This window comes from Capra hircus, chromosome 5, assembly GCF_001704415.2.
Source record: "Capra hircus breed San Clemente chromosome 5, ASM170441v1, whole genome shotgun sequence".
Classification (NCBI taxonomy): domain Eukaryota; kingdom Metazoa; phylum Chordata; class Mammalia; order Artiodactyla; family Bovidae; genus Capra; species Capra hircus.
The window spans coordinates 109,315,994-109,386,308 of NC_030812.1; the positions used below are offsets into that span (position 1 = coordinate 109,315,994).

Below are 70,315 nucleotides of genomic sequence, written 5' to 3' on the forward strand. Positions count from 1 at the left end.
CACGGGGTGCACTTGGCTTACCCAAGGCCACCACCTTCTTGGTAGCCATCTCCTCCTGCCGGGAGGGCTCAACCAGTCACGCTGCGGGTACAACTCGTCTCCATTGACATGGAAGCATCACCAAATGAGGCGGGTGCCCCAGGGGCTCTGGCTAGGCCCTCACTAACCCTGGAACCCCATGCCTGAGGGGCAGGCTTGGCCCTGGGCACCCAGGCAGTTGGTCCTCCTGCGAGGCAGAGAGGCCAGGCCATGCTGCACCTTGCAGGCCAGGTGAGGAGCTGGGTTTGTCCTGGGCCATTGGGGAATCTATCAGGCGGGGGTTAAACTGGGAAGCTCGTGGCCCTTCTAGTTCAGTTCAGTAGCTCAGTCGTGTCCAACTCTTTGGGACCCCGTGGACTGCAGCTTCATGGAGGCCAGGCTTCACTGTCCAACACCAATTCCCAGAGCTTGCTCAAACTCATGTCCATTGAGTCGGTGATGCCATCCAAGCATCTCATCCTCTGTTGTCCCCTTCTCCTCCAGCCTTCAATCTTTCCCAGCATCAGAGTCTTTTCCAACGCATCCAGTGGCCAAAATATTGGAGTTTCAGCTTCAGCATCAATCCTTCCAATGAATATTCAGGACTGATTTCTTTTAGGATGGACTGGTTGGATCTCCCTGAAGTCCAAGGGACTCTCAAGAGTCTCCTCCAACACCACAATTCAAAAGTATCAATTCTTTGGCCCTCAGCTTTGTTTATAGTCTAACTCTCACATCCATACATGACTACTGGAAAATCATAGCTTGGACTAGATGGACCTTTGTTGGCAAAGCAATGTCTCTGCTTTTTAATATGCTGTCTAGGTTGGTCTGGGTTAGTAAGATGTGGGTGGGGAGCTGGGTTAGGAGGCTGTGGCTCACACTGTCTTGCAGGGCAGGTGACTGGCCCTCTCTGGCTGTCTCCCTTCAGCCCTCCAAGCTGGGAGAGGAGGCCTTTCTCCTGGCTCTCTGACATCAGGATCCTGCCAGACGCCCTCCCTGGCTCCCCATGGCTGGTCCGATGGCAGGTGGACACCGCTGCCCACTCCCACCCACAGTGGCCTCAGCTGCAGTGTTCTGACTCCTCCTCATCTCCCCGGGACCTGCAGGAATCCCTTCTGGGCCCTGTTCAAATATCACCTCCTCTGAGAGGACCTCCCAGCCAGTTTGGGCATTGAGGCCTCTCCCTGGCACCCCCATCCCTTGGGAGTTCCGTGCTCACCATGCGAGTGAGGTTGTTGGCCTAGGCCCAGGGGGTGGAGCTGCCTGAATGCAGGGACTGGCCCAGTGGCAGGCACATCATCCAGCGAGAGGGATGTGGGGAGAGAGGACAGAGGGGTCCAGGGAGGCTGAGGCCCACTCCTGAGCCCCTGAACTCGAGTTCGACACTCTCACTTGTTGGTCAGCGAACTTCTCCTAGATGTGACACAGAAGAGCTTGTCCTTCTGCCCCGGCGTTGACATGGCTGTGTACATGGGGTGGGCAGAGGACTCGCCCCGTTTGCCCTGGCCCGGCTGCCAGGTTGTGGACCCAGGCTCTGTTGGGCAGCACCCCCTTCTCCAAGGATCCCTTGCCACCCTTGAAATCCTATGGCTCCTGAAGTCCCCATGGCTTCTGGCCAAGCTGTGGGCAGGGCGGGGATCAGGCTTGGGCTGCCCTGGCTGTGACAAGGCCACCTAAAGGGGCCCAAGAGGAGGGGGAAGCCAAGAGTAGCAGCAGGGCCACCGAGAAGAGTCCCAGGAGCTGGAGGGGGCACCGTGGCCGCTATTCAAGCAGCTGCAAGGCCAGGGAGCTGGACCGCACAGGCATTCTCCAAGGGGATGCTAATAATTTGAGGATCGTCAGAGGCGGCACCTCCTGGACTCAGCCATAGAGGGAGGGCATCTCCCGGAGGGCTGTCCAGAGATGGAGTCCAGAGAGTGCCCAAGGCCCTGGGGATGCCATAGAGGCAGCCAAGGGAGGGAGCCCTGGCCGGGTGGGGCAGGGTGGGGTTAGGGGCACTGACGAGAGAAGGGGCCGCAGGTCAAGGGGCCAAGGGGCCAAGGGGAAGGCAGGTTTGGGCTCTGGATTCCTCAGGAATGGAATGCTTACCCCGCCCCACTCCTGGCCCTTGGCAAACCTCCGAAGATGCGGATGTGTGGGTCCATCATCAAGGTGGCGTTGCCCCTGCCAGCTCCTCAGGGGCTCTGAGCCGGGAGTGGGGGAAGTGCTTGGACCAACCAGCGCAAGGAAGGGCTGAGCCCTCCACCCAGCCCTGTGTTCCCAGCGCTCAGCGGGCCACTGCGTACTCCCGGATTCAGCACCCTCCCTCCACCCTGGTTCAGGCCTCGCCCTGAGACCCCAGCCTGCCCCTGCTAGGTGGACACTGTCGCCTCCTTCACTGCCCCCCACCTCATCTTTCCTGCCATGAAGGAGGCCCGCAAAGGCCTGGCCCTGTCCCTCTCTTGGGCCATTTCTTGGCTCGTCTTCCCCACCCCCAGCTCCACCCAATGGCCTTGTTTCTGAAACCTGTGTGCACACCCTGACTTCTGCCTCAACTCCTTCCCCGTGTGTTGAGCTCCATGTCCACTTCCGTCGTGTCCCTCCTCTGGTCTCAGCACCCCTGCTGGGCACACCCACGCGCCACGGTCGCACGTTGCACACGGAGCTGTCCCGCTGGCCCCTGTGTCTGCCTAACTGCAAGTTCCTCCAGGGAGGGCTGGCCAGACTTGCCCCGCTGTCCTGTGTCCCTGGGCCCCAGCGCAAGCAGCATGAAGAATGTGCTGAAAGGTTTTGTAGACGAGGATGAGGACATTCACTTGATAAACATTCATTGAGCACCGGGTGTGTACACGGCCTTGTGCTCAGCCCTGTTAAGAGGCTACGTAATGCAAGGCCCTGTGGCTCTCAAAAGAGCTCTAGACCACACAATGTTCAAGGGGGAGATTTTGTGCCTGCCCAGGGCAACTGGGGGCTTTGATGGGGGGCTCTGCCTAGAACACTCCTGAACAACCCGCCGGCTTCCCTGCGCTTGGCCCGCACAGTTTTCTCCAGGAGCCCCTTTAGAGTTCATCTCCCCTAGACCATGCTCCCAAGGGCAGGGGCCAGGGTGGGGGCCTATTTCCTCTGCACAGGGCCTGGCATCTCCAGAGCTTATTAAATACTTGCTGAGTGATGGCTGGAAAGAGCATCAGGCCAGCAGGCAAAAGGCCAGCCTGGGGCACAGGGTCCTGGCTGATGGCTTGCTAGCCAATGACGATGCTCTGGCAGAGGCTTTAATAGCAGGAGCTCAGCCCTGACCCCTTTCCTGGAGCTGCTCCATTCACTTAATCCTCCCTGTGACCTCTGGGCTAGGAGGGCAAGGACTTCACTCCTTTTTAACCCTGAAGAGAATGGGGCTCAGGAGAAGGGACTTACTCAAGGCTACACAGCCAGCAAGTGGTGGAGCTGGTGCTGGAACTCAGGTCTGATGGCAACCCCGATGTTCTTGGTGCTCCTTAGCAAGCTCTTCCCACCTTAGGAATCAACTCACGCTCCTTCTGAGTCTTTGCATTTTCTTATTAATCAGCTCAAAGTGGGGTGACTTTCTGAGTCCCAAATAAACTTGAGGTCTCCTTTGAGGGGCCTGGAGATTTGGCTGAGGGCATCAGAAATAAAGGGATGCCCCTGGTGCAGCCATCACTGGTGTGTTTGGCTCATGTGCCCTGTTGCTCTGAGCTTCCTGGAGAATTTTCTGCTAATTTATCACTCATTTATCCATCCGTCCATCCATCCATTGTTCATCCATCCAACCATCCCTCATCCATCCATCCATCTTCCATCCATCCATCCATCCAACCATCCCTCATCCATCCATCCATCTTCCATCCATCCATCCATCCAACCATTCTTCATCCATCCATTCAACCATCCATAATCCATCCATCCATCCAACCATTCCTCATCCATTCATCCATCTTCCATCTATCCAACTATTCATCATCCATACATCCAACCATCCATCATCCATCCATTGAACCATCCATAATCCATCTATCCATCTATTCATCCCTCTAACTAGCCTTATTCACTTGCTCACTACTCACATTGCACCTCTGATACATAGCAGGTCCTATGCTAGAGAGAAAAGACATATCTCTACCAAGTCAATAAAATGTAGCTGGTGTAGATATGAGGCACAGTGGGGACACAAAGTGACCTGGAGTGTTCAGGGACTGCAGTGGTGGGGAGGAGTCCTAGGGGAGTTGGCAGCACCCTTCCCACGTCCCTGAGGCTACTGGTATGTAGAGGAGAAACCTCTGCCCCAGGCCGGCCCCCATCCCAGCACATCCCAAGTTCTCTATGAGGCCATTTCCTCACTGTTGGGGCAGAGACCGTTATAGAATCTGCCTGCCTCGCTTCACTGGGCCATTCTGAGGCCCAAAGGACAGACGCAGCTTGGAGAGTGCTCGGCAACAGTGGAGTCCTCACAAGTATCTGCTATCAGGACAGTCCTTCCCAGCTCAGGATGGAAGGACAGCGTCTGGTCCTGGCTGTTTGGGATCCTCAGTCACTGGACGTGTGTGTGGTCACCCTCTGTCTCACGCCGTGACCCTGCAGAGTCCAGATGCCAACAGGGCCTTGGAGGCAACTACCTACCTGGCCCGCTGAGCCCAAGCTTCCAGATTCCCACGTCTCCCAGGGCTTGCGAGGGCTCCCCAGACTGGCCCTGACCCCAATTCCTGATCAGTACTTCCCACCTTCAGGCATTTCCACCTTCATGACCACTATCTCTTTGGTGCCCTACCAAGAAGAGGCAGGGCAGGAGCCGGGAGCCCTATTTTGCAGGTGAGAAAACAGATCCGAGAAGCTGAGTGGCTGTCCCGTGGCGGGCAGACCTCTGGAGAGCTGGGCTCTGGTGCCCTGTGGGCCTGCGGTGAATCCTGGTCGTGTGACCTGGAGCTTAACCTCTCTGGGCCTCAATGCCCCATCTGTAAAAGGGGCGCTGACAGTATCTCCTCACGGGGTGGATGTACGAACTACATGAGACAGTTTGGAAAATGCTTCCCAGGTGGCGCGAGTGGCAAAGAACCTGCTTGCCAGTGCAGGAGACGTAAGGGGCACGGGTCTGATCCCTGGGTGGGGAGACCCCCTGGAGGAGGGATGGACAACCCACTCTGGTATTCTTGCTCAGATATAATTCCAGGGACAGAGGAGCCTGGCGGGTTGCAGTCCATAGGGCTGCAAAGAGTTCGACACGAGAGAAGCAACTTAGCACGCACATGACAGTGTCTCTTCACAGGGTGGATGTACCAACTAAATGAGACAGTTTAGAAAATGTTCAGGGTGGTGCCCGGCACGCTTGGGACCCCCAATAGTTTGGAAATATTACGAATACTAATTCAGGTCCTCTACCTCCTAAGCTTGCTCCCTTTCTACCCCGCCCCCGCCCCGCCTTCCTAAGGACTGAAGACAGCAGCTGGCAGTGGGAGGTGGTTACTTTAAATATGAGATGAGGAGAACAAAAGGAAAATAGAACAGGGTGGTGGCTTGTGGCTAAAATTGAACAATTCCCCTCCCAGACTTGGGGGAGGATCTGAAGGACGTTATTGGTGTTTCCTGCTTCTTCTTCTCAAGGCACTAACAAGCCCTGCTTCACACCTCTGTCAGTCCGGCTGGAGGTGGGCGAGATGCTGGCCAGGGACCCCCACCATCCCAGGGGACGCCACCTGCCTGTCTCAAAGGCTCTGTTCTCGGGAGAAGCAGGAAGTAGGTTAAGCGGGACCCTGGAGCTTCTCCGCATCACTTCCGAGACAGCATTAAATATTCACCAGAAGATTTCTCCACGGGCCACCGCCAGCTTCAAAGGCAGCCCTCTCGCCCCCTTGGCAGTGTGCCCACCGTCTTGGTTGCCATGGGGCCCTGCTACCCAGCCCCTGCCCTTCGTCTTCTCACACTGACAGCCTTGGTGCCCCTTGCCCCCTCCCACCCCCAATCCTGGGGAGGCCTGTGCTTCTGGGGTCTGTGCAGGTCCTGGTGGAGGGGACCAGAGTTCGGTTCTCTCATCCGGCCAGCACTCACTGCTCTTCCAGGCAGAGGGCCGGGGCCCCGGGGGTGGGGGGCCTATGACTTGGCACCCCAACATGTCCAGAAAAGGCTGCCGACTTCCCCTCTGCTGAGCCGGCAGAGGGGACTGAGGTGTCTGGGCGACGGGCCTGCGAATGAGCAGGGCTGGTGAGGCTGGCAGGCTGGGGGTCTGGGTCCCAGCTGGAGCCGCTTCCTAGCTGGACCCAGGCAAGATCTCTCACCCACCCAGCCTCATCTGTAAATGGGGACAGTGATGACCACCTTGGAGGTCTGTTGAGGATACAGGACATCGCGTCATAAGGAAGCGAGCCCAAGTGCCTGCCGAGCGGGGGACACTGAGCTGCTGGGGTCTCCTCATCCTCAGCCTCTGCCTCCTTCCGCCCTCTCGGGAACTCCACTCGCACATCCTCCCCACTCTCGACATCCGTCTCGGCGGCTTCCTCAGGCACTGCTGTTCTGCACATGCTGGCCCCCTCACCTGAGGCTGCCCTCCCCAAGTATCTCTCCCCTCCCCATCTCAGCCCTCCCCTGGGAAGGCCAAAGCCTAGTTCAATGCTGCCTCCTCTGTGACACTTTCCCCAGCGCCCTGGGGGCAGTGACAGTGCCTTTTTCCCTGAACCCCACATTCCCCTGAGCCCCACCCTCCCTCTTCCTCTGGCAGATGCCTTATAAGTGCGTCCCGCTTTTCCATTCCTGGGTCTGCCTTCCTCAGTGGCCTACCGCCAAGGCTGGGGTGTCCCGGCGTGCCGCTCAGTGGTCACGACCCTCTCCTTTTCAGTCCCTGTCAGCAACTGCTTGTTGAATCTCTGGCCGTGAGCAGGGAGGGGCCTGGGAGGATGGTTAGGGTGACCACGGCTGGCATGGGTCCCAGCGGGGAGAGAGAAGGAGAGCCACCAAGGTCAGCAGCGTTGTGCTGACTTTCTGCCCTGTCTTGCGGCAGCTGGGTGTCAGGCAGGTTCCCATCTCCAAGGTGGGGAGAAGGCAGCACCCCCAAGCACACAGTGTGCATGGCGGGGGCGCTGTCTGCTCCGGGGGCAGGCCTGAGGCTCTCAGCAACCTCAGGAGCCGGTGCATTTTAGCCCCATTTTTACAGACAAAGCCACTGAGGCTAGCGAGGTTAGGAAGAGCAGGGCTGGGCCTAAGTCGGGTCTGTGGACCTCAGAGCCCACACTCCCTGGCTGCCACCCTACCACCTGGGATGCGGGCTGAGCCTGGCTTACTTTGTGGCACCTACGTGTGGCAGATTAGAGGCGAGAACAGCTGCCAAGGCGGCAGTTAATAAACTGTAGCTATTCCAGTCCTCAGCGCCCACCTCCTTGTATTCCCATCTGCACGCCTCGCCAACCGCCCCCTGCAGCACCTGGTGTGGCCCAGGGCTCAGGTCAGCGAGGTCCAAGGTCAAGGAGTTGCCCTCCCCTCTGAACCCCCATCCTACAAGTCCCAGAGGGTCAGATGACCAGTTAGGTCTAGATGACCAGCCTTGGGGCAGTGACCCTGACCTCTTCCTCTTTTTCTCAGGACCCCACGCACAGCAGCAACTCAGCGAACACTTGTGAAATTCACCAGTGGTCCACCGCGCTCCCCTCCCTGCTCAGCTGCCTGGGTGTCTGAGAACTTAGAGGAGGGATGGGATGCCATACAGCAGAGCTGTCGACAGACCCCATGACAAGTGGACTCGAAGCCTTAGGAGGCCGTGACCGGGCCAGGGCTCAGGGCTGCCAGGCCGGGATGTCCTGGTGAGCCGCCTCAGGAAGGGAAGGTGGGCTGGGGAGCAGGACAGGCTGGTCCAGGTCTGCCCAGACCCAGCATTTCTAGGGGTGAGATGCAGATTGGGGGGAAGGGGGCTTCTTGGGCCTGCAGGATGGCCCCTCATGCCACGCATCTACTCCCAGCGTCACTTGGCCCAGAGCACCTCCTCCCTGGAGAAAATCCCTCTTTCCTTTGAGAGCTGGCTTTCAGGGCCCACCCTGCCAGGGGCTCCCCGACACTCCCTAGGCTGGGCATGGAGGCCTTCCATCCACCCCCACCATGCCCTGTCCTCTCTTTTTAAAAAAATTAATTTATTTTTGGTCGCTTCAGCTCTTCCTTGCTGTGCTCGGGCTTTCTCTAGCTGCAGTGATTGGGGGCTGCTCTCCAGCTGTGGAGGTGGCTCCTCTCCTTGCGGACCACGGGCTCTACAGAGGGCAGGCTCGCAGCTGCGGTGCCCAGGCTTCCTTGCTCCATGAGATATGGGGTCTTCCTAGGCCAGGGATGGAACCCGTGTCCCCTGCACTGGCACGTGGATTCTTAACCGCTGGACCAGCAGGGAGGACCCTTCTTTTATTTCATCACTTTTCACGTCCAGTTGGAACAACTGGGTTCCTGTGCTCCTCTTCCATAGACCGCGAACTCCTTGAGGGCAGGGTCTGTGGCTCCTCCGTCTTGGTGTCCCCACTCCCAGGGGACCTGGCCCTCAGCGCTGCTTGAAGAAACATCTCTGAACGGAACAACATGATGTGAGACTGAAAGTGTCTTTGCGGTGGCTCGGTATGGCCACTAGGGTACCGAGTCAGTGTCCCCAGGGCCCGCACCATGATGGAACAGGGAGGCGCAGGGCCTGGGCGCTGACACACCAGCAGCCTCACTGTGTTCCTGGGACCCCTGCACAGCCTGACAGTACTGAGCCTGGCTCCCCCACCAAACCACGCCCCCTCCAAAGAGACTTTAAGATCAAGGTCAGTTTTTGGTTACTTTAATTGTAAAAACCAAGACATTTATATATAAATAAGACCGCTGTGTAAAATAGGATTCACCCTTCTACTAAAACCCTTCTCCCCACACTCAAGAAGAATATAGAAAACCCAGCAGAGATAAGAAGCACAAATCGGCATGCGGTCCCTGATGAGAAGTAAGTGGCAGGCCAGGTTTCCCTGCTGAAACAGGCCTCGCGGCGAGGGCGCTCCTGGCCCAGGCGTCTCACCGGAGGTCAGTGACACTTCCAGAAACCGCGCAGGCGCGGTTCCCGCACCCTCAGCCCCTGGTTACCAACTGCACACGTGGAGGCAAGTTGAGGGGCAGGGCCGGGGATGGGGCGGGGGGCAGGCTGCTTGGTCCTCATGCCAAAGCCAGGGGGTTGTGGAGCTGTTGGCCCGACTAGACGCAGTGGCTTGTTCAGCCCGGGGCCAGGCGGGGAAAGGGGCTTCTGGGGGTGGGGTCACCGCTTCTCCAGAAGACGAGGAGAGAGGCCTTAGTGACCCCCTAAGAGGAGAGGCTCCCTCGAGGCCATCTGCACACAGGCCCCGTCAAGACAAGAATGGGCGGACGCCTGCCCAGTGCTGGGTGTGGGAAGGCGTGGGGGCTTGGCAGGTCCCTGTGAGAAAAAAATGCCACCCCCCGCCCCTCCTTTGACCCTGTCACACACACCCCACCCCCACCCAGCCCTCCCCTGCTGCCCCCTCACATCCGGGGACTCAGCGTGAGATGGCTGCGGATGCACACGCGCGGCGCGGCTCAGGACACGGTACACAGGACAGCAAAGAAAAGATCCCAGCTTTCCTCTGGGAAAGTCAGGACCTGCCCATGGCTGCTCCCCCCTCCCAGGGGAGCAGCGTGGGGGGGGGGGGGGAAGGCCTGCGGGGGCGGGGCGGGGGCGCGGAAGGGCGGGGGGACAGCGTGTCAGGAGCACTTCCAGACACACACAGCCAGGGTGCCCCCGAAGTACAGGTAGAGGAGGTTCTTCACCTCGTGCGTGATCTCAAAGCCGAAGCCTTCGCCGATCACCACGTGCCAGGAGGAGCCGAACTTCTTGTCCATGGTCTCTTTGATCATCTTGGCAGCGCTCTGCAACGAGAGCAGGCTCGTCAGGGGCGGGCGGGTGGGAGCAGCTTGCGGGAGAGAGGGGGCGAGAGTCAGCGCCCTCGCGGGGAAAGAAGTCTCGGCAAGAGAGAGGCCGTGACTGCAGTTCAGCTCAGAACCTTCGGGTGGCCACACAGCTACCTCAGCGGTCTAAGACACCGGTGAGGCCGGCAGGGTGGGGCATCGGGCCTGAGACGGGGCCCCGGCTGGAGCTCGGAGGCTGCTCTCAGCCCTCAGTGAGCCAGCGCGCCTGAGCGCACAGTGCGCATGGAGCGATCGCCATCGTCACAGCGACGGCTCACGGCTACCTTCAGGGAGCACAGAGGCCTTCCCTGGTGCGTCTGGTGGGCTCTGGGAGAGAAGCTGGCCCTGCCTCCCTCAGCTGCGACAGCGGCGCCCCTCGTCCTTCCCAAGCTCGCTCTTTCCAGAGGGCTTGGGAGGGGCGGAAGCCCGGCCTTTGCGGAGTGAAGCCCCCAGGCTCCGGCACTTGCTGTGCACTGGCCGCGCCCTCTGCCACGCCAGGCGCCTCACCCACATCATTTCAGGACGTCTGTCCTTAGGACCACCCAGCGAGGAGGCAGCATCCTCGACCCCTGGCACAGACCGGGAAACTGGGGCCCGGCGATGAGAACTGGCCTGTCCAAGGTTAAAGGGCTAGGAAGGGGCTGGAGACTGAGATCTGAGCTTGGGCCTGCCTGGCCGGTGCACAGTGGCCAGGACCTGCCTCCCCCACAGGCTGCCACCACGCTGGGTTCCTTCCTGTTCACCAGCAGACTGATGAGTGATTTTCCTGTGTCCCTGCCTACCTGTGGTGTCGCCAGCACCTAGGACCATGCCTGGCACAGGGATGGTGTTTAACATCTTTGCAGAATGGATGAATGGATACATGAATGAATGCCTGGGCGGGCCTCTGTTCTCCACTGGGATGGAGCCAAGGGGCAAGGTAACCTATTCTGCAGCCCACGTGAGACGGGGCACGTGGACAGGGGTGTCACAGAAAGTCCCCCGGCTCTTCTCCCTCTAGCACTGGGTCAGTGCCTGAGATAGCGCCAGCCCCTGCTCTCACTGGCCTTCCCCAGGCTCTAAAAGTTTCCCAGGAAGGGTCTAGCCTGGCCCCAGCGGCACTCTGTGTAGCTGGCTGCGGGGACTGGGGCCACAGGGGTCACCCAAGACACGAGGGGCCGCACTGATGGCAATACCTCGTTGTTGTTGGAGAATTTCTCACAGGCCGTGACACACAGCTCCATGGTCTCCACGCGCATCTCCTCTGGCATGTCCGAGTGCTGGAGGCAGGGCGGGGGACAAACAGAGACAGCCTTAGCCTGTGACCTGGCTTCTGGGCTGGCCTCTCGTCCCAAGCTTAAGGCATGGGCAGAGCCCAGAGAGATGACCCGTCTGCTGATGGAACCGAGCAAGGCCTCGTGGGCTCTTACGCCCGGGGCCCCTGTGCAACCAATGCGTCCCAGCGACACACAGGGGAAGGCGGCTGGCCCAGACAGGAGCACGCTGGCCACGGAGATGCTTTACCAGCAGCCTCAGGGCCCAGCTGACTGGCTCAGATCCTGAAGAGATGGTGCAGCCGCTCTGAGGGCCCCCTGCTTTTCTTCCTGGCCCTCTCTGGGTGCCCTCCTCTCCTGGGCTCCGTCTCTGTCCTCGCCTCTTCAGCTCCTGCTCTCCAGGGATCCCGCCCTGCTCTCTGGATGCAGACATCTTCTAGGAGGGCAGGGTTCCCACATGCTCATCCTTACTTTAACCTCTTTTTGGGGCTCTGGATTCCTATGTCCAACTGCCTACTTGCTAGCCTCAGAAGTCTGAAAGAAAGCTTGATATTCCCCCACAAACCTCCGTCTTCCCCCTCTTGGTAACCGACACTGTTTTCTCTCCCACACTCAGGACAAAACAAACCCTAGCAGTCACCCTTGGCCTGCTTTCCCTCACACCCAGCATCCAGTGTGCTGCTGAATTCTATTGCTCTCCCTTCAACTTCTGTCTAGAACCCTACCGTCTTGCCATCTCTGCTCCGTGACCTGGACCCAGCCACCCTCTCTCCCTGTGTCTCTGCAGTAGCATCCTGGTTGATCTCCCCGCTTCCACTCGGGTTCCCTGAAATCCATTCTCCATCCAACAGCTGGAGGGCTCTTTCTGAAACATTAAACAGATCACCAGACTCCTACTCCTCTGCTGAAGGCTCTTCACTGTTTCCCTTTGAAGTCAGGGTGGGATCCCCGTTTCTCACTGTGGCCCCCAGGCCTGGGAGGCTGGCCCGGCTGTCATACTGACACTCACGTTCAGTGCCCCCTCACTTGGCACTCATTCCAGCCACACTGGCCTTCTGCCTGCGCCTCCCAGATGCTGAGCTTGCTCAGGCTTTCCATGCCTGCTGCTTCCCCTGCCTAGAGAATGTTCTCCAGACTCTCACACGGCGTGCTCCCTAACTTTATTCAGGTCTCTGATCAGAGAGCCCTTTCCAAAAGCCAATCTTTCCTCTCCAGCTCCTTACTTCCGCTTTATTCTTCTTCAGGGCACTTGTGACCTGAAATTATGTTCTTTAAACCTTTTTTTCACGGGGGCCAGGCTTCTGTCTTGTTCACTCCCATATCCACAGTGCCCAGAACAGCGCCCGATATGTAGTAGGCGGCCTAAGTAATTGTTGAGTGAATGAATGGATGAATGAAAGAGTGAATCACTGTGGGCGCCCCCTCCGTCTCTAGGCTGGCCAGCAGAGCCTGCCATAACCTCCTCCCAATGCTATCCTGCAGGGATAAGCTCCCCCTTGCCTCTCTCTCTCCAAGGCTCTTGGGCCTTGCCGGCCACCTGCCCCCCTCCCCCGGGCCTTACCCTGACCAGAGGGAAGGTCTGCAGTCGTTTATAATCAGCCTCATCTTTCTTCCCTTCTGTTTCTCCCATGATACTTCCACTGTGACCAGGAGGAGAGAGGGATGCTTTCAGGAGGTGCTGGGGCTGGTAATTAAGACACACCCAGGAGATTCAGGAAGCAGGCCCTGCCAGCTTGGTGGAAGCAGAAAATGTCTTTCCCCAAGGGGTGCTGTAGAAAACAGGAAAAACCAGGAGAAACGAGTTGGCTTAAAAACTATACATCACAAATTAGAAATGTCTCAGTAACAATCTGACACCTCCCCGTCTCAACTCCTCCACATCCTTTTCCAAATGGCCAGCAAGTCTGGAGACGGGAAGATGAGTCAACACGAGATGCTGGGACCCAGTTAAGAACACGCTGGTACGATGCTGCAAGCCCACACTGTCATTATCCAGACAAATACTGACTGTGGGCCAGGCCGAGGGTGGAGCCTTCAGCTTGCAATTAACGAACTTGGCTTCTCTGCTAGGCTACTATGTACATCGTTCTTGCTTCCCGGCAGAGGTGGTCAGGAAGTGAAATGTCAGGTCGTGTTCAACAGTCCTGGGCTTACGGGCAAGCAAATGCCTCCTTCTGCAGGTCCTGGCTCTAGAGGAGAAATGTGACCAGTGACGCTCTGCACCCTCCTTGGCGTGCCAGGCAGCCCGGCTCTTCTCGTCCACTCCCTCAGGCCACCCTGTCCTGTCCAGCTGGCCCAGGAGTTGGGAGGCTCAGGCCTTAGTTACTGGTCCTTCTGCTCACTAGTTATGTGGTTTTGGGCCTCAGATTCCTCATCAGTAACATAAAGGTGGTCACATCTATCTTGTGGGACTGTTACAAGAATCAAATGAGATGGCGTACGCCAGGCACATAGTAGGCACTCAGCAAACACCCAGCAAACTGTTTTTCCTTCCCTCTGGCTCCCCAGAGATTCACACAAGGATATGATGGAAAAGTTATAAAGCCTAATACACATGCATAGATTTCTTTTTTCTTTCCAAATCTTACGGAAAAACAGATGGGGCTTTTCCTTAAAAGATGGGCCTGGATCCTAAATGACTGGAAGCAGTGCTTGAAACTCAGTGTTTCTCTCTATCCTACACGTCAGTTTATCCTATAACTCAAAGAACTTTTAATCTCAGAAGTACAACTAATATAAATGAAAACGAGCCACCACATCACTAAGCCCCTTTTAACTGTCCGTATTGGACAAATGGGCGTCCCTGATGGCTCAGCAGTAGAGAATCTGCCTGCAGTGCAGGAGCCGCAGGCTTGAGCCCTGACTTGAGATGATCCCCTGGAGGAGGAGATGGCAACCCACTCCAGTGTTCTTACCTGGAGAGTCCCACAGACAAGAGGAGCCTGGCGGGCTATAGTCCACGGGGTTGAAAAGAGCTGGATAGGACTGAGTCGGTATGCAAATACAGCCAAACAATGTTATAATATTCCAGCATCGCTCACATTTCCAAATAAATTTAATTTTCACTGCACAGCCCCCGAACCCTGAGGATGCCCAGCGTAGTAACGAACAGGTAGGTAATGAAGGGTGACATCGGCTGGGTTTCCTGCGGGCTAGACACTGTTCCAAGTACTCCATGTGCATTTACTTGGCCCTGCGCCACCAACCACCCCATGAGTTAGGTCCTGCATGTAAAGGAGGCATCGCTACCCTGAAGGCCACTCAGCTACTGGGCGGCAGAGCTGGAGCTGACCTGGGATGGTCTCCGACACAGGTGATCCTAACACCGTCCTCACGTCACAGGGCCTGCACACAGCAAGCACACGAGGTGGGCGCCCACACACCTTGCTCCCTGAGGCATGACCACGAGCACGGCTCCCATGGTCCCAGCAGTGAGAAGAATGTTAGAGCGTCCCTTTTGGTGTCCCCCCGTCCAGCGCTAACTTGATCCTTGTTTGGTCAAGCCTTGAGCTTTTTGGGCACATTTTCTCTGGGCGGTGCTCTCAAGTTTACCCCCTCTCTGGTGCTGCAGAAATCCTCAGCGCTACTCCATGTGGTCGGCCCCCTCAAGCGAAGCTGGAAGCCTGGCATCACCCTCTGCCCGGCAGAGGAGGAAGATCCTCCCCCCCACTGCCCGGGTATGCTCTGGTTTCCCAGCGGACAGACGGCTCCTCTTATCTCACCATCCTGGGCATTTGTACCACCCAGATATTAGCGGTGTCTGTTTGTCTCTACATATAAGCTGACAGACGACCAAGTACGATATCGTTGTCCTTTCCGCTTGTTTCTTTATTTCACAAAAGGCAGTGAATCATCTTGTCTTTTCTCGTTCCTATTAAGGCCCCATTCCCCCCGTCCTCCTTGCAGTTATTTGGTAAAGGCCACTTTGTTGCCTCCTCCCCGACATCATCAAGGGGTGACAGAAGGTGGGGGCTACACTGATGTAAAAGGATTACATCCTTTGTATGCTTTGCTGTCTCCCGACAGTGGGAACAATTTATGACGCTGAAGCAGCTGCTTTAGGCCCCTTCCACCCGAATATTTCAATCCGATTCAATTCGGCCTCTGGGCTAACAAGTGCCAGCGTGGAGGGGAGCTCAGAGGCAACCGTGCACACGTCTGCCCTCGGGGACCTCAGGGTCCGTGACCACTGCTTGGACTCTGCTTTAGCACGTGGAATCCTGGATGAAACCACACTTCCGAGCTGTTATCAAAGCCCATTCTTCAGGAACAAAGTGGGAAAGCCACTGGGACAGTTTTTTTGGGGGGTGGGGGGTGGGGGGGACATCACCTGATAGAGAAGAGAAGATTCAAAACTATGAGGTGGGGCATTGAGGCTAGGGTACCAGCTCTAAAACCGAAAGCAGTTCTGTCCTCTTCCCTGCTTTGCAGCCTGAGGCAAGTAATTTAACCTCCTGAGCCTTGGTGTCATCCTCTGCGAAATGGGATAGTCCCACCTTGTCCTTCTCAGGGAGCTGTCATGGCCACCAAGTATCTATGCACGTGAGCGTGTGGAAACCGGAGGGCCCGCTGCACCCAGCACCGCGCTGCTCCAACTGCCACCACATTATCAGCCGGGACTTCGGCCACATCATTCGGCCACATTTATTAAAGGTCATGACTGCAAGTGGCTTTTCCTAACCTCTACACACACTTCTGGGGATCCAAAAGGGATGAGACTCAGAATGAAAAAGAACAGTTATAGACAAGGTGTCTCCAAATGTAAAAAGGTAGAATTTTTTATGACACTGTATCATTATAGTACAGCTAGAGTCATTCAGCTCCGATTTTAAAACCCTGCTGAGAGAATGTTACCCAAAATAGCACAACTCAAGTTTTAATAACCTTATCAATCTTCCATGCAAATGAGTGTGTGCCTGACAGGTCCAGGCCAGGAAGCAATTGCGTCAGGTCTAAAAGAGAGCCGTTTAATAATTTAAGTGTGCTCCTGGCCAGGGCACGCGAATCTGCAGGGTAGCAGAGCTCGACTCTCCCTGGGGCCCATCTGGGCACACAGAGCCAACATCAGCCTTGCTCCCTCTCTGCCCTTTATTCTCCTTCTCACCCAAGGCCCCTTCTGGAGGCTTACGCAGCCTCGCCCATGTCTGACGCAAGGCTTCTCCTCGGCAATGAGCTGGGCTCCTCATCTCATCATCTTGTCAAAGCCTGTGTCCTTTGTTCTTTTGTGGGCACTGACCTCAGTCACTATTCTTTTGCTTCTGAAATGTTTGGAAAGAATCCTTAAGTGGGTTAGGGGATGTGGGAAGGAGGAAGGAAAAATGAACGAATTCTGGGAAACAAGGCCAAAAGGGTCTGCCAGCAGGCGCCTCACCACCTGCTCCAGCCACTCAGCACCTGGAATAAGCTTGGTTCGTAGACCACGGCTTGCCGCCTTGACCTCTTTCCAGCATCAGAGAGATGGGAGGACATGTGTGGAGCATAGCTTTATGGTTGTGAGTACAGGATCCACAGGAAGGTCTGGTTTCACACCTCGGACTGTCTCGGATAAGTGTTTACCTCTCCAGGCCTCAGTTTTCTCATCAGGAAACTGGGTCTAAAAACAGACTCTACTTCACAGTCAATGTCAGCTTTTGTTACTGGTGCGGAAGTAAGTGTCCTTCTTTGAATCCCAGCCAACTAAACAGCGAAACGCTCAGGCAAACAAACCAATACTCCTCAAGCTCCCACTCTGTGCCGTTAGTACTAAGGCAGGAAGGAGTCACAAGGGAATTCTGCAAACACAGTTGGGCTGGGGGAGCTCTGGTGGAGTGAGTGATACATTGCTTTCACACCTGCTGTCCCATTTCATCCCAGAACAACCTGTGGGGGCAACACTCGCTCGCAGTTCTCAGACAAGGAGCCTCAGAGAGGTCTGGGGACTGGCCTGGGGGGACACAGCCAGGATCGGAATCCTTATCTACTCTTCTCTCTCCCCTGTGCTTTTCTCTCAAGTAGGAAGCAAGACAGTAACACAAACAGTGTCCATCCTTGGCAGCCAGCAGTCCAGACTCCTACCCACACAGACCTGCTGGTTCCGGCCAGAGTGAGGCCACACACACCCTCGGCACCTCGGACATCCTCCTGCCCTCCCCTGACAAGTTCGCCCTCCACCTCCTGGCAAACAAAAGGCGAGGCTCGTAAGGTGAGGGGAAAGGAACCTGAGGACTTGAAGGCATTCACCTAAGATATCAGGGGAAGTCAGGAACAATACGGACCATCTAGGTTTCACCATCAGTTTGAAATGCATCATCTACTATAAAAGAAAGTTTCAAGAGTAAGAAAGTGATGACTGCAGGATAAAGAATAATCCTCCAGAAGACAGTTCCCTTTCATGTACACAAAGGGTTTTGGTTTGTTTTTTCACATCCCCCTTATATTTTTTCATTTCACTGATGGCTGGTGAAAACTTCTGATGTGCCTTAAACCAGGGGGAGGGAGGGAAAGAAAGATGGAGAGATGGAAAGACAGAGATCAAGACATTTTCTTTATGTATAAGATGATGTAATAAACCATACTGACTCATATGGTTCTCCCTCATGGACATACCCAAGTTTGGATGCAATCCAAACACTTTAGTCAAGATACAAAGTACAACAAATAGCATTAGCTACCACAGTCATCACAGGGAACAGCTGCTTACTACAGAGAGTGGATTACTAAGTCTGTTACCCGCCCCTTCCCCACCCCCTCCTTCACACCTACTCCCCCCTTTCCCACTCAAGAGAACAGATTTGAACGTAAGTGACTAAGAATGATGTTATCACAAAAATAAACTGGAATTAGCACGGAGTTACTTTTTAAAAAAAATCATTCATAATCACTAATTACTGGTGACGGCTCACAGCCAGTCACGACTCAGCAGTGCGTCGTGAGTCCAGACAATCTTCCGGGGATGAAGGACTTGCTCTGCTCTCCTGTAGATGCCCCCAGAGCAGCATCCAGTGTCTGGCACATGGGAGAAGCCCAACAAATATCTAAACTCTAATTAAACTGTATTTCATTTGCCCCCTGGGTAGGGGGGCCCTATCAAATCCCTTCAGTAATTGAGCACTGACCTTGAGCAAGGCAACAGGATGGGTGTTTTATGTAGAGGATCTCATTTACTCCCCCTAAGAACTCCATCAGACAAGCACTATTATCCCTACTTCCCTGATGATCATTCAGGCTGAGCAAAGCAAAGTGACTTCCCACCCAGCTAATAAATGGATGAGCCAGGATACACTCAGCCATATATGACTTTCGGTTCAGTTCAGTCACCCAGTCGTGTCCGACTCTTTGCGACCCCATGAATCACAGCACACCAGGCCTCCCTATCCATCACCAACTCCCGGAGATATGACTTTAGGACTAAGCTTTTTCAACTGCTCTGCTATAAGCAAGAGAGAGTCTCTGCTTTCAAGGAGCATCCAATCTAATATGAGGGAACAACACACATACCCAAGGAACTAACTATGGTTCATGGCAGAGAACAGGAAGTGCCACCAGCCAGACACAGAACTAGAGGGAAGAGGAGAAGTCTGGAGGACAGGGGAGAGAACAGTGAGCGTTTGGTGGCAGGGGCAGCGTTTGAGTCAGACCTTAAAAGGTGAGTGGGAATCCTGACTGGTGGGCAAGGTAAGGAAGTCATTCCAGGCAGAGTGATGAGCAAACACAGTGATGTGGAAGCAGAAAGCTCAAAGGGTTTTATGGGAAAGTCCAACGGTCCAATTTGGCCAGAGGACAGAACCTGGCAAATGAGAAGAGAGGAGGCATGCCGGGAAAGAGGCTGGGATGGGGTTGTGGATGTGGAGAAGAGCCCTGAGACCCAGGGCTTAAGAAGTATGGTTATTTTTAGTGGAGAAAGAGAAGTCCTTTGGAGGTCTCCTGGGGGCTGGTGACATGGCTGTGTTTTGACAATTACTCTGGTGGACTGGGTTAACAGGAGGAGAGACTGGGGGTAGGAACACCAGTTAGGAAGCTATAGCGATGGCCTGGGTGACAGGCATTAAAAACTTGAATCAGGATGATGGCTTCAGGCATGGAGAGACTGAGATCCTTGCAGAGGCAGAAACAAAGACGTGACAATGCCTAAGTGGGATGAGCACGGCAGAGGGGCAGATAATGGCCCAGGAGGATGGTGACCTAACTGAGACAGACAGGAGAATTCAGGTAGAACAGATGGACAGACAGAGACATGGGACGCTTTGATGTTTGAATTACTGAGTTTAATTTGTTGGTGAGATATGCAAATGGAGGTATCTCCTCAGGAGCAGGGGATCACAGAATCATGGATTCCCAGGGGGAGGAGGGGAGCCCTGGTCCCAAGTCCAATCACTACATCAATACAGCAATCTCTATTCCAACCCCCACCCCCCAAAGTCTCACTAATGATGGAAGCCCAGGAGAAATATCTGAACTGGAGATGTGAATTGGAGGGTGAAATGGAGAAACAGGGTGATTCTCAGAGGGAGGGAAATGCACAGAAATATGAGACAAAGGAAGGAAGTTCATATTGTTCTCAGAATCCCCCAAGGAGATGTGCTATAGTATCCTAATTCTGTATATACTCAGGCTGGACTCCAGGGAGATTAGAGAACTTGCTAGGGTCCTGTAGCTGGGAATCCAGCTTAGGTTTGCCAAGTCCTTTTCTCCAGAAGCCTGGTGTGCTGCAGTCCATGGGGTCGCAAAGAGTCGGAGGACACAACAGAGAGCTGAACAACAACAAAGTCCTTTTCACTACACTCCAGACTTCCCATGACGATCACGTCCTCGGGGAAGTCTACAGTTGGGTCCTACATCCTGGGACGTCAGAGTCAAAGAGACCTTAGGGATCAGTCAATCTAACTTCTCATTTACAAATAGGGAAACTGAGGCCCAAAGAGGGAAATGACCAGCCTCGATTCCCAGACAGTCGTCAACTGTCCAACTCAAGCGGTCTGGGAGGAGGCGATGGTGGCCACTCGCCCAGCCGCGGGAGAAGGGGGTTACTCTGCGAAGGATGGGGGTTCAAGGTGCAGGGGAAGTCGGGTTAGAGAGGACGGGGGGACGCGAAGCTGGAGGGGATCTCAGGAGGGCCTGCAGGGTAGCGACGGCGAAACTGTCTCGACAGAGCTCGCAGGTCCCCGAAGTGATGGGGTGGGGGGGAGGATGGGGGTTGGGAGGATCTGGAACTGGGGACCAACAGGCAGGAGGTTGAGGTGGGGCCTCGGCGGTGGGCGAGGCCCCGCCCGCCCCGCAATGCCTCCCAGCCCCGCTTCGGGCCGGCCCTCCCCGCCCGCTTGCCCACCGCACCCGGTGGCCTCACCTGCTCCCGAGGGGTCCGGAGCTAAGGCCTCAGCGAGCGCACCCCCGCCAGGGTTGTCAAGGAGCGAAACAAGAGTGTCTTAGCAACAGCGAGGAAGTCCTGCCCCCTCACCGGACGTTACGGGACTCTTACTTCTTATTGGTGAACCAAGATGTCAATCAATACCGAAGGGCCCTACAACGTAAATTGTACGAAAAGAGGCGTGGCTTACAGATTGAGGAGGCGGGGCTTCACTTATAGTTGTCTTAAGTGGGCCTGAGGAGTCGGGCATAAACAGAAGTTCCCATTTTAGAGAAATTTGGAAGAGCAGTATTATCTGGAGAGTTTCTTTTAGTCATTTGAAACAGCAAATGCAACTTGTTGGTGTCCTGACACTAATAGGCCACACTTACCGCAGAAAGCGAAGAACTAAAGAGCCTCTTGATGAAAGTGAAAGAGGAGAGTGAAAAAGTTGGCTTAAAACTTAACGTTCAGAAAACTAAGATCATGGCATCCGGTCCCATCACTTCATGGCAAATAGATGGGAAAACAATAGAAACAGTGACAGACATTATTTTCTTGGGCTCCAAAATCACTGCAGATGGTGACTGCAACCATGAAATTAAAAGACGCTTGCTCCTTGGAAGAAAAGCTATGACCAACCTGCTGCTGCTGCCAGGTCGCTTCAGTCGTGCCAACTCTGTGCGACCCCATAGACGGCAGCCCACCAGGCTCCCCCGTCCCTGGGATCCTCCAGGCAAGAATACTGGACTGGGTTGCCATTTCCTTCTCCAGTGCATGAAAGGGAAAAGGGAAAGTGAAGTCGCTCAGTCGTGTGCAACTCTTAGCCTAGATAGCATATTAAAAAGCAGAGACATTACTTTGCCAGCAAAGGTCCATCTAGTCAACACTGTGTTTTTTCCAGTAGTCATGTGTGGATGTGAGAATTGGACTATAAAGAAAACTGAGCTCCAAAGAATTGATGCTTTTGAACTGTGGTGTTGGAGAAGACTCTTGGGAGTCCCTTGGACTGCAAGGAGATCCACGCAGTCCATCCTAAAGGAAATCAGTCCTGGATATTCATTGGAAGGATTGATGCTGAAGCTGAAACTCCGATACTTTGGCCACCTGATACGAAGAACTGGCTCATTGGAAAAGACCCTGATGCTGGGAAAGATTGAAGGCAGGAGGAGAAGGGTATGACAGAGGATGAGATGGTTGGATGGCATCACTGACTCGGTGGACATGAGTTTGAGTAAGCTCCAGGAGCTGGTGATGGACAAGGAAGCCTGGTGTGCTGCAGTCCATGGGGTTTCAAAGAATTGGACACGACCGAGGGACTGAACTGAACTGAACAAAAGCCTAATATAAAGTAACATCATGTGGGGCTTATGCATGAGTACTGCGCCTGATTCTCTCCACAGTTCTTTTAGGTAATAGTATTCATAACCACATCCATATGAACTAAGGTTCAGAGAGGTTACATAGTTTATAAAAGGAAAAAAATAAAGGTTAAGTTCCTGGAGAAGGAACCCAGGGCTCTTGCACTGCAGCACACCCTCATAGAGCTGCCTCAACCTGGTCCGTAGGAGACTCTGTAGCATCTGACTTAAAGATATAGCTGTCCAGAGCCTGCCTTTTCTTTCCCTTAGGAGAAATTAATCTGAATGTATTAGTACAACTAGGAAGAAAGGAAAGGGGGTAAGGGAGAGAACCCCGCAGATTCAAGGTTTTGATTGGTGGAGCAAAGGGTCAGTGAAGTACTTCATATTTTAAACATTTACTCTCTCATGATGGGTACTCTGGGTGGATCTCCACTTCACATTCTTTGGCACTTTCGGGGAACTCAGCCCTCGCCAGGTGCTGATGATTCAGAGAGGAATAAGATGGGGACCTTGGTCCCAGAGCAAGCATCGTCCAGTGTGGGGAAAGACATGTCAACAAATAGACACAGAGTAATTCATTCTGCCTGAATTCTGATGGAGGAGTGGGCAAGGTCCTGGTTCTCTCCAAGGAGGGAGTAACTAACTCAAAGGAGGTGGTGTTTGAGTTGACTGAGTCTACCGTGACTAGTTGGCTAATGAAGGTGGGATAGCAGAGTTCACTGGGGACTTCTGGTGGCTCCAGGAGGCCTGGGTAGAGTATGAGGGGGTAGTGAAGATTGGAGGTGAAGATGCAGGGAGGTAGGGGTTTTTGTTTGTTTGTTTTTGGCTGCTCTGCACGACTTGTGAGATCTTTGTTCCTCGACTGGGGATTGAACTCAGACCACAGCAGCAAAAGTGCTGAGTCCAAACTACTGCACTGCCAGGGAACTCTGGAAAGTAGGGTTTTGAATGCCAGCTCAGGGAGGTGAGGTGAGAGTGGGGAAAGTAGCTGCTGGAGGGTTGTAGGTAGGGCAGAAACATGGGAAGACTTGAGTTATGGATGATTACTTGGATGGAGAAGATGGCAGACTGGATTTGGAATAGGTAGGTGAAGGCAGGCGCAGCAGGTTTAGTTTTGAGACTTGCAAGTGTAAGGTTCCCTAGGCCTTTGGCGACTCCCAGCTTGCCTCCCTGGTGTGTTCTGGGGTCCGCAGAACATCTGATTCAGCCTCCAGATTCTCCCAATCCTCTTTGCCAAGTTCCTCCAGGAGACGGAAGGTGGCCTTTGAGGGGGATGAAGCTCTTGCTTCCGCCTCTCATCCAAACTTCTCCCCAAAGGGGTCCACGTTTTCTGTCTTCTCTTTCTCACCTCCCATTCATTCTGCAGCCCACTACAATCTGGCTTCCACTCCCACGATTCCACCAAAATTCTTTCTTCCATGGTTACCAGTGACCTCCTGAAGAGCAGAATACAATAGACCCTTGTAGTCTTTATCTTACAGGACCCATCCACTTTGCTGGGGTAAAACTGTCGACTAAACTCATCTTCAAACAAGGCTGCAGAGCCAGCAAACTGACAATGATTCCATTGTCAATGTCCCTGTAGATTCTGATGGCTCCTGTGCTTCTCTCTCCAGATTAGGCTTCTCCTTGGAGTGATAGGGCTAAATATCCAGCTGCCCCTTGACCGTCTCCACCAGAACGTCCCACAAACCCTCTATACTCAGTGTAAACTGAATCCATCATCTTCCTCCAAACTCCTCTCCCGCATCCCCATCTTGATCAATGGCATTAACCCCACTCCCAGTTGCCTCCATCAGGAATCAGGGAATCCAGGACTTCCCTGTTGGTCCAGTTGTCAAGAATTGTCCGCCTACAAGTGCAGGGGACGCGGATTCAATCTCTGATGGGGGAACTAAGATCCTACGTGCCTTGTGAGGCAACCAAGCCTGCCAGCCACAATTACTGAACTCACATGCGCTGGAGCCCCTGAGCTGCAACTAAGACCTGACGTGGCCAAAAATAAATAAATATTTTAAAATAATAGAATAAAAAATAAATCAGGGAATCTTGTCCTTCTCCCTTCCCATGAGCATCACCCACCTGAAATCAATCACGAGCCTTCTGATTCTGACTCCTGTGTTCTGCTTACAGCCCCTTCTGATGGCACTCCTCATAGACACAGGACCACCATCCCACCTGTATTATTGCAACAACCTCCTGCTAGGAATGCCTGACTGCAGTCTTGCCCTTCTCTGATCCACCCTCCATACCATACCATAGTCAGCGTGATACTGCTAACACCCAAATTTTAGCACTACATTTCTCTCTCTCTCTCTCTCTCTCTCTCTCTCTCTCTCTCTTTTTAAATGTATTTCTTTATTTTGGCTGCACTAGGTCTTAGTTGCAGCATGTGGAATCTAGTTCCCTGACCAGGGCTCAAACCCAGGTCCCCTGCATTGGAAACTAGTCTTAGCCACTGGACCACCAGGGAAGTCCCTCCCTTCCTCTCTTTAACAACTGCTTCCCTCCCTCCACGGTTGCCCATTGCCTACCAAATGACATCCAAATGGCCTGGCATTTGAGGCTGGCCCCCACCATGGTGTGGCCTGTGGGCACCTCCAGCTCCTCTGTGCTTTATGCCCAAGCCACCCCAGCTCCCGTGGTTCTCCATACACCCCACGCCGTTCCTCACCTCCCTGCATCCTCTCTGCCCACATTCTGCCACTACCCATCCCTCCTTTTGACTCTAGTAGCCCATGCATTTTTGGTCTTCTCTGGCACATGTTTGGATCCTGTCACTTGCAACCAGAAAAGTCCTCTGTACTCCCGTCTCATCCAGGGCACGTGCCTGTTACTGCTCGTCTCCACTGTTTTCTACTTGATTTCAATTCTCCGTCCTTCCCCGTGAGCTTCCTGAGAGCAAGGACTTTGTCTTGTTCATCTCCACATTGCTGTGTTTCACACAGGACCTAGCAGAGACTAGGTGCTTAGTAAATGTTTCACAAATACATGAGGTAGATAGGATCCTACCCTGCTTCTTCAGACTCAGCTCACATCGATCCCTGAGATCCAGCCTATGTTCTGGCTGAACCCTTTCATGCGCTACCCCTGCTGTTTAGGAGGGTTACTGATGGGCACCCTGGAATCAGCAATTGCATTGGCTGCAAGTCACAGATAATGGGAAAATCGTGATTTAAGATGACATACATTTGTTATTCTTACAGTTCTGGAGTCAGAAGTCTGAAATGGGTCTCAATAGGCTGAAATCAGGAGTCCCCAGAGTTGTGTTCCTTCCTGAGTCTCTGCAGAAGGCTATTTCTTTCCCTTCTCCAGTTTCTAGAGACTTCCTGCCTTCTTCTGACACGGACTCTTCAGCCTCTTTATTTCTGAGGACCCCTATAATTACCTTGCGCCCAACCAGATAATCCTCATTAATCTCTTTACCTCATGGTCATCTGATTAGCAGCATTAATTCTATCCACAAACTTATTTCCCTCTGCCACATGAGAACATAGTCACAGGTCCTGGAGGATCACGATGTGGACATCTTTTGGGGAGGGGCACTATTTTACTCCCTATAGTCAGTATGGGTAAAATTTTCACACATAATTGGAAAGAATGTCTATTCTGTAGTTTCTCTGTTAGGTCAAGTCTGTTTACCGTTTTGTTCAGATGTTCTATTAGTTCAGTTCAGTCTCTCAACTGTGTCTGACTCTTTGCCACCCCATGGACTGCAGCATGCCAGGCTTCCCTGTCCATCACCAATTCTTGGAGCTTGCTCAGACTCATGTCCATCGAGTCAATGATGCCATCCAGCCGTCTCATCCTCTTTCGTCCCCTTCTCCTCCTTTCCCAGCATCAGGGTCTTTTCAATTGAGTCAGTTCTTCACATCAGGTGGCCAAAGTATTGGAGCTTCAGCTTCAGCATCAGGACTGATCTCCTTTAGGATGGACTGGTTTGATCTCCTTGCTGTCCAAGGGACTCTCAGGGGTCTTCTCCAACACCACAGTTCAAAAACACCAATTCTTCAGCACTCAGCTTTCTTTGTAGTCCATTGGAAGGACTGATATTGAAGCTGAAACTCCAATACTTTGGCCACCTGATGCGAAGAGCTGACTCATTTGAAAAGACTCTGATGTTGAGAAAGACTGAGGGCATGAGGAGAAGGGGACGACAGAGGATGAGATGGTTGGATGGGATCACCGACTCGATGGACGTGGGTTTAGGTGGACTCTGGGAGTTGGTGATGGACAGGGAGGCCTGGCATGCTGCAGTTCATGGGGTCGCAAAGAGTTGGACACGACTGAGTGACTGAACTGAACTGAACTGAACTCACATCCATACACGACTATTGGAAAAACCATAGCTTTAACTAGACAGACCTTTGTTGGCAAAGTAATGTCTCTGCTTTTTAATATGCTGTCTAGGTTGGTCATAGTGTTTCTTCCAAGGAGCAAGCATCTTTTAATTTCATGACTGCGGTCACCATCTGCAGTGATTTAGGAGCCCAAGATAATAAAGTCTGACACTGTTTCCACTGTTTCCCCATCTATTTGCCATGAAGTGATGGGACTGGATGCCATGTTCTTAGTTTTCTGAATGTTGAGTTTTAAGCCAACTTTTTCCCTCTCCTCTTTCACTTTCATCAAGAGGCTCTTTAGCTCTTCTTCGCTTTCTGCCATAAGGGTGGTGTCATCTGTGTATCTGAGGTTATTGATATTTTTCCTGGCAATCTTGATTCCAGCTTGGGCTTCATACTTATACTGAAATTTTTTTTCTGCTAGCCCTATAAATCATTTAGATAGGTATGTTAAAATACCTCACTACAATTATGGATTTGTCAACTTTTCCTTTTGTTTCTATCAATTTTTACTTTACATAACTATAAAGCTGTTTTGACACACACATGCAAATTTATAATTATCTCTTCCTAAGAGACTGACTCTTTATCATCATGAAATGGGCCTTCTATCTCTAGCTTCTTGGCTTTAAGTCTACTTTGAGCTAAGTATAGCCACATCAACGTACTTTGTTCATTTACTTGTTTTTGTCTGAGCTCTGCAGCGTGTGGGACTGAAGTTCCCTGACAAGGGCTGGAACCCAAACAGCCTGCACTGAAGCCCGGAGTCTTAACCACTGGACCTCCAGCAAAGTCCCTACACCAAATTTCTTTGAATTAGTGTTTGCATGGTACATATTTTTCTATCCTTTTAATTTCAACCTTTCTATAGACTTATTTTATTTATTTTTATAGACTTATTTTAAAGTCCAATCTGACAATATCAGTATTTTCATTGGAATATTTATCTTTTCACATTTAATATAATTAACCACCGATGTTAAATTTAGGTTTAAATCAATAACTTCACTATTTTCTACTTATCCCTCCCTGTGTTCCTTTTTCTTTTTTTCCTTTTCTGGCCTTCTTTGGATTTTTATTATTCTATTTTTTTCTGCTATAGTTAACTTATTAGTTACGTGTTTTTTTTTTAACAATCCTTTTACTGATTACCCTAGGAGAATTCAATATTGATACTATGCTTGTTAAAGTCAAACATAAATTTAATAGTTTTACTGTTTCCAGGACCGTGCAGACATTAGGATATTTTAGTTGCATTTACCCACTTTTTAATTCTGTTGCTGCCATGAATTTTAAAGCTCACAAGACATAATTTTTTTCCAATCAATATTAACTTAGATTTTTCCACATATTCCCCCTCTCCTTTGTTCTTCTTTGGAGTTTCCATATTCCCTTTTCCTTTCCATTTTCCCCTTCTCCCTAAAGCAGTCTGTCTTTTAAGAGAAACTCTGTTGATAACAAAAAGACTTGGTGATAAATATTCTGTTTTTTTTTTTTTGATCTGAAAACATCTTTTTGTCATCTTCCTTGTGGGATCTTAGTTCCCCAACCAGTGATTGAACCCAAGCCCCAGCAGTGACAGCGTGGAGTCCTAACCAGTGACTGCCGGGGAATTCCCAATGTCATCTTCATTTTTGAAGGGTCTTCAGTGAATGTGGAATTCTAGGGTGGCAATTACTCCCTTTCAGCATTTTATTGTCTTCCTTTTTCCATCCCTTCTCTTTAGAAGTTAGCTGTTGCTCTGGTGGTTGCTCCTTGGAAGATCATGTATCTTTTTTCTCTGAGACCTTTTAAGAATTTGTCTTTGATTTACAGCTGTTTCACTATCAAAGTCCCAGTTACGGTCTTCTTTGTGTTTCTCATCCTTGACGTTCCCTGACCTTCTCTTTGCTTATTTTGGCTTGCTGGGTCTTCACTGCTGTGTGCGGGCTTTCTCTGGCTACGGGGAGTGGGAGGCCCTCTCCAGTGGCTGTGCAGGCTTGTCATTGCAGTGGCTTCTCTTGTTGCAGATCACCGGCTCTAGGGCGCGTGGCCTTGAGTAATTGTGGTGCAAAGGCTTAGCTGCCCCATCATGTGGAATGTTCCTGCACTAGGGATGGAAAGTGTGTACCCTTGGAAACATTGTCTACTCAAATTTGATTTCTGCCCTATTTGCTCCCTCCCTTTCTGGAGCTCCACATATTAGAGCTTTTCATTATGTTCCATATGAATCTTGTGCTTTCTCCCCCCTGTACTTTCTGTTCTTTCCCCTCAGTCTTCATTAAGGATTATTTCTTTTGAGATCTCTGATGGAGTGCGCAATTCCTTCTTCAGCTGAGTTTGATCTGCTGTTAGACTTATTTATTAAGCTCATAAGTTCAGTTAATGTATCTTTCAGTTCTGGAATTTTCATTTGATTATATTTTAGTTTACAATTCTCTTTCAAAATTCTATTTGTCATCTGAGTTCTTAGATATATTAACCATGATTATTTTCAAAGCCTGGGTCTCATAACTCCACTATATGAATCTCCTAGAGAGATTTGTTTAAAATTAGACTTTTAATTTTGAGGCAATTATAGATTCACATTAAATTGTAAAAAATAATAGAGACAGCCTATGTTCCCTTTTTAGTTACCATCAGTGGTAACATCTTGCGAAGCTATAATACAGTTTTATTACCAAGATACATTGATACAATATTATTCCAGTTTCTGCGGCTTTCCTTGTACTCATGTGGATGTGTATGGATGTGTGCATATGTGCCTGTCTTGAATATAGTGTATTTATTTACTTCCATGCAATTTTATCACATGTGTAGGGCTATCAGCCCTTAAACTTTTTTTTTTTCCACTCTTGATTTTCAGTCATTCAGTTTTGTCTCCAGATATGTCTGATCATTTCTTATGTACTGCCAAACCTCGTGTGGCAAAAATACGTGAGTTTGGATGATGCTGTCTTCCTCCAGAGAGAATTTACTAGCTGGAAAGGAAGAAACGCTCCTTGGAGACCTCTGACCATGAATGTAAAATGAGAGTCAGCGCACATCAGAGCCCTGCACTTTTCCACATCAGCGCTCAGACGTGCAGGTGCTGGCAGGAAGCAGGTGGGCAGCGGGATTTAACCACGGCTGGATGGTGCCAGCTGAGTGGGACAGAGGGAAAGAGGGTGTTGTAAGGAAACCGGTGGAAGAGAGGACCAACAAAGCAAATCTGCCTGCAGCTTCATTTTGTTCAGTGCTAAGTAATGAAAAGCAATGTTTTAAAACAAATCTGGATGTGTTTTGGAGTAGAATGCAGAAAGCACAGGAGTTTTTCAAATTACTCAGTGGACTTCAAACATGGTTTTCTTGTTTGAAGTGCTGCTTCCAGCTATACCCTTTGCTTCATGGGGGTGAATTCCTCTTGTTGGAAGTTTGGAAAACTTTGGAAAAGCCTGAGAAGGCTGTTCTGCTGGTGTGACTTCCTGTAACCCCAGACTGGCCCCCTGGCATTTCCCAGGGACCATCTGAGGACAAGGTTTAACTAGGAGCAGTGACAATATTGATGGGGCAGGAGGGTGGAGGCTGTGCCCCTGAGGTAGTCTGCACGGAGAGGGCTGGGGACCAGGTCAAGACCTCTCAAGGATGGGTTGAGCCCTGGAGGGGTGGGTGGGGGTAGCAGACCCTGATGCTGAGAGTCAGTCTAGTCTCTGACGTGAGTCACAGGGGCCCAGGTAGACCGTGAGGAGGGGACAGGTTGAAATACAACAGGGCTCCTCCCACTCCACCACCTCATCTCCCCAGGACCCCAAGGGATGCTCTGGGGACCCAGGCAAGTAATTCAGGCAGATTGGGTCTCAGGGAACAAGTCAGGAACCTGGGATCCTGTAACTGGGGCATGAGGTGGGGATGAGGTGTTAGGAATGAGGCCAAAGCCCAGTTATCAGAACTGGGACACTTTCCATGTGGGACCCGTGTTCTTTACATCCTTCCTGCAGAAATCCTGGAAACAGGGGTGTGTCTGTCCCTGGGACCTGGCAGAGCCTGTCAGGTTAGGGGGGCAACAGGTGGGGTTGGGTGAGGCTTTGGTATAGTGAGGTGGCACCCCCTCTGTCTTTACCTACTGCCCTGCTCCAAGTAGTAGCCACTTCATTCCTGCCCAGCACCTCCAGGGTAGCCCCACCTTTGCAAGAAGAGCCTCAGAGTAAACATCACGTTTATTTTGGACATTCAAATTTACAAAAACAAAAAGTAACAAAAACCATGACATAGCATACACGCACACGCGCGCACGCACACACACATACACACACATGTTGCATCTCATGTCACTTTATGTACAAAATCAGGCGGGGCGGGGGAGGTGGGTTGCCAGTAGGATGCACTAATTTCACAGAGTCTGACAGCTGGACATGCTCACTCGCTGCTCAGCCTGGGCCCACGTGAGCCCCTTCCCCACCCAGCAGGGTCAGGGGCCGGGGGAAGGGTTTGGAGTGGCAGGCAGTTGGGACAAAGACGGTCTCATCTTTTGGGTGGGGGGGCGGTGTCCCTTCCCCAGTTTGCTCAGAGCAAGGATGCTGGGAAACAGAGTAAAGAGGGGACCCGTTTGAGGGGGGCTAGGACCACCGCATCATGGAGCGAACACTGAATGCAGAGTCAGAAAGCTGAGTTCAGTTCTCCCAGTATCCGGGCTGGGTACCCCCTAAGACTGCTCATCCCCCATGGGCCCTGGCATCTTCATCTGTAAAAAGAGGGCTTCGGAGCCCTTCCTGTCCATGCCTGTAGTCCCAGATCTTGCACAGATGTGGCAAGGTGATCAGCCTCTTGGGATGTTGGTTAGGGGCGCCATGTGCCACAAGGTGGGAAAGTCTGGCAGATAAGAGCTGTGAAGCACCTGGCTCAGGGCTGGGCCCAAAGCAGGGGTTTGAGAAGGGTCAGCTCTCTCCCCTTTGCAGCCTGGGACTCTTGGAAGACACCCAACTTTCTCTCCCTTCAGCTCTCCTGGAAACTCCAGCCAGTGAGAGAAGGGCTGGGCTGTGAGCACCCCTCACAGGGATATGCTCCCTGAAGGGCTGAGAACCCTCCCTTGGCCTCACCCAAGGGGACCCTGGCCCAGGGCCCAGTCCATCCCTCACCTCTGTGTTCCTCTGGGTCGGGGTGGACAGGCTCAGGAGCAGTAGATAGCCAAATCCCATTCCACAGGCAGTGGTAGCACCTGTCCCCTCAGGCTGAAGGGTGGCCCTGGATGTCACTGGCTTTGAAATCTGGGTTCCATCACTTGTGGGCTGATTGACATGGGCAGGTTACTTAACCTCTCTGGGCTTCCATTTCTCTACTGTACAATGGGACTAAGGACAGTCCTACTTAGAACTGTTGTGAGGGTGAATGAGTTGATCCCTGTGAGGTACCCAGCATGGCAAGGTTACAAAGGTGTAACAGACATGGTTCCAGCCTCATTTTCAGCTGTGAGTAGCTCGAGGACGCAGCTGAGCACCTCTCCCTCCCCATCTTTTTGGCTGTGCCTGGAAGTAGCTGAAGGTCAAAGCTGGAGTCCAAACAACAGGCATTCAGCAAAGAAGGATAATCAGTAGACAGAGGAGTGGGGACTTGGGACATTCATCATTCTGGAATGTAAATAGGGACCCAGGCCACTCACCGATGGCCCAAACTCAGAGCCTACATGGCAACATCTCTGGTTTTGTTCCTGTTCCCTCTGGAGGGCTGACCAGGATGATTCAGCACAGGTCAGAAGTCTCACGATCACCATGACAAAGCATAAAGGGCTTAGGATGATGTTTCTGGGTGGGCTTGAGTGACCAAACAAGTTCTATCACCTCCTTCCTAAGATTCTTTCTTTCTCCCCAAGGCCTCCACAAAAGCTGCTCCTTCAAAGACAATAACATAAACCCAATAAAGCCCAGTGCTCCTGAAATCTAAGTTCCAAATTTCGCCATCACCCCAGCAACAGCGTATGTCATTATGAGATGCTTGACCCAGCACTGGGGCTGATGTCATTGGCTGTTACCAGGGCAACTAGATCTCGGCAGGTTCTGGCTAAAGCGCGCCATCCCTCCTTCTAGGGGGAGTTGGGCTGAAAGTGCTGAATGGTCTATTTGCCCTCTTGAAACAGAAACGAGGATCTGGGAGCTGGAAGCAACAAGTCTTGGAAAAACCTCCGTGGCCCTGCACCCCACAGTCTGTAGCTCGGGCATCATGCCTCAGGCTAAGTGGATGTGGGGAGCAGATACAGGGAACAAAAGGAACAAAAAGCCACCAGTGCCCATCTGACTTAAGTAGCCAACAGCTGTCCAGATACCCGGTAGGTGATTGGGGAGGGACCCCAGTGTTCTCAGCTCTCCATTCCTGCCAAAGTGCCGGGAGATCACACCTCTCCCACCCTACCTTCCAGGGATTGGGGGTGGGAATGCCAAGATGTCTGTATGTTTCATACAGGAAAGTGGTCCAGTGTTGAAAAGCATTGTTGGAATGTTGGAAAGCATTCTGACCCCTCAAATGTCCATCCTCTTAGGTTTAGGCTAGACTCAAAAGCCTCTCACGGGCAAGAAGTATGGAGTAGGGGAAAGAGCATGGGGTTCTAATCCTGGCTCGGCTCCACTAAGCTGTGTGATCCTGTGCAAGTCACTTGCCCTCTCTGAGCTCCTCCTCATATGAGCAACAAGAGGTCAGACTGGGTGGCTTTTCTCAGCTCTGATATTCTTCCATTGTCTTGGGAGAGCTGGTGGGGACTCAAGGGTAGGGCCCAGGTAAGCCACCAGCCCTTTGAAACACTCAGATGGGCAAGGGTGCCAGGCTGGGGGTGATCCAGAAGAGCTGACCTTAACAATCTGTGTATAATGTTGGTCTGCTTTGACCCTTGCCCTTGCCCTTGACTCTCTGGAGCCAGCTGCTGACCCTGACCCGTGCCTAGCCAGATCCCATCTGCTTCCCAGTCCCAGGGCCTGCCCCTGCTATGCCCCTTGATACCTAAGTAGGTTCTCAGGCTTGTCCCACCCTATCCACCTGGAATCATAGACCATCCTACGTTTGATCTGGAGAGCTCTCAGAAATGACCTAAACTCACAAATGAGGATGGCCAGCCAGGAGAGAGCAGGGACTGTCAGCAGACTGCACAGCAGGCTGGCAGCAGAGAAGACCAGGAACCAGGGGCTCCTTCCTCCCATCCAGAGCTCTGCATACCACTCCATGCTTCTCCCTGCCCTCTCTGCTTCTTTCCTTCCCCAAAGGCTGCAGGGCCATGCAGAGCAGGCCAGTATTGTGGCTCTGCTAGAGCCTGGGTCTTGTGGGGTACATGCCTCTGTCCCACGCTGTCCCCAGCCCAGGCTAAAGTGGTTCAGGGCCTGTTCTGGCCAGAGAAGGGGCAAGTGACCATGCCAGTGGACGCAGCCATAGGTGGGCCTCCTGAGATCCTGGTCCCCAACTCTCCAGGCTGGAGCTGGGAAGGGAATGTCCTGGAAATTGAGGTGGGGCTGGGCCAGGCATGGAACCAACATTCGAAGCAACCATTCAGCACACCAAGAAACAAGGAAAGAGGAGGGAAGGGTGCAGGTGGGGGCGGGGGTGGGGGGGGAGAAGCTTCAACAAGATTCCCCTGCCCATGACTGGTAGCTGGTGGAAAGATGGAAGGGGGTGAGTCTGAGTCTCCAGGGTGTTTCTGTCATTCCCTATCAGCTGGGGGACAGCTCCACAGCCCATGATGGCCCTGAAGAGGAAGGGGGCATGCCTGCCTCACGGAGGAAAGGGGACAGATAGCCATCCCTGCCACTGAGACAGTGGGTCCTTCACCTGTACACAGTCCCAAGGATGGTGCTGTGAGATCAGTGGAATCAGCTGTGGTTGATGGGTAAGGGGACATGGGGTGAGAGATGGCTCCACTCTAATGCCAGCAGTGGGGCAAGAGCCATGGGTGCTGCGATGTACCCCCTGCCAGGCCCTGGACTCACTCCAGGCTTGACCTCTTGACTTGAGCTGCTTGTGTCCATTCAAGTGGGATCAGGGGGACAGCCATCAAGGGCAGGGTATTCTGGAGGTGTGGGTACAGGTGGGGGAAATGGGAGGCATGGCCAGAAGTGGGGCAAAAACGGAGACCAGTGTGTGAGGGTAGGTTAAGGAGGGAATGCCCTCCTGCCCCGGAAGGTTCCCCAATTGGCAGGCAAGGGAGGGGCCCCTGGACGAGGTGGCCCCTCATGCCTTGGCCCTGCCCTTGCAGACATCAAAGGCGGTCTTCGTTGCACCCCCAAAGGCCTCCACTAGCTTGTCCTCCCATGGGAGGATGTTGCCCAGCAGTGGCCCCGTACAGTTGGCAATGCCCAGGACCTGGGCTGGTGTCAGGGCGTGGTCCCAGAGGTTAAACTGGGCAATGTCACCCACGAAGGCCTGGGTGGCATCAAAGCGGCCGCCTAGGGTATCCTGGACCAAAAAAGCAGAAAGAAACAAGAAAGACACGGAGTAAAGAAGCAGAAAATATAGGCAGGTAGGTGCTCAGTGAGTCAGAACTCTGTCCCGGCTGAAGCCCCGCCCCCTCTAGGTTCTAGCCCCGCCCCAAGTCCTAGTCCCGCCCCAAGTCCTGGTCCCGCCCCAAGGTTCTGGTGCCACCCCAAGGTTCTGGTCCCGCCCCAAGGTTCTAGTCCCTTGGGCCAGTCTTGCTCAGTCTGCCCATCTGCAGAATGGCTGGGTCAGACTGAGCGCTCACGTCTGTGCTCTCAGGGACCCTCCGCCTACCCCTCCTCCTGAGGCGCCTGGAGTGAGTGGGATATCTATTTGCATCCCACCCTGACCCTTACCTGCTCCTGGCCCAGGATAAGGATCCCATGAGGCTTGATGGGGTGCCAGGCGGCCAGGTTCTCACCAGAGCCCCGCAGCTCCCCATCCTGGTAGGCAGACCACAGGCCATCCCTTGTGGTCCAGGCGATGCAGATGTGGTGCCAGCCATTGTCCTTCAGGCTCAGGGGCAGCTGGGCCACCTGGAAACAGGTCCCCCAGCCCCAGGTCAGAAGCGCCACAAGCCCCAAGGCTGGAGCAGTGGGATGGGGAGAGACCAGTGTCCCTTCTTCCAGGGGCTGACCCAAGGTCTGACCCTGCCTGTCCTCCCCGCCCAGTGTCTTTCCAGCCACTCTTTCCTCTTTCCCCACAATGTAGCAATATCATCAGGCACTTCACTCAGGTCACAAGGGACTACTCAGTGTTGGTTTTTGGTGGTTTCTAGGTAGGTTATTCACTCTCTGACAGGCCTGTAAGGTGGGAGTTGTATCTCACAAGCCTCTCTTCCCTGAATATCTCACATAGTGCCCGACACACAGCTGGGCTAAAGAAGTGCTGGGAATGATGGAACAAGCCTTGTACTCGGAGGCTGAGCACTGCCAACCACAACCCCCTGTGGGACCCTGGGGAGGCTGCTCTTTCCTCCCTGGGCCTCTGTCTCCTCATCCATAAAGTCAGGGGCTTGGGCAAAGGGTGGCAAATATGCAGCCACTTCTGCCTCCTACTCTGCCCAAGGCAGACATGGCTAATCAATCACGAGCCTAGACTCACCCTCGGAATCTTTCTCATCGCAGTGCTCTTGGAAGGCACTGCTGATTGATTGGAGTTGGCCTGTGAGATGAAAGGTACTTGCTGCTTGTGGATTTGGGGCTCCCAAAGGGCTCTTTCATCTCCTAGGTTCTCTGAGATCACAATTTATTTCAATATTCTCTGAGGCCTACTTGATGCCAGGCCTTGTTCTGGACACCGGGGGATATGGATCTGGTCCTAAAATGAGCTGAGTCTGCACAGGAGGGGAGGACTTCAGGGACAATATCACAAAACAGAGTAACATAGGGGCCATGTGGGAGTCACAGAAGCTGTGAAGGCCCAGAGGCAGAGAGGAGTGTGGGAACAGAAGATGTGAAATCTAAACACATCTGGAAGTATAATGAGCTCTGGAGATTCCACTGTAAGGCAAACCAAGGTTGGGGGCGGAAGTCGGTTTGCACAGCAGGGGCAAGGGATTAGAGGCTGGAATAAAATGAGAACTGTGAGTAGTTTGTGAGGCTGGTACTCAAAAGGCACCAGAATGTCAGGAAATTGGGTTGCCTTGTGCCCTGTCCAGGGTGCTGAATTCCTTCTATTATACTAGAACTGACTGCTACCATGGGCAGAGCCAAGGATGGCAGCCAGGGGGGTTATGAAGGGGAACTGGGTGGCACGATCTAGATGTCATCCAGCTACCCTCTGATGGACTTAGAGGGTAAGCGTGTACTGGGCCACAAGCAAAATTCACTATCCCCTGGGCCTATCTCTTTCCTCCTCCTCCAGGACCCCATGAAAGGCACCTCCTGCTGAGCAGGGTTTTGCTGGGTATCAGCCACTCCCAGCAGCTCTGTGTGGCTGTGGGCTGGTCACAAGTGGGTGCAGTATATGTTCTCTGCATTTCCCAGGGCATCTCAAAAGACCAGCATGCCATCAAGACCCAAAGCAATATGTCAGGCTGGGGAAGATATCTGCGGGGAATGGCGTGATAAGATGCTCACCTTGCTTCCCCCTTAATCACCATGCCCCTGCTACATCACTCCCCTGTCTCCCCAGCTTGTCCTGCCCTGTCCACTCCTGGGAGAGTGGTGACGGGGTGGGAGTCCTGGGCATGGGGAAGACTGGTGACCCAGGGGCAGAACAGTGGAGCCCAAGACCCCCAAATCACATCATCACCCCTTCACCAGCTTTGTGGCCAGGGTGCGTTATTTGCCTTCACTGAACCTCAGCTTTTCCATCTGCAAAATGGGGATAATAGGGTGTCTACTTCCTGGGGCTGTTGGGTCAAGGATGACAATATGGGTAAAATACTAGCACAGGACTTGGAATGATAAAAATGGGGCACATTTATCAACGTTTGTTAAATGCCAGGTTCTGCTCAAAGCCATTTACATGTATTTAAGCCATTTAATTCTCACCACAACCATGTACAGTTGAGGTTATTATTATTCCTGCTTTACAGATGAGGAAACTGAGGCACAGGGAGGGTAAGTGACTAGTCGAAGGTCACAGAGTGGGTTAGCGGCAGAACTAGGATTCAAATCCAGCATTCAGGCCAGGGCTTGACCATGGCACCAGCCTACTCGCCACGTGAGGGGAGGGGCATGGGGCTGACTGCCAGGGGGAGGGGGACACGGAATCCACCAGCTCTTCCGCCCTCGCTCCCCGCCTCCCTCCCCAGAGAGGTCCTAGGACCTCATTTGCTTCTCTCTTTGCTCAGGAGAGTGAGCAGGGCCCTGGGGGCCCTGGAGGTGCCCTGCTGTAGGCAGCATTTCCAGTCCTGCTCCCACAGCCGGGTTGCTGGGGAAGTCTCTTAATCTCTGTGATCCTCACATGCTCCTCTGTAAATGGCACACCACCACTGACAGCCTCTCTTGGACAGGAGCTCTTATCCTATCAGCCCCAGGTCTGGCTTATCTTGAATTCCCAGAATCCAGCCTGGCATGAGTTCATCCATCTTGGAGGCATTTCATGCGTGCTGATTCTGCTGAGCAGAATGGAAAGGCCCCACCCATCTGGGACCAGCACAGTGCAAATGATCCTGGAAGGGTCCCCCTGCCTCACTCCCATCCCTCCGGCTCTGCCCAGCCCCCACTCACCTTGTCATTGATCAGTAGCTCCATGGGGTCGTGGCCCGCCTCCAGCAGCACAATCTCGTTGGCCTGTCCGGGCACCGAGTAGGAGAAGGGGGTGCCCTGGCTAGTGCCGCCGGACCTGGAGCGCAGCCACATGCAGACGGTGAAGGCGTAGAGCTCGGGCAGCGCCTTCCGCACGCGGGCGTACATGTAGTTGTTGCGGATGGGAATGCTGATCTTGAAGGCATCTGGGGGGCTGTAGGCTGAGGACCCTGAGCCAGGTGAGCAAGGCGAACACGGTGGGGGTCAGCAGACATGGATGGGGGCGGTAGGCAGGGCACACTCCAGAATGAGGGCTACTAGCCCCCTGGTAACCTCAACTTGTCTATAAGCCTCAAGGGTGGTCCTCACCAAGTTTAAAAGATGAAAGCTCCCTGAGAGTTCATGAGTCCTAAACTCCTATTTTTCAGATGAGGAAAATGAGGCCTGGGGAGAGGAAGTGAACTTTCAAAGTCACGGAGCAAGCTGGAGACAGCTGTGGACCGAGGAGCCAGGTTTCCTCACACTCACACCTGTACAATGCCCAACATGCCATGATTTCATGAACCTTGTGGTGCCGGGCCCAGGTGTTAAACAAAGGACAAAATTCTGATGGCAAGGCACTCTTGTGGGGGGTGATAAGGGCAGGGACTTTAGAGTCAGACCTGATTGAAGGTCTAGATCCACCAATTACTGGCTGTGTGACCTTGGGCAAGTCACTTGCCCTCTCTGAGCCTTATTTTCCTTATTTATTATTTATTTATAAATATTTGTTTATACTCTTTTTTATAAATATAATATTTAATAATTATAATAAATATAAATTTTATTCATTTATAGTCTTATTTATTATTAGGGGATAATAAACAGAGCCACCCCTGTATGGTCTGTGAAGATTAAACCAGCTGGCGTATCAAGTACTTAGTCCACTCCCGGAATACAGTGGGTGAAAATGTGCCAGAAAATGCTAAATGGTAATGGTAACAAAACACCCCAATCATTCTCTCTGTCTCACAGCCTCTTTCCCACCAACCTATCTAGCTTTAACCTCTGGGAAACATTTTCTGAGTGAATCTGCCACCCTGAGGACCATCCAAGGACCAAGGATGCCCTCGCCCACCATGCCCTCTGTGGGGCCCAGGACCCACCGTGCTCCAGTTCGGCTACACGGTCCTGCAGGGCGTCCAGCTCCTTCTCCACCTCCTGCCGCTGCTGCTGGTTGCTGTGACCAAGGGCTACACGTTCCTTCTCCAGCGCCAGCACTTTGGCCAGCAACTGCCCCTCCAGCTCGTCCATCTTGGAGTGCAGGGCAGTGGGCACCACAGGCGCAGGGGCCGGGGCGGCTGAGAAGTTCACTCGGGCTGGAAGCTCCTGCTGCTCACAGACGGAGAAAGGGACATTCGAAGTCAGTCAGAGGGAGGATGGAAAGAGACAAAGTCCCAGAGATGTCCACTAGTCCTGCTTGAGTGACCCCTGTTGAGCCTCAGCTTCCCCATACGTATAATGGGATGGCAATGCCTGCTTCAGGCAGTGAGTGTGCACTGCGTGTGCAGCAGCAGGCTATCTCCAGGGCTGGTGTGTGATGGGAGTGGACAGCAGGCTGGCTCCTGTCCTCAGGACGTCTCAGCCTATGGGGGCCAGCAGTGGAGAGCTGCAAAAGTCCCCCAGAGGGTCCGATGTGCAGTTGGGGTTGAAAGCCACTGCCGAGCCCTTCATCACTGGAAGGCCGCACCTTGATGGGTCCTTGAAGAGGTGGGCTGTCCTGATCACCACTTACTCACATGCCAAACTTTTCCAAGATGGTTCAAGACTGTGGGTGCCGGGCAGACCCAGGGGCACAAACCAGGGGGCTTCTGGAATAGGGCTCCAGTGCTGCTGTGATGGGTGGTTAAGATCACAGACTCCAGAGGCAGGCATCCCAGGGCTCAAATCCGCTCAAGAACCAACCTGCCGTGCAGCCTGAGGCAAATGCCTCCATCTCTCTGAACCCTTGCTTCCTCTCAGGCAAAATGGCACAACTGTAAGTATTTAGAAGGGATGTGGGGATGATTAGGTGGTAAATGCCTGTGAGCAGAGCCTGTTTACTCTGCTCTCTAGAGCAGAGTGTTCGAGGGTGGTCTCAGACACCCCCATCCCACCCAGGATGAGGACAAAATGTCTTAGAGTCCTCCTTTGGCCTGCCTTAAGACCCCCGCGGGAAGGAGAATTGGGACAGAAGCCAGGGGGTCTTTCCTTTCCCCTCCCCTGCTGGAGGAAACCCCTTCTGGGGTGGAGGAAGGCAGCTGAGGCCACAAATCCTGACGCTGGGAGGGGACGGTCTCTGGTAGACACGTCATGGGAAGACGAGTAGGAAATGAATAATTCATTGAGCTTCTAGGAGCCAAATTAGACAAGCTTTGTCCGCTCTCCCCTCCTCCATGCTCCCTACTGACAGCCTGATGCTTCCTCACTGTCCAAGGGCCCTGCTGGTTCCCACTTCACCTGCCCTGGGCCCCAACCACAGGCTTAGTCCCAGACCTGAGCTCACTGAATTCTCATGATTCCTTCACTGAGCAGATATTCCCTGAGCACCCTGTGCCTACAGGGACGGCCCCACAGCTCAGGGGCCAGCACAAGAGACCCTGCTCAGCTCCACTGGCCCAGCCCTGACCTTGTCAGTCATTTGCTGTGTGACACTGGGCAAGGCCCTTAACCTCGCTGAGCTCTTTTTTTTTTTTCCTACCCCTGTGATGAGAGGATAAATGTGTCCCCTGCTTCAAAGTGCTGGCGGTGGGGAGGGCAGTGCAGGCAAGGCGTCACTGCCACACTCAGCACCAGAGAGAAGGGAGCTGCCACCACAGACAGTGACGGGATCACGCACTTGGTTCCGCCACTGCACCCCGAGGGTGCGGGGGGCAGGTGGGTTAATCTCTCTGGGGTCATTTTTCCTCCTCTATAAAGAAAGCGGGGACTTGGAATGTTGGACTTGCAGGCCTGTGGTCAGGATTAAAAGATGGTGCATAGTAGGAGCTCCAGCTTGACCCAGTGTGGCCACCTGTATCCCCCACAGTGTCCCACATGGGAGGGCACAGCCATCCACCTATGCAGATGCCTGCTTGGCCCACCAGGTGGGGAGCCCGGGTGAGGGGGGCGGGGCACGGATGGATGAACTGCTCAGTACACACGGCCTCACTTTACTACACAACTCTTCACTGTCCACTATCTGGAGGGCTCCTTGGCACTCCCCAGGTGCCCACGAATCCTGACTCTGGTGCTGACTAAACACAAAGCCTCAGTTTCCCTTCTGTAAAATAGGAACAACCGGCCCCACTCCGCCCATCCGCAAGACAGATGTAAGGATGAAACAGTGGAAGTAACAGATCCTTGTGGAGTGTAAAAGCAGAATGCTTGCAGTCCAGTGGATTAAGACCCCATGCTTCCACTTCAGGGGCCCTGGGTTCGATCCCTGGTCAGGGAATGAAGAGCTTGCATGCTGTGCGGTGTGGCCAAAGAAGAAGAAACAATGCAAACTGTGAGGCTTGAATACATCAGCTGACGGGGAGCTTGCTACCTCCAGAATCTTTCCTTGACCACAGACAGCTCATGGAGTGACAGGGCCAGCCACCCACTACATCCGAGGCAGTGGGACTTCTGGGAAACCTTAGGCTGAGGCAATTAGCTCATGAAGTGCCATCTACATCAGCACTGGAAGGGCTGGGGCCAGGTCTCCTGGAATGGGCCCCCTTCTAGCCTCACTGTCCCTCCATCCACTGGGCCTACCTGGGCATGAGGGACACACCTCTGAAGGAGGTGCCCCCTGGGCACTTTCCAGGTATTTATTCATGAATCCTCACAGCCACTCATTTTGGTTGGCACTCTTAGTGTCCCCATTTCACAGATGGGGAAACCAAGGAAGAAGTCCTTTGGAAGGGCTGAGCAAAGCTGACCCCTCTGGAGCCAAAGCCTTCTCTCTCTCCTGCAAAGAGTCCTCCTCCTTCAGAGGGAGAAAGACCTGCCAGGAAGGAACAGGACGTTAAGTGGTATTTACACAGACGCCGTTGCGAGGAGACATGGCACAGGCCGAGGGAGGTGGGCACACAAGCTGTTCTTTTGTCAGAGCCGCCAGCTCTGCCGCCGGCAGGAAGGCCAGGGAGGAGGTGGGCTCACTGGATCCTGTGTGGCCCCCTCCCCACCCCGATGTCTGCATCAGAAGAACATGACTCCCCCCACTTACCCATCTGTTGCAGGCAGAGGCTGTGACGCGTGGGCTCCGGGCCTGATGCCAGGTGGGCCCCCAGCCCAAGATGGTGGGGAGACGATGCCATCACCCCACGCGGGTCCTGGTGGGGGCTCGGAACCCACACTTGTCGTGCTGGGAGTCCGGGGTGGGGTTTGGTGGAAGTACGTGGGGCCTGGAGCCAGAGCCCAGGGTTCCGGTCCAACTCAGCTAACGTGCTGGGCTCATTAGCACTCAGTAACAAGATGCTAACGGAGGCAGCTGTCCTCACTCCTGCGTGCTGCGTGCCAAGTCCTGCACTCCGGAAGCACCGTGCAAACATTCCACAAGCCCTCTTAACTATTTGGGGAATTAAGGAGGGCTGCTTTTCAGATGAGAGAGCAGAGGCTCAGAGAGGTAAAGTCATCTACCTGAGGTCACACACTGCCAAGTCGCAGAACCAGGACCTCAGTTCAGTCCCTTCTGACTCCAGAACCTCTTCTCCTTCTTTGGTCCTGCCCCGACAGTCTGGGTCTCAGTTTGTCGGTCTGCCAAATGGGTACAGTGCCGGCTGTCCTGCCTGCCTCGAGGGCCAGCAGAAGAGGTTTCAGTGGCCTTGAGAAGGCTGGGACGATCTGGCAGGTGGTGTCAGACCCTGGTGTGGGGCAGCTTTGCAGAGGGGCTTGGATGGAGGGACCTGCCTAAGTGGGGGAGGTCTGGTGCTGGGAGGGTGTGGGGAAGACCCTGCCACCTTGTCCCCAGGTGGGGATCTGCTCCTTTCCTATGAGGGGCAGAGGGAAGGTGCTGGTTTTCATGGTCAAGGTTCCACCCTCTGCACAGTTCCCATCTGCGCAGACAGCACAGGGCCCAGCTCCAGGGGTAGGAGGGCAGAGAGCAGGCTTGGTGGCTGCGGTGTGGGTCAGGCCACCTATCTCCCATATGGGCTCATTCCCTAAGTCCTGTGTGAGTCTGCCCCAGCTCACACCCAGGCTCCAGCAGCCCACTGACCTTGTTATGGAAAGCCTCCCTGCCTCAGTTTCCTCATCAGCAAAAAGGGTACAAAAATAATAGCTCATAGCACTGCAGTGAGAAATTTTAACAGATATAATGCCCTTAGAGTTGGCAAACGATGGGCTATGTGTCAGCTATTATTATGATTATTACTAACACTCCTGAAACATCTCTTCAAGGAGCCCATCCTCCTCCACCTTCAACCATAGATGTTTTTGTTTAATCATTATATTGAGAGAAAAAGCAAGCTACAGAAGAACAGTTGGATATCATTCATACAAAGGTACAAAGATTCAAAGCCAGCTCATGTGTTTATAAAAGCATAAATAAACGCATGGAGTGATAAACACAAATTCAGGACAGCGGTGACCCTCTCTTGGGGCTGGGACAGGGGAGGCCCTCAGGGGCGTCAGCCGGTGGCAACTGTCCGGGTCTCGAGCGTCAGTGGGGACTTGGATGGTAGTCTCTACACTTCAGTGTCTGTCTTGTTTTAAAAAGTTGTTTTGGCTGTGCTGGGTATGGTGCGGTTGTACCTTAATTCCCCGACCAGGGATTGAACCCACACCCCCTGCCTTGGAAGGCGATTCTCAACCACTGGACTGCCAGAGAAGTCCCCAATAATTTTCTTTTAAAAAATGGGGGGAAAGATCCAAAAGCAGAGTCTTGAGGGTAGAATCTTAACCACAGCCTCACTGGGCTCCTTTGTCCTCCCCCACAACCCCGGTCCAGGCCACCGTCCCCAGGCTCCTACTCTGGCCTTTCTCCACACAGCAGCCAGAGAGGCAGGCAGCTCAATGCAAATCCAAGCACGCTGCTTACACCCTTCAGTAGCCCTCCTCTCCCACCATCAATACCCTGCCCCTCTACTCTTAGCCCTTACTACACACCCCTAGAGGCTACCCTTCATTCCCACTGAAAGGCCCAGCTGTCCCTAACTCCCTCTCACCCCTGGGCCTCCGCACATGCTGTTCCTTCTGCCAAGAACACTCTTCCCGCCCCCATTCCACCTCCTCTGGCCAGTGCCTCCTCGCCCTCAGCAGATGGCAGCTTCCCTGACGCCTCAGCCAAGTTGCTCCAGAGGGAGAGGGAACGAGGCTGTCTCTGGAGGGACTGCAAGGCCTCACTCTGTTCATCCATCCATTCACTCGTCACCATGTGCTGTGGCAACACGATGACAGACACCAGCATGACTCTCAGGCCAGACAAGGCTTGAGTCACTCCCAGGCTCCCCACTTACTAGACGTGTGGCCCTGGGCAAGCTCTTCAACTCCTTGGAGCCTCAGTTTCCTCAACTGCAAAATGGGAATAATAATATCTACCTTTTAGGATATATGTAATGACAAAAATGACAAAATATGTAAAGCCTGGTATATAAAAATGGCTGATAGAGAGTCATAACCATTATTACTACTTCCTATTATTGAGAGGCAGGAGAGCGTGAAAGTGAAAAAAGTATGAGTTGTTCAGTCATGTCCGACTCTATGCGATCACATGGACTGAGGCTGGCTGGGCTCCTCTGTCCATGGAAATTTCCAGGCAAGAATACTAAAGTGGATTGCCACTTCCTTCTCCAAGGGATCTTCCCAACCCAGGGATTGAACCTGAGTCTCCCACACTGCAGGCAGATTCTTTACCATCTGAGCCACCAAGAAGAGCATAGTGAGTAGTAACTGAGTGGGATGTGGGCCAGGGAGCCAGACTGCTTAGGACTGAAATCCCAGCTGAGTGACCTGGCCAAGGCTCTTAACCTCTATGAGCCTTGGTTTCCTCATTTGTGAAATGGGGAGAGTAACAGTCCCCTGGTTCTTGTGGGACTAAATTGTAAGGCTCTCAGAACAGGCTGGCAGAGAGGGCGGGGTGAGTCAAGGGAAGGTCTTTCAGAGGGGGCGTCCTGCTCCCACTTCCTCCCCAGGAGACCGCCTGGCAGGCTTCTCTGTCTCCCTCTCACCCCGGCAGGGGAGGGGCAGGAGAGCAGGTGGCAGAGGCCAGACCGACCTTTGACCTGGTCCCCACTGCCACTTTGCAGTTGGAATGGAAAACAGATAAATGGACCTCTGTACACCGAGGGTGCCAAGTCACAGCAGTCAGCACGCAGGAGGGGAGGTCGGGAGAAGGGGGAGCGGCTCCATGAGGGTCTGTCCATACACCCTCCTGGGCTCTGCGGCCTCAGAGCAAGCGACTAGACACGCCAACCCCAGGCCCTTTCGTCTCCCTTCACGTACTCTCCATCAAGCTGCCACAAAATCCCTTCCTGGCCCTGCCTGCCCACATACCTTCTGGGCCCTGGGCCAAAATCGGCAGCAGAGATAAGGACCCCACCCTCAGCCTATTTTCATAGAAAATCCTGGTTGTCATCTTGGCTCAGCATTCAACATGCTGTGTGGCCTTGGGCAAGTCACTCCACCTCTCTGAGCCTCACCTTCCCCTGGAGTCAAATGCGGGGTGGGCAGGGGCACCTAAGAGCTTCCACTTGGGGTTGGCTGCCTCAATCCCTGTCTCAAGTTCTGTGGGGATCAAGTGTCTGACTGGCCTTGTCACTCAGAGGGTGGGGTGCACCACCCCCTGGTGGTGGGGTGACCCCCCCTGACCTTGGTCCACCTCCCACAGGCAAGGACTTCAGAAAATGGCCAATAAACAGAAGAAAAGGTGCTCAGCATCATGAGTCACCAGAGAAATACAAACTGAAACCACGATGAGTCCACTACACACCCACCAGAAGGGGCGTGTCTTTAGAATGACCGCAGCAAGGTTGACAAGTTTCACACCAGGTGGGCGTGCACACACTTAGATGCCACTTTGCAAAAGCGTTTGGCAGAGCCTCCTAGCGCTAAATATATGCCTCTCCTGGAACCCAAGCATCCCACTCCTGGGGATACATCCAGGAGAAATGAGGACTTTTAGCCAACCAGGGATATCACAAGGACATTCACGGCAGCTTGATTTGTAATGATCCCAAGCCAGAAACAACCCAAACGTCCTTCCATCAGGGAATGGGTAAGTAAGGTGTTTCCACGCATGGAAACACTACACAGCAGTGAAAAGTAAACCACTCACACACACACACCATGACTGAAGGTCAACGTGCAACGAGGACACAAGCCATGAAGGGCTGCAGCTTGCCTGAGTCGATCTGATGGAAGTTCAAACACAGAGAAAACTCATCTACAGCGATGAAAACTGGAATCGCGGTGCCTCTGGGGAAGCCTGGACTTTGGGGTCACAAAGGAGCCTTCTAGGGTGCTGGAAATGTCCTGATTCTTATTTGGGTGGTGCTTCCATGGGTGTGCCCATGCATATATTTTCACGCAGCTGTGCATTTAAGATCTGTGTCTTCTTCACAGACATAGAGAACTGACTTGTGGGCACTGTGGGGGAAGGAGAGGGCGGGATGAACTGAGAGTGGCATGGAGATATGTACACTGCCATGTGTGAAATGGATAGCCAGTGGGGATTTGCTGTATGATTCAGGGAGCTCAAACTGGTGCTCTGTGACAACCAGGAGGGCTGGGGTGCGGTGGAAGGTGGGAGGGAAGTTCAAGAGGGAAGGGACATATGTATACTTATGGCTGGTTCACGCTGATGTATGGCAGAGACCAACAGAATATGGTAAAGCAATTATCCTCCAATTAAAAATAAATACATTAAAAAAGATTTGTGTCTTTTTAAAGTATGATATGTGAGTTCTTAAACATCTTGAATGTAAGATACACCTTAAAAAGAAAGGGTCACATGTAAGCTTCTCCCTGTCTTCTGCCCAAGCGGCTCCTGCCAGGCTTGGAACAGGCAGGAGGGGTCTCCTTTCCCAGGGGGAGTCCTGCCAGGGAGGGGAGGCCTCCAGGGCACAGATGACAATTCCTAATTGGGAAACATCTGCCTAAGAATTCAGAATCTGGAGCCCAAAGGGCCTGAACCACACCCAGCTCCTCCTTCTATCCATTTTACAGATGAGATCACTGAGAGAGAAAATGATTAAAGTCACAAGCAAGAAGAACCCAACGTTATGCCATACCGTCTTCCCATTTCAGAGAATATTAGAGCTGCAAGGTGGTTAGGGAGCATCTACCCACTGTATCATTTTATGGAGGGGAAACAGAAGCTGGGGGTAGGGAGGGCAGGTGGTGATTTAGCTGGCTCTGGTTTCTCCAGAGTCTATGAGCCTCCATTTCTTTATCTGTAAGATGGGAATATGTACAGGCTGCTTCATAGGGCTGAAGACTGAATAAGCTAACATGCACTAAGTGCCTAATACATGTTACTTGCTGTTTATTGCTTTCGGCCTCCAGATTATCTTGCCAGCCAGCAGGGCAAACCTTTGAGGACTGGTCCCCATCACTCTTGCTCTAGACGCTCTGGTTCAGAAATGGTCCAGGCTACTACACAAGAGGCACTTCCCTCATCTGTCTTCCTCACTCTCTTGAAGGAAGCTGAGGCCTGATCCCTCAGATGGACCTAGAGTTAATGATGGAGAACAAGGACTCTGGAGCCAGACACTGACAGAGGCAAATCCAGGCTCCAATGCTGTGTCCCCTTGTGCCAGTTTCGTAACCTCTCTGAACCTTGGTTTCTTCATTTGTTAAAGGGGGATAGAATCGTACCTGCCTCATGGAAATTATATCAGGATTAAACGAGATAATGCACAGCACCCTGACACATGGTGAGCTCTCAGTAAATGTGAGCTCTAATTGTTACAACAGTCCAGGAACCTCTGTGATTATCATCAGGGTGGTCCTTTTCATCACTTCCACCCCAAGATGAGGAGAGGCCACTAGCTTGCCACATAGGATTAAGAATGTGGCTTATGTCAAAGAATCGCTACTTAAATCAATTGAGAAATTCCGCTTTACACATAAAGTAGTGCAAAAACATGACACCGCAACATACATACATGGCTGGTTGCCACATAAATGGTCCTTCTGGAAAGTGGTTTTTGGCCACAGCCATAAAAGTCAATATCATCTGACCCAGTAACACCGCCCCTGGGAATTCAGCCTAAAGAAATAACTCAATTGACTTAAAAAGAAAAAAACAAACAACTATCTGCATGAAATTGATCCTGCAATGAGCATCCAGAGGAAAAAATAATTAGAAACAACCTACATCTCCAGCAACAGGAGACAGCCGAAGGACTGATGGATGGAGGAGCCTGAGATGGATCCAGGATCTTAAAGCCATCGTTAAAATGGTAATTACCAGCAACCCCAGCAACTCGGGAACAATGTCCACATTCTGATAAAGGACCAAAAGGGGGAGGGCTTCAAAAACGAATAAAATGGTGGAATTAAATGTAATCCCCCCCCCTCAAATCTTTTGACATTTTTCCAATTAACAACAACAAAGATAAAAACACAAGCAAATTATTTCTCCTAAGCCCTCAAATGTGACTCCAACTTGAGGTCTGCAGGGAGAGGGTGGGTCAGAGAGACCTTTCCTCCCTTTCAGCAGTCAGTCCAGTGAGGTGGGGAAGGGGGTGATGCAGAGAGGTGGGGAGTAGCAGGGGTGTGCTGAGATGTGCAGGGGTAGGGACAGGAAAAGGACAGAGTGTAATCAAGCAGGACCTCTGGGAGGAGGTGTCCTCAGAGCAGACCTAAATGATGAGTATAGATAAACTGGGGGTAATCTGGGCAGAAGAAGGAGGAACTGGGAAACACGTTGGAAATGAAATGGCAGCCTGGGAGCAGGCTGGAGTCTGCTATCAGAGGAGAGCCCAATGGTGGGCTTAAGGAAGATCCCTGGGGTGGCCTGGAGGAGGATGGATGGAAGGGTGTGCCTGATCAGGTGGGAGACCAGCAAGGGGGGCTGCTGCAAGCATCCACAGAGAAATGAGGCTGACGGGGAGGAGGGAGAGAAAGGAGCCAAGCATGGCTTCTCAGGGTACACCTGAGAAGCAGGTTGGCATAGGACCTGAGTTCAGGTTGGGACATGATGAAGGTAGGGGGCTGGTGGGATGCCCAGGGGGAGGTGCTCAAGAAGCAATTGGATCTATTGATCTGAAGCTTGGAGAGAAGCCTGGGCTGGGGATGAAGTTGGTTTGGGGGCACTATGGTGGAATGGTGTTGGAAGCTTCAGAGTGTGGTTGAGTTCTGCCAGGGAAACAGCAAGAGGAGGGCCAGGAGGGGTGCACATGTTAAAGGAGGAGGACCCAAGAGGGGACAGAGAAGCAGGGAGGGAGGAGGGGCAGGTGAGAGGCACCTGGAAGCCCAGGGCATGGAGATCTGTAGGAGGAAATGATCTATGGGGTCAGATGTCAGAGAGGGGACCAGCAAGAGAAGGACTGAAATGTTCCTGCTCAATTTACCAACTCAACGCCAAGAGCATTTCCGGAGAATCAGGGTGGGAGAGAGACTAGTGCTGATAAAGTAGACCCTGAAGGGCATCCTTTCGAGGTTTCTGGATGAGAAGGGAAGAGGGAAGCTAGTCAGTGGCTGAAAGGTGCATGAGCTGAGACCAAGTCCATTGGGCTCCAAGTCCCAGCCACTGTCAAACACCCCAAAGAGACTGGCTCTGGCTGCTGCAGGCTCAGACGGCAGTCCTGGTGGGCAGGCAGCCCCTCCATGTCCCCTGCACTCAGAAAGGAGGCGTGCATACAGGGAAGCAGGACTTCTTCCACCCAGGAGGCTGACCTGGTGCTGAACCCCAGCCATTAGGATCCCCCCAACCTCAGCGGGCTAACTGAAGGGGAGCCCACCCTGCCAAATGCACAGATGCTGGGGGAACAGGTCCAGGGCAGGCCCAGCCCTGCCAGCCCCAGACGTGGGAGGAACCATGGGAGCCATCTGGGCGTGGGGGCAGGGGCGAGGGCAGGCAAGAGGAAATTGATTGAAGACCAGATTTTTTTTTTTTAACATTAATAAACTCTATTTCCTAAATGGAGGATTTGTTCTCATTTTAAATTTTGGCTACTGGAAAAAATTAGTAATATTAGAACTTAATGATAAAAACAGCAGTCACTCAACTTGAGACCTCTGTGAGAGGTCTGTTAGAGGAGGTCTTCTCTGTGAAGAGGTCTCTGAACTCCAGGTTTGGGGCTGGCTGTGATAGCTGCCTGGCTGTGCTCTGACACCCTGCGGGGTGGGTGCAGACACCACACAGACTTTCTGGAGGGCCGCTGGTCCATGGGTAAGGCCAGGCTTCCACACCAGCATCTCCTGCGCTGCTCCGCCGGGGATTTAACTGAGAGAGCCATGGAGAGGGAAGAGTCCCTGCCTGTCCTTTCTTCCAGCCACTGTCCCCCCTTCACCAGCTGCACTTGGTTTAGGGGGAGGTGATAAAGGGGGCAGCAGGTGCTTGGGCCTCATTCTGCCCCCTCCTTCCATGGATCCTGTTCTGCTGTGAACCCCCTTCCCTGCAGTCTGGAAGTCATGGATGCTGGGAGTGGTCAGGGTCTCTGAATGTCTGTCCTGACTAATTTGTCCAGCTCCCCCTCCAGGTGGCTCCAAATAGGTTTTCAGAGGGAGGCAGAGGTCTGGCAGCTTCAGAGGAGAAATGGCTGGTCCAGGGTCACAGGACAGCCAAGTGTGGACTGCCCCTATTGGGCCCCTCATGTCTGACTCCAAGCCTGAGACAGGAGCATCTGAAAAAGGTGACTAGAGGGGGAGAAACCCATATGGGACCTACTCTCCATTCAGCCCCCAGCCCAGAGCGGCCGGCTTCCAGGCATCTTGGCAGGGCTAGAGCCATCTGAGCTTCTGCTGTCCCTGTCCATGGTCCGAGCCCAGCTGGGGGCCTTAGGGGCGCAGAAGGTGAGGAGCATCCGGGTTTGGTTTATGAGACACTGTTCCCTGCGATTCTGCAGGAGTGGACGACCTCGAGTCCCTCAGACAGCCTTCCTATCTCCTGACCACAGGGGACTGAGTGTGTGGTTGGTGCTGCTTTGGGGATGTCTGAAAGAAGGAAATGAAACGGACATTTAAAGAGGTCCTGGTACATGCCGAGCATTTTCACGTATCTACATTTTAATCAATCCACACTACAAGTGGGCACCGTTACACCCATTTTACAGACTCAGAAACTGAGGCTTACAGAAGCGCCTGGAGGAAAAAGGATCAGCAGCGAGCTTTTCCCGCGTGCTCCCTGAGCCGCAGTCAGTGTGAGTTTCCGGCCTGCGTTCCCTCCCTGACTCCTCCCTTCTCCCCTGGGAGGAAGATCCAACCATCCCCTTTGCACAGACGGAAACCCAAGACTCAGAGACTCGAGGGCGGCCCCCCACCCCCAGGGTCCCTGAGCCGGCGGTGGCCGCGGGACCCGGGGATGCCCTCGACTCCCGCGAGCCCCTCCCACCCGGCGCCGGGGGCCGGGTCCCCGATGGCGCGCGACGCGGCGCTCACCTCGATGCGGTCGATGCGGTCCCGGAGGGCGCGCACCGCATCCTCTAGCTCGAGGATGAGCGCGGGCGAGTCCCAGGGCCCGTCGGCCATGGTGTCGCGGCGGGGCCCGGCTTCCTGGAGACCGCGCGGCAGGCCGCTCTCGCAGCGGCCCAGCTTGCCGGTGAGCTCGCGGATGGTGTCCTGGTCGGCGCGGATGCGCGCCTCCTGCTGCAGCGCCGTCTGGCGCAGCTGCTCCGCCGTGCTCTGCAGCAGCAGCAGCTCCTCGCGCTCGCCCGGCGCCGCGTCCCCTGGCTCGGCCCCCGACGGGCAGGCGGCCGCCAGCGGCGTGCACAGGAAGCGGCTGAAGAGGGGTACCGGCGGCAGCGGGTGCGCGCTGGCCGCCGGCGCCCCGGGCAGCGCGGGGGGCCCGGCCGAGCCGCCCGCGCCGTGCAGCGCGCTCAGGCTGCGCTGCGGGCCCGGGGACGCTGGCGGCGGCCGAGGCGTTGTCGGCGCCGCCGGGCAGCGCCCGCGCGGGGCTGGCCGCCAGGGGCACGCTGGCGATGATGCAGATGACGGCACCGAGGAACGCCAGCATGCCCGCGGCCAGCAGCACGGCCAGGAACTTCAGCGTGAGGCGGGCGGCGGGGGTGCCCGAGGCCCCCCGGCAGGCGCGGCGGCGGGGTCGGGGCGCGGGGCCCGGGCGCGCAGGGCCGAGCGGGGCCCGGGCGCAGGAGGAGCTGGAGCCGGAGCCGGAGCTGTGGCCGCGGCCGCTGCTGCCGCCGTTCTGAGCCCCGGCGGCGCGAGGAGGAGAAGGCGGCGGGCGGCGGGGAGGGGGAGCGGGGCGCGGCAGCCCCGCCCCGCCGGCTCCCCCGGGCCGGCCCTGGCCCAGCCCCGCACCCGTTCCGTGCCGGGCGCCGAGTTGGGGCGCCGCCCGGGATGCGGCGAGGGGCGGGGGCGGCGCCGGTAGCCTCAGCCCGCCGCCGTCGCCTCGCAGAGGGCGGCGACCTCGTGGCCGGGCGGCGGGACTCCTGGGCGACCCCCGCCCCACCCCACCACGGCTCTCTGGCCCCCTCCCCGAGCCCACCAGCCCGTCTGCTAGCTTGCGGGGAGCTTTTCTCCACGCCGGGCTCTGTGCTGAGAGAGCCAGGGGCTTGATCACAATTAAGCCTCACCGTGGACACGTTCCCAGTACAAATGAGACCCACAGGGGTCAGGTCGCTGTCCAAGGTCACGCTGCTAGTATGCGCTGGAGCAGCATTTGAGCTCAGGTGCATCTGAGTGGACCCAGACTATGCAATGGAGCTGGGGTGGGCCTAGGGACAGCTAGGAAAGAGGCCAGTGTTAGCGGGGAGGGGACCGAAGATTTTGACCCAACCTTTAGTTATACTGTGGCCACCTAACCGTCCATTCCCACCCCAACCCCTTGAAAGAGCAGAGGTGACTCCCCTTCGCCCCATACAAAAAAAAAAAGAAAAAATTTTTTCCCCTGTGATCTCAGAAGGTAGCAGAAGACCCCCCCTCTGAATCTTCAGGAGCACAGAACATCAAGGGTCACTGAGAAGACCCCTCTCCCACTGCCGTCTACACTAGCATGGCAGAAGCCCAGTGGGCAGGTGGACTGGGCACTGGAACAAACAAGCAGGCATGGGAGCGGGCTGTAGTGCCAGAGTGATGCAGGAAACTTACTGTCTCCTGTTGAAAATGTATATACACATTTTGTTGCAAATTAACTCGCAATGAAAAATGTTTTTAAAAATTCTACCATCCTTGAATCCAGCTCCATCTCCAGTTTTCCATGAGGTATTTCTTGGCTGTGTGTTTCCAGGACTTGGAGAGTGTTCAGAAGGCTGGGATAGAAGAGAGGGGCTGTGGTTCATGGGAGGACTGGCCAAGGCCACACCCAGTTCAGTCCTGAGCCAAGGCCGCACCCAGGCCTGCATTCTTGACTTGAAGGGAAGGCCCGCGGTAGGGTTCTGGACCACCAGGGATGCAGTGTGTTCTCAGCAAAGTGGTAAGGAGAGACCAGAACATTTCTCAGGATCAACAGCCCTGGGAGGCCCTGTGTGGCTGCTGAGATCCTGCCCAGGGGTCCCTGGGCACATGTTCCACACACTCCACCCCAACCCCGGCCTCAGGATCATGCCTGCCCTGCTTACCTGATCTCTGGGAGTGGAGGGTTACCTGACTTGTAAAGTAGGAGCAAATCAAATGCCAGCTCCATACACGATGAACCCCCAGAGCTGTATGTGCATGGATGTGAGTTAATACTCATTGGAGCAGTGACCTGGAAACCTGCCAAGCAGCACAGCTTGGAGGAAGCATCCTCCCGACAGAGAGGTGGGCCAGGCTCTCTGAAGGTGAAGGCAGACAGGCTGCAGGGGGCCTGAAGTCCTGCAGGTACGTGAGGCGTTGGGACTCCAGGTACATCTACGTGTGTTCTGTGAAGACAGAAGCACTCACATTCTATCTTGGAAGGGCAGAGAAGGCCAAGAGAGGGGCCTACTGCCCAGAGCAGCAGGCCTCTGTGGCTTGGGCACCAAATGGTGCCCCTTTTATGTGAGCTGCTCCGTGAGCGATGGAATAGTTGGACACATGGGTCCAGAGGCTGGAGTTGAATTTTGCTCAAAGTGATCTGTTTATCCCCTAGAATGACTTTTCAAACCTATGATATGAACATGTCACTCTCCTGCTTACAAACCTATTAGTGACTCCCCATTGCCATCCCTCTGGGGCTTCCTTGGTGGCTCAGTGGTAAAAGAATCTGCCTGCAATGCAGGAGATGCAGGCTAGATCCCTGGGTCAAGAAGATCCCCTGGAGAAGGAAGGAAATGGCAACCCTCTCCAGTATTTTCACCTGGAGAATTCCAGGGACAGGGGAGCCTGGAGGGCTATAGTCTATGGGGTCGTAAAGAGTGGGACACAACTGAAGTGGCTGAGCATGCATGCATCCCCATCCCTTTATGGAAGAAAGTCCAAATTCCTTAAGGCACTAGCACCTAGTGGTTAAGGGCAGGGATTCTGAAGCCAGAAGCCCTGGTTCAAACCTGCCTTTACCTGTTACCAGTTGTGTGACCTAGTTTGCAAAGAGGGTAAAGTACCAGGTCTTTGACAGTGCCTGACACCACCCTCTCTGTGCCTTAGTTCTACAATCTGTAAAATGGGAGAATAGTAGTAGTACATGGAAAGCCTTAATAAGTGTTGGGCCTTAGTATATTAGCTTTTCTTGGTTTACAAGACTTGGCAGGGCTCACCCTCCCAGCCTCATTTCCCATCTTCACTGCTTGGAGCAGCATTAAATTGTGCCTAACTTCCCCCACACACCAGACTGTCTCCCGTCTCTCTCTTTGCTCATGCCGTCCCCTGCCTGGAATGCCGCCCCTCCTTCTTCCTTGATTCATCTCTATCCTCAGCCTCCAGCAGGAGGCCGCACCCAGGGCAGCCTCTTGGTGAATGTTTGCAGTACTAGTTCCCCCAACAGATGGCACGGCTGCTGCTGGAGGCAGAGGGGAGAAGTTAGGACAGAGAGGACTTGAAACCCATCTCTCTGGAGCTCTGGGGAGAGGCCCTCCTGATCCCAACACAGAATTCCTCGAGATGGCCAGAATAGGATTCTCAGGGGAACTTTCATAAGATGCCACCGTCCTCACATTTTCCTTCTGAAGCTCACATCTCTGAGGTTCTTTATTCCTTCACTTCCTTTTTTCTTTTTTAATTCCTTCACTTTCATTCCATCCTTAGGGAAAGGGAATTCTGCCCTAAATGAACAAATATAGTCATTCATTCAAAATATATGTTTTGAGACTGACTTTGGATGCCATTAAAGTGTTGCACTCAATATGCCAGCAAATTTGGAAAACTCAGCAGTGGCCACAGGACTGGAAAAGGTCAGTTTTCATTCCAGTCCCAAAGAAAGGCAATGCCAAAGAATGTTCAAACTATTACATAATTGCACTCATCCCACATACTAGCAAAGTAATGCTCAAAATTCTCCAAGTGAGGCTCCAACAGTTCATGAACTGAGAACTTCCAGATATTCAAGCTGGATTTAGAAAAGGCAGAGGAACAGAGATCAAATTGCCAACATCTGTTGGATCATCGAAAAAACAAGAGAGTTCCAGGAAAACATCTACTTCTGCTTTATTGACTACTTCAAAGCCTTTGACTGTGTGGATCACAACAAACTGGAAAATTCTTCAAAAGATGGAAATACCAGGCCACCTTACTTGCCTCCTGAGAAATCTGTATTCAGGTCAAGAAGCAACAGTTAGAACTGGACATGGAACAAAGGACTGATTCCATATTGGGGCAGGAGTATGTCAAGGCTGTATATTGTCACCTTGTTTTTTTTAACTTATATGCAGAGTACATCATGCGAAATGCCAGGCTGGATGAAGCTCAAGCTGGAATTGAGATTTCCAGGAGAAATATCAATAACCTCAGATATGCAGATGACACCACCCTTATGCTTTTGAACTGTGGTGTTGGAGAAGACTCTTGAGAGTCCCTTGGTCTGCAAGGAGATCCAACAAGTCAATGTTAAAGGAAATCAGTCCTGAATCTTTATTGGAAGGACTGATGCTGAAGTCGAAATTCCAGTACTTTGGTCACCTGATACAAAGAACTGACTCATTTGAAAAGACCTTGGTGCTGGGAAAGATTGAAGACAGGAGGAGAAGGGGACGACAGAGGATAAGATGGTTGGATGGCATCACCGACTCAATGGACATGAATTTGAGCAATCTCTGGGAGTTGGTGATGAACAGGGAAGCCTGGTGTGCTGCAGTCCATGGGGTCACAAAGAGTTGAACGCTACTGAGAGACTGAACTGAACTGAACTTGGGCCAGGCATAGTGCCAGGCACCAGGGAGAGCTGGAAACAGGACAAAATTACAGTTTTATATTCTAGTGGGGAGGCAAGCAGTAAATAAATGCATAATTAAATGAGCAATACTACTGAGAACTATAAGGAAATTTTTAAAGTAACATGATAGAAAGTTACAGGAGGTGTGTGGGGAGTGTGGGAGGGGTGTTGGGAGATGGGCATTGCTTATAAGGTTGTCAGAAAAGGCCTGCATTTAGCTGAGACTTGAATGGCCTGAGAAACCAGTCATGGAGAAACTTGGGGAAGGACTGAGTGTTCCAGGCAGAGGGAACAGCTAGTGCAAAGGCCCTGGGGCAGAAATGAGTTTGATAGATTCCAGGAACAGAAAGAAGGCCAGTGGGGCTGGAGCAGAGTGAACACTTGGGGAGAGAGGAAGCTGGAGGGGAAGGCAGGGCAAGGTCATGTGGGCCTTTACAGGCCAAGGGGAGGGAATGGGTTTGTTGTTAAGCTCTATTGGTCGGCTTTAAGCAAGGAAGTAACACCATGTGGTTCATGTTTGTAAAAGATCAATGGCAGTTGTGTGGGGGCTGGGTCATTAAGGGACAGGAGAGGAAACACGGAGACCAGGTAGGGGCCATGCAACCATCCAGGTGAGAGGGCTGAGTGGTTTGGAGGTCATGACAATGTTGAAAACTGGATGGATCATGGATTGATTTTAGAGGTAGAGTCTCTTAGTTGGGTCCTTCAGGAAGCAGACACTAAGATAGCATTAGATATGCAAGTGGTTGATAGGAGATTAAGTCCTGTGAAAGATACAGAGGAGAAAGAATTGGGCAGGTTGAACCTCAGACCTCCATGCAGATCTGACAAAGCCTTGGCCATCTTAACAGGGTATTCTGGAGCCAATGGGCTTCCCCAGTGGCTCAACAGTAAAAGAACCCACCTGCCAGTGCAGGAGACAATGGTTAGATCCCTGGGTTGGGATGATCCCCTGGAGGATGAAATGGCAACTCACTCCAGCATTTTTGCCTGGAGAATTCCATGGACAGAGGAGCCTGGCAGGCTACAGTCCGCGGGGTCACAGGAGTCAGACACGACCGAGCATGCATGCACTCTGGGGCCAACAGTGCCCATCAGGGAAGTTTGGCATTGGGCAGAAATGCCCATTCCCCAGTAACTTTTTCATGCCCAGTTATTAATTGAGTACTTCCCCAGGAGAGGGTGGCTTTGACTCAAAAGCTAGGGTGATGTCCACATAGAAACCTGCCTGGGGAGGTTTACAGCAGCTCTGTTCATGATTGCCAAGACTCGGAGGCACCCAAGATGCCCTTCAGTAAGTGAATGAATAACTAAACAGATATATCCAGACGATGGAATATTATTCAGCAATAAAAAGACAGGAGCTGTCAAATCATGAGAAAACAAGGAGGTACCCTAAATGCATATTACTAGGTGAGAGAAGTCAGTCTGACAAGGTGGCACACCGTATGACTCCACCATATGACGTTTTGGAAGAGGCAAAACTATGGAGATGGTGAAAAGATCAGGGGTTGCCAGGGGTTATGGGGGAGAGGAGGATGGATAGGAGGAGCACAGAGGATTTTTAGGGCAGTGAAACTGCTCTCTATGATACTGTAATGGTATCATTTATCAAAACCCACAAAATGTACACCACCAAGAGGGAACCCTAATGTAGACTATGGACACTGGGTGTAATGATGTAGAATCAGTCATAAAAATCAGCTCATCGGTCATAAAAAATGTCCCACTCCGGTGTAGGATGTGGATAATGGGGGAGGCTCTGCATACGTAGGGGTGGGAGGGGATATGGGAAACCTCTATACCTTCTGCACAGTATACTGTGAACTGAAAACGGCTCTAACCAACCAACCAACAAAAGCTGCACCTACAGGTGCCCTCCAAGGCTGCCACATCCCACCCCTTGCTCCATAAACATTCACTTCTCCATACACAGCCCGAGAGCAGCCCCTCTGAGGTCCCCTGGGCCCCTCTTCCTGAGGGTACGTTTAGAAGTAGGGGTTGGTAGGATGAACCACAGTCCCCACCACAGCTGGTCTCAGGGCCCCAAGAGGAATTCACGGCCTCCTACCGCTGCCACCCAGTCTAAATTCCCTCTGCCTTCTGTTAGCACCTCTTGCTGAGCAAACGGCGGTGAGGAGGGGCTGGAGAAGATTCTTTCCTCCCCCAGCCTAGTAAAGTCCATGCACAACATATCTGCAGGCGGGGAGGGAGGAGGCAGGATTGTGCAAGGAGAACTTCAGGCTATAAGAAAGTCATTTCTAAAAGAACAGGGGAGTGGGCGCTAGGCAGGCAACTAGTTTCCGTTACAGGCCTGTGGCAGAACCAGCTTTGAAATCAGGGCTTAAGGTGATCTGATTCACCCAGGTTCAGCACTGCAGGTCCCATGTCCCAGGAAACCTCTCAGCCCTGGGCAGATCCGGCCGGCTGGTCGACCGAACTGTCCCTGAACTACGCTCCCTCAGTGCTGGTACCTAATGGACACCGAATACATATGACTCTCTCTTCCTGCCTTCCTCAGGGCTTCCCTTCACTACAGCCTCTCCCCCTTTACCTGTCTATCAAAAGACTGTGAACTCCTCGACGGCAGGAACCAGCTATGTCATCCTCATCTCGGGATCTCCAGGGCCAGCCCCTGTGGATACTCAAACTCCCAGTGACTGGAGACAACGTCACCGGGGCTGTGCTCGTGAACCAAAGAATTCCTTTCCCCAGAGGGTGGAGAGGTGGTGACTGGGGTCAAAGAGAGCTGCCTGCACCCATTCCGGACATCCCTATCCCAAGGGGCTGGTCTCCACCCACGGATGGGCTGTCCCTGGACCAGAGCTGCCTCAGTCTCCTCATCTATAAAGTGGGGCTGTGGTACCTACCTCATAGGATTATAATGAGAATTAGAAGACCAGATGAAATGTTGCATGTGAAACCTCCCACAAACTCGGAGGTAGGGATCAGTTCTTACCATGCTGCTTTGTATTCCCACGGCACTCAGTATGCCTGGCACTCAGTAGATGCCCGATACCTGCTGCATGCATGCTCAGTAGGGCCTGACTCTTTGCAACCCCATGGATTGTAGGTCACCAGGTTCCTCTGTCCACGGGATTTCCCAGGCAAGAATACTGGAGTAGGTTGCCATTTCCTTTTCCAGGGGATCTCCCCGAATCAAAGATCGAACCCACATGTCTTGCCTTGGCAGGTGGATTCTTTACCACTGAGCCACCTGGGAAGCCCCTCCAATACATGCTACCCTCTTCCTTATTTATTCCTAGCATATATTAGATGCTCAGTAAATGTTAATTTCCCTTTTCACTTCTTTTCCTTGACTCCCCAGGAGCCTAGTTGCTCTGTCCTTTCTTCGTTCCCGTCTCACCCTCTTTCTGAGCAGCGTTGGGGAATCCTTCAGACTGAGGTTCATGTATGTGTTCCGTCAACACACCCCAGTCTGGGATCTTCCAGGGGGAAGCAGGGCTCAGGTAGGGCCCGAAAAGCTTAGGTCTGAGCATCAGATGTTGGGATGAGGAGCCAGACCAGAGAGGAGGGGCAGCAGCCAGGGAAGAGGGAGCTTTCCTCTCTGGGGAAGCCCAGAGATTTCCATCCAGGGTGTTTACTTCCTTGGAAGCGGGAAAAGGAGCCAACCCACCTCTCAGGCTCAAGCAGGAAGCGAGGACATCTGTTCTCAGCTTGGGAGGAGCTGAGAATCAAGGAGGAAACGGGTGTCCTCCTTGTGGGGGGCCTGGGAGTTGGCTGGAGTGTGTGAGCTTGAGTCCAGGTCCAGCCAAGAAGGACCAGAAGGAGTAGCTGCCTCATAAGGCTGTGTCCTCTCTCTGAGGATGTAAGGGCTGGGGCTCTCACCATTTCATCAGCATCCCAAATACCCCCGGTTCCTCCTGCCCTGCACTTTTTACTCTGCCTGACCCACACCGGTGGCAACCTAGGAGCTCCATACTGTAACTGTCCCCATTTAGCAATAAGAAAGTTGAAATCAGAGGGATTTGTTTGTTTCCCCAGGTCCCCTAGTCAGTGGGTGTCCATCTGGGAGTTGGACCATGTCGCATGTTGACCATGTCGCATGTTCTCACTGGGCCAATCAACCCCACCCAGTGAGGAAGCAGTATGTCCTGGGAGCTTCCTTCCGCCCTTGGCTTAGTCCCATCCCCTTCTACCCTCTTCTCCAGGCAGTTCCCAGGCAGAGCCCAGGAGCCCACCTAAATCCGCAATGCCCCTCCTGCCCTCACCAGTGGCCCCAGCACCAGTTTTCATTGCATTTGCCTGTGACTTGCATTCCCCAGTTCAAGAACTTCTTGAGGTCTGGTACCACGTCTGCTTCGTATCTAGGTCACTGGCTCCCTGCCTGTGTTCAGGGTGTATTTCCATCCAAGCATGATGGAACCTCAGGGCTGGTGGCTGTTACTCCAGCTCCTCTAGAAAAGGCTGTTTTCCATTTTTTTTGGTGGCACCGCATGACATGTGGGTGGGATCTTAGTTTCCCTGACCAGGGATCAAACCCTCGCTCTCTGCACTGAAGTGTGGAATCTTAACCACTGGACTGCCAGCACAGTCCCCAAAGGGCACTTTTCTGATGATCCCTGACTCTGTAGATATAGCACATGGAGGCAGGAAAGCTGAGTTTTAGGGAACATTCTTTCCTTAGTCTGTAAAATGGGTAGCAGCAGTCCTGTGCTGCCTGCAGAGATGGTGAAAGACAAAAGGCCTGCTGCTGAAGGAGGGGCCGGGCCAGGTGGACACCACAGGGCCAGACAGAGGTGTGTGATGGGGCTCAAGACCAAGGGGGTGTGTACCTGGGACCTCACCTGGATGGCTGTTCAGTTGTATCCAGCGAGGAGCCAAGGGTACCTGGCAGCTGCTCCTCAAATGCCATCTGTTTCCTGATCTAGTCCAGGGTACCCAAGGTGATTCCCTAGGGGAAGAGGGGACAGGTTGGGGAGACTCCCAGAGGCTAGAAGGCGGCAGAAGGCATGAGACCAGGGTAGAGTGGGCAGTCCTGCTTGCTCGACCCTTCCCTGCTCCTGCCTGCCTGCAGAGCCTGCTAGCTCTCTTTCAGCCCACCGTGGGGTGGGTCCAGGCTTGGATCTCTCTCCTCACTGAAGTTTGTCAGCCACCAGCACTAGCTGCAGCCACAAACAAATTGTACCCACACATGGTTTATTTTTCAGATGCTGAGAAACGGGGAGAAAAGGGCCGTTGCCAAGATTGCACAGCAAGGAGGAAGCATTTGAGAACAGTGTTGATCTCTAACACTGGGATCCTTCTTACAGTGTTCCTAAGGCCTTTATAAATAATCATTAAAAGCCTCACGAAGCCTCGGTGGAACAGGCGTCCAGCTATCATGATCCCCCTGTTGCAGACAGTGATACTGAGCACAGAGAGGTTAGGCAACTTATTTCAGGTCACATAGCTGCCAAGTCAAGGAGCTAGGATCCTAACTCAGGCATCCAACCTCATGATCACTAGGATAGACTGTCTCCCTGGATGAGCGGGGAAGCCCTAGTAGACTGGGATGGGGTCAGGGTATGGTAGGATTGTATAGCATTGTTTAGACGTGAAGTTGTCTGACTCATTTGCTACCCCATGGACTGTAGCCCACCAGGCACCTCTATCCATGGAATTTCCCAGGCAAGAATACTGGAGCGGGTGGCCATTTCCTTCTCCAGAGGATCTTCCCAATCCAGGGATTGAACCCACATCTCCTGCATTGGCAGGCAGATTCTTTACTGCTGAGCCATCTGGGAAGCCCAGGGTAGGAACAGGAGAAGAAAGTAAAAGGGCCTGTTAGGAGGCTGAGGCAGTGAAGGGACACACAGAATGACCTGTGCTTGGAGGGAAAGAGGCAGAAAGAATTTTACTCTCAGTGGCTGCCCTGTTAACCTGTTTTGTTGACCCAAACTTCCCTACCTCTGGATGAGGTCTTGGGCTTATCTCATAGCCTGTTCAGTCACTCTGGGGCTTTACCCTACTCTTAGATATTGAAACAGTTGGGTCTAATGGCAAAGCTCAAAGCTCTATCCAAAGCTTCTCTTCTCCCCCAGCTCAAGTCTGCCTTAAACTCAAAGACCTATATAATGGGAAAGGAGGCATGGTGGGATTCTGCTCTAAGACCCCAGTTTGGTCTGCTCTCCCCTTGCCCTTTCCCCCGCTAGCTGCCTCTGGTTTCTCCAGGGTGGGAGATTGAGGCAGGGAGGAGAGAAAGTAACAGGGTAAGTCTGCCTTGTCTGGTTCAGATGTTCTCAGGAGATCAGTGTTTTCAGGTGGGTCAGATGAGCGCCTGGGAGCTGGTGCTTTTTCATTAGGGTCACTTTTGTGGGTACTTCATAGATCCCTCCTTCACTAGGAATGTCACAACTGCAGTTCCTACCTGGGCACAGCATTCCCTGGCTTGCACAACCCCTCTTCAGCATTTATCATCGAGGTCCACCCAGCCAACATGAAGTCTTCTGATAAGATCATGTATCACTTCCTCCTTTCTCCCCACCCCTAATCATCTTGAGGTTAGATCCTCTTCCAATGACCTCAAACCAGCCACCTTCTGCAAAGTTCCAAGCATGGACCCCAGGAGATATGCTTGCATCCTGGCCCCCAAGTGCTGGGGGTGCAGACCGTCTCCAAAGCAGTTCAGTCTCTGCCTGCCTTGCAGAAACAGGGGACTCAACCAGACTCTCACCTTTGTCCCCAGTCACCCACCTCCCAAACCCAGTGGACACCTGCTACTGTGCTCTCCCACTTCTCTGAAGCCCCTCACCTGGCTTAAGTTGGTGAGTGATGTCAACTGTCTCTAAAGACACCTCCCTTTCCCAACTGTCTCTAAACCCCACTTCCACGTGGCTTTGTAGCCCCGCAGCCAGGGCGAGCTGAGGGACCAAGAGCGTTTCTGCCCAGCTCTGTTGCAAGTCTACACTCTAGAATGGGCGTTCTTGGTATCCATCATCCTCACCTTTGGGGTCTGGACTGAACTGAGCAGCAGAGCTGAGGAGGAAGGGAGGGATCAGAATGGTTTTTTCCATTCAGGGGTCAATTAGTCACGATGCTGAGGACTAGCTGGGAAGGGATGAGTCAAAGAGGAGGTGCAGGGTTCAGGCCCCCATCAAGGAGGCTGGTGAGTCAGGCAGACTGTGGGGGGGCTGCCAATTTGCAGTCTGGAATTTGGTTTTGAACCTGGAATCTGAGGGCCTCATAGGAGGTAGAGCAGGGTAGTTAAGAGCACAGACTTTGAAGCTGGGGCTTCGGGATTTGAAGTCCAGCTTTGCAAGTTTGTACCATTTGAAGCAAGTGACTCAACCTCTCTTTCCAGCTGCCTTGGCTACACTGTGGGAGGGTTCAGACTGGACTGAAACCCGAGTGTGCAGCTCAGAGCCTGGCCCCTGGAGCCCGCAGCAGAGTTCCCCGCAGTACCAGGCGGAAGGGAGGATTACTCTCACCACCCCCATTTTATAGATGGGGAGATAGAGGCACAGAAGAGATAAGCAACGTGCCCAGGGTCCCACCCAGACAGGCAGTCCAGCCCCAGTGACTGAGCTCTCGCCAGGCTACGCAGGGAGGATGCTGGCCTGGTGGGCAGGTATGGCTGCACGGGCTCACACCCCAGCTCTACCACGCAGGAATTTTTGAGCAAGTTACTTTGCTTTTCTGAGTCCTCAGTTCCGCCCTCCTCTGTGTGTTGTTCGCCTTGTGCTCCCTGGAAGCTGAGGACTTCACGAGTCAGTCCTTGAAAAGTCCACTCTGTACTCGTTAGTTACCCTTAGAGTCATTCTGAGTTGGAAAAGATAATGAGAGGAAGTGCTCCCCTCCACTTTACAGAAGAGGTTACAGGGGCTCAGAGAGGGTGAGTGACCAGCCTGAGATCACACAGCTGGCAAAGCTCAGACTCCTTCACTGTTCTTCCACCACTGACAAGCTGTTCCATGGGAGGAAGGCATCAAGAATTGGTGAGCGGAAGGCTGAAACGCCGGGATGGGAAGTCAGAGGAGTGGTCAATCCTGGCCAGACAGGTCAGGAAGATCTGTGTCCCTTCTTACCCACGTGGTGCTTGAACAAATGCTTTTCACACTCATTCCATTCAGTCCTCCCAAGGAACCGTGCCAAGCAAGGAGTCCTGGCCTGTTTTACTGCTGAGGAGCGTGGAGGCCTCGAGAGGGGAGCGACCTGGCCACCTGAACCTGGACAAGGGTCTCGTTACAGTGCCTGAGTTGTCAAAGGCAGGCAGGCAGATGAGCACGGGAGGGAGTCAGGGATGGTGAGAACAGCAAGCCTCCGTTAGGACGCCACTGCGTGGAAACTGAGCTGTGAGCACACGCACGGATGGCCCAGGGAGCCAGTGAGATGACGATCACTGTAATGAGTCCCCATGGGGGACAGAGGCCATGTGTGCCTCTTCCAAATTATGTCCTATTTCGTTGCTCACAGATGGGAGTATCCAAGTCTTCACAGAGAACCCCTGGGGACCTCCAAATCCACCCCAAAAGAGCATGGGGCTTGTTGGCAGCGGGGCTCATCTTTATGACACAGCACCAAGGACCCCTGCCACCTCTGTCCCATTCTTAGCAGCCCACCCTGGTCTGCAAGAATGTTTCCCAGACCCTCTGGCTCATAAAGGCTGATGGCTGTCTTTTAAATGCAGGCTCCTGTCTTTGTCACCCACTGAGCCCATTTTTTGGAAAAGACAGGGAGGACTTTCGTCTTTGGCTCTAATGATCACATCCAGTTTAGAGATCAGAGGGGGACCTATTCCCACATCCAGCTTCAACTCAGACTGGCTGAGACCCTCCTGTGTGCCTGCCATCTGACCAACACTTTCACATCCATCCTAGAATCTCACTGTTCTAAAGAGACTTCAGAAGTTTGGGGAGGGAGGAAAATGCACAGGAATGAGAGATCTGGGCTACTGTCCACATACATGAGGTTTTGCCTTTAATTAACAGTTAAGTTTTTGCTATTGATTTTTAAATTAAACATGATCTGTGCATCAATGTCTTGAAATTTACTGGGACTGGCTTCATGTCCTGCTACAGGATATTCACAATCATTTTTGGAAAACTTCGGTGTGTGCTTGAAAATAACACATCAGATGCAGGATTCTATACGTGCTGTTTGTTGTTCTGTGGTTTGTGGCTTGCTTCCTTGTATGTTTTGTAATTTGGAATTGAGAGCTTGTGTTAGCAAGGCTTTTATCTGTGAGTAGCCCATGTGGCCTTTACTGTGGGAATGTCTCTCCAGAGAGGCTTGCCTTTGCTATTGCCACCTGCTCTGTGGGTGTAAACCACCCCGTGTTTGCTTTTTATATTAATTTCCAGACCTAGGAGTTCTGGGACCGTGTGGGCAAGGCAAATTCAAACCTCAAATTTTGTGTGAGGGAACGCCTAGAGTTAGAATTTCTCAAGAGAGACTCAATTTTTATTTTTCCAACAGAGCCAAAAATGAGCCAACTTCTTTGACAACTTCTTCTGCTTTTTTGCAAAAGGATTATTTCTTTTCCGTTTGCTCTTTCACTGAGGATATGGGTCCAGCTTCATTCAGGTGTCTTAGTTCCAAAACTCTCTCGGCAGGGGCCCAAGGCCTTGTCTCCCATCCCAACATAGATGTAAAATCCAAGCTCCTCAGTTGCCAAGATCAGCAAAGGTCAACAACCTTTCCACCCTTGTCCCCAAGCCACCCACAGACCCCCCCTGAAGGACTGGCAGCTGCTTGTCACCCCGATTTTGGCTTCCTCTTTGTTTGTTTTTAGTCCCTGGGGATTTCTTTACTCTCTTGGAAGCTCAGTGGTGTGTTTAAAACAATGTTCTAGCTTCTTTAGTGTCTCCAGTACTGTGCAGCAGTTGGCTCTTAAAAAGCTTCCATCTATCATACCCAAGATCTGGCTTCCATTCTTCTGCTTCTGAGTGACCCTGGGAAGTCCCTTGCTCCCCCTCCTCACCTATCTGATGGGGTTCATCATCCCCCAGCCACCTACTTTATAACCTCACTCAGATGAAAGGCATAAAGTTGGCAGGCAGGGGCTGTATATCCCAATGGCTTCAGCAGCTACGCACCTAAGTCCCCAGTGGTCCTTCCAGAATGTCTGGTGATCAGTCATCTCAGAGCTGAGGGGCACCTGCGGGCAAAGGCTCTTCAGCAAAGGGACCGATTTCTCCAGCAGCACCTGGGAGGTAGTTGTGCATGCTCAGTCCCTAAGTTGTGTCCAACTCTTTTCAACATTATGGACTATAGTCCACTGCTCTTGTGTCCATGAGAATTCCCAGGCAAGAATACTGGAGTGAATTGTCGTTTCCTCCTCCAGGAGATCTTCCCCAACCTTCATCATGAATTGAAGCTGCATCTCCTGCATTGCAGGCAGATTTTTAACCTGCTGGAGCCACTGGGAAAGCCTGAGAAGGAACTCACTCCACGTCTCAAACCTCTGGGTGAAAATTCCTCCTGGCTCCTCTGCCTGATTCACATCCAAGGTGTCCCAAACTACACTCACATCCCTCAGTCAGAAGGCTGACTCCTTCTCCGGCCTCCCAGCCTGTGATGACAACACCCACTCCGTGACCTGCATCAGATACCCAGGAGGTATTTCAGAGGGTCCCTCTCACAACACTCGAAAGTGAAGTTGTGTCCGACTCTTTGCGACCCCATGGACTCCCTCTGTCCATGGGATTTTCCAGACAAGAGTACTGGAGTGGGTTGCTATTTCCTTCTCCAGGGGATCCTCCCAATCCAGGGGTTGTACCCGGGTCGCCCACATAGTAGGCAGATGCTTTACTGTCTGAGCCACCAAGGAAGTCCACACTCAAAGCCAATCACCAACTCCTCAATATTCTAAATCTCTGTGCCCACTTCCTGACACCCCCCCTCCCACTGCCTGGGCCACATCCAGGCCTCATTAGGGCTCATGCAGTATTTCAAGTCCTGGCCTCTGTCCCTCCTCTGACTCTCAAAGGCTCAGAGCGCATGGATGCCCAGAGGCCGGACCCCCCCGCTCACTTCTGCTCCCTTCTGGGCTCTGCCCTATGGGCGAGCTGTCCCTGCTTGGCCTCTCCCAGCGGAGACCTTTTGAAGTGTGAGCCCTCAGAGGACAGCAGCCTGAACAAAGAGGGTGCAGACAGGCTTGGGCTCCGGCTTGGGGGGTGCTCGGCATTAGATGCTGCCACTCTGACCCCCCTTCACCTCAGGCACAGCGTAACAAGGACAGAAAAAGCGGCACACTCTCAGCGTCTGTGAGACGGCAGTAAATCGGCGAAGCTGTCACTCACTGCATGTCAACCCCTCCGCCTTACCTGGCTCCTGAGCTGCACCCCACGGCTGACCTTCACCCCTGGTGACGCCTAGGAATAGGGTGGGGTGACGGGAGGGGGCTGGTTGGGCACCGCCTGGTGGACGAGGCACCAGCTTGGCGGGACGCCAGGGTGCTGACTCACCTCAGGCAGGGCATGCTGGACTCCCTGAGCCCAGCTGTGTGGTCTTGCCCAAGCTTTGGCACAAACCCTCCCATCCTCCTTAAGAAGCTGCCGAGGTCACACTCATTTATCCGCAGCTAACAGGTGGACTGGGCTGCTGAGAGAAGGCCCCCAGGACTCGTGACAAGGGGCAGTCGAGATGCTAAGCCCTGAACATGATGCTTGCAAAGAGATGCTTGCCCCTCACGAGGGCAGCCCCCATGGTCTCAACCCCAGAAACGGGTGGGGGTGGGGAAGCCGCCCTCCACTGCGCCACCTGGGGGCCAAGGAATTTCTTCCATCTTTGGCCCTCCTCTGTGAGGCTGGCTCATCACCCTGGGCACTGGGGAGGGCGGGCAGGGTGCCAGGGGGTAAGGGAGAGAGCTCACAGAGGCCTGACAGACAGCTGGTGTGCTGACTACTCAGGTTATTGCTGTTTACGTACCGAATGGGGGTTTTTGGAGGACAGAACCCTGAACTGGGTGAGATGACAAAGTGGGAGCGGGTCCCGGAGGAGGCTAGCCCTGACTCGACCCAGGGTCCCATCTCCCCCCACCTTCCCGCCCCCCTGCCCGACTTCCATTTCTAGACCATTCTCGGACAGAAACACACTCCTGTTGGACCTCGGCCAGCTGGACGAGTGGCACTGGGGCCCCATGTCGACCGCTCATCCACTCTCAAGCCTCGCTGACAATGCAGACAAGGGAGGAGGACCGAGCTTGGTGACAGTTAGAGGAAAAGGCGTCAGGCACGGACTCTGGGGATGAAGACCCAGCCCGCCTTGAGGGACAGGAGGGCCAAGACCTCAGGCCAGGGCAGGGATGGGGGCTCAGGCAGGGCGCACTCCCTGGGTAGAGCGTGTGTGTGTGTGTGGCAGAAGAACACACTTGGACACAACCCTGGGTAGAGTGTGTGTGGCAGAAGAACACACTTGGACACAACCCTGGGTAGTGTGTGTCTCGGGGGAACGCTTGTGTGTTAGGGGGCACGTGTGTGTGTCAGGGGGTACACATGTGTGTGTGTGGCCGGGGGGGGGGTGGGGGACACTTGGGACACGATCCCAAGGGCAGTGGGCTTCCTGAAGACTCTCAGCAGGGCTGTCAGCCCCCTGAGGTGAGGTGCCAGGAGGGCACAGCAGATCACGGAGGTTTTGTCAGAGGAGCTGGGGTCAGGACAGGTGGGGTGGGGGTTCAGGGTGGGGACACCTTGGAGAGGCCAGCCTTGGGGCTTACACAATAAGGGGGTGGGGGCAGTGGGGAAGGGGAGGGCTGGAAGGCCACACCTGTTTCAGGCCTGACAAATGAGTGGCTATGGATGGACGGAGGTGCTGCTCACAGCAGACCTGTGAGGGCTCCAGTGTCTGCAGGGGGTTGATGCTTTCGGACCCCTGTGGGCGTTCGACACGGTCCTCAGTCCACTCTTCTCATTAGAGAAGGAGCACAAACACCCAGGAAACAGGTTTCTCTGAACTGAAGCAGCTTCTTGTTAACACGGGTTGTTACCGGCAAGGGAAGTACATGAGTGTGGGCCAGCTCTGGGAGATGGTGAAGGACAGGGAAGCCTGGCGTGCTGCAGTCCATGGGGTCACAGACTCGGGTACAACTTAGTGACTGAACCACCACCACCGCTGGCAAGGGTATAGCCCGTGCTCCCCACCCTAGCCTGCTCCCTCCCCGGCTCTGTGGTGACCCGCTGGCTAGGGATCCAGCCCCCGGGGGATGCCCTCTCTGCAGGTGCTGAGGACCTGGGGACTGGGCAGTGGTGGGACCCTCCCCCTCCTCACGTGCCCGCAGACCAGGTAGTCTCCAGGTTCCAAGATGTGGCACACACACCGCGTTACCTGTGCAGGGGCGACTCCCTTCAAGTTTAGCTTACTTACAGGGTGGAGGCAGGGCAGGAGAGGGGGAGCTTGGAAATGGGCTGGAGCACTGGCCCACCACTGCTGAGGGCCAGGACCCCCCCGTCCTCGCTGCAATGGGGGAGGCATGGCCTGAGCTTTCTCGATCACAGTCCCAGCCAGAAGAAATGAGACAGACCAGGGGCTAGAGCTTAGCTTCGGAATGTGACAATTTATTTGGGGGGGGCCAAAGAGGCTTTCTGCGCCCCCTTCCTGGCATTGATACGATACTGAAGAGCAGCAGAACGAAACATACAAGACGGAAGTAGCACAGACCCCCTCCCCCGGCCCAGAAACAACCGACTCCAGAACCGAACCGGAACCCACAGCCAGCACAAGGCGCTTCTCCACCCGCGGCCCCTGGGAGAGGGGCAGGCGGCCTGGAGGCCCAGCCCCTCGCCGGGGTGGTGCCCCCTTCCCCGCATCTCCAGTCTCCTGCTCACCCTACTAGTTTCCTGTCTTGAACCACTGGAGGCAAAGTTTAGCCAGCTGGGAGCTGGATGGTTGAACCACAGACAAAGGCAACAACACTTCATTTTTAAAATGAGAGAAAAAAGAGATAGCACCCCTCCCCAAATATAGAGCTATATATGTATATTTTATATATATAGATTCATTCGTGCACAATTCATTAAATGAGCTTTTCAAAAATTAAAAAAAAATTATAAGATACATTTCTTTAGGCTTTTGCATTTTTAAATTAAAACCAACAAGAAGTCTCCATCTCTACTCCACCCAATAGCAAGGGGAGGACCCAGAACCCTTAGTTCCTTCTACTGTGGCCTCTTGCAAGGGGTCCCTCATTAGACCACCAGCCCCCCT

The 70,315-nt window shown here is 53.2% G+C and overlaps 3 protein-coding genes across 3 annotated transcripts in view; all 3 read right to left on the reverse strand.

Moving 5' to 3' along the window:
- Positions 8,773-20,593, reverse strand: DNAL4 (dynein axonemal light chain 4). The gene is made up of 4 exons (XM_018048779.1): positions 20,497-20,593; positions 12,736-12,943; positions 11,097-11,180; positions 8,773-9,882 (listed from the first exon to the last, which is right to left on the reverse strand). Exons 2-4 carry the CDS (start codon positions 12,802-12,804, stop codon positions 9,718-9,720), a joined length of 318 nt encoding a protein of 105 aa, XP_017904268.1. The 5' UTR covers positions 12,805-12,943; positions 20,497-20,593; the 3' UTR covers positions 8,773-9,717.
- NPTXR (neuronal pentraxin receptor) lies at positions 30,361-52,583 on the reverse strand. The gene is given in 7 exon segments (XM_018049072.1): positions 30,361-34,588; positions 34,963-35,142; positions 37,786-38,033; positions 38,949-39,174; positions 51,331-51,796; positions 51,798-52,438; positions 52,482-52,583. Coding segments are annotated over 7 exon segments (2,088 nt in total). The 3' UTR covers positions 30,361-34,363.
- The window catches only part of CBX6 (chromobox 6), a 10,924-nt gene continuing 10,250 nt past the window's right edge, over positions 69,642-70,315 (reverse strand). Inside the window, exon 5 of the mRNA XM_018048780.1 lies at positions 69,642-70,315. This exon is cut by the window's right edge and continues 5,089 nt beyond it. The gene's annotated coding sequence lies outside the window, so the exon portion shown is untranslated.

What these genes read in the sequence shown, in the direction of transcription:
- DNAL4 (XM_018048779.1), bottom strand. Translation starts at nt 12,804, where the DNA reads ATGGGAGAAACAGAAGGGAAGAAAGATGAGGCTGATTATAAACGACTG. An exon ending in AGACCTTCCCTCTGGTCAGG is followed by an intron (nt 11,181 to 12,735) that starts GTAAGGCCCGGG and finishes CCCTGCCTCCAG; the next exon opens with CACTCGGACATGCCAGAGGA. An exon ending in AATTCTCCAACAACAACGAG is followed by an intron (nt 9,883 to 11,096) that starts GTATTGCCATCA and finishes CTCTCGTTGCAG; the next exon opens with AGCGCTGCCAAGATGATCAA.